Source organism: Thermobia domestica, chromosome 5 (assembly GCF_964235325.1).
Source record: "Thermobia domestica chromosome 5, izTheDome1.hap1.1, whole genome shotgun sequence".
In the NCBI taxonomy this organism is placed as follows: domain Eukaryota; kingdom Metazoa; phylum Arthropoda; class Insecta; order Zygentoma; family Lepismatidae; genus Thermobia; species Thermobia domestica.
In genome coordinates, this window is record NC_137458.1 from 249,308,857 (window position 1) to 249,380,945 (window position 72,089).

At 36.6% G+C, this 72,089-nt stretch overlaps 1 protein-coding gene and 1 pseudogene across 1 annotated transcript; both read left to right on the forward strand.

Moving 5' to 3' along the window:
- The first annotated feature begins 2,028 nt into the window (after positions 1 to 2,028).
- LOC145685460 (KRAB domain-containing protein 2 pseudogene) lies at positions 2,029 to 3,279 on the forward strand (annotated as a pseudogene).
- Positions 3,280 to 8,994: 5,715 nt separating this feature from the next.
- Positions 8,995 to 42,525, forward strand: LOC145684812 (hemolymph lipopolysaccharide-binding protein-like). Its single transcript, XM_081757180.1, has 4 exons — positions 8,995 to 9,134; positions 22,154 to 22,454; positions 25,165 to 25,416; positions 42,287 to 42,525. Exons 2-4 carry the CDS (start codon positions 22,181 to 22,183, stop codon positions 42,448 to 42,450), a joined length of 690 nt encoding a protein of 229 aa, XP_081613306.1. The 5' UTR covers positions 8,995 to 9,134; positions 22,154 to 22,180; the 3' UTR covers positions 42,451 to 42,525.
- Positions 42,526 to 72,089: the final 29,564 nt, after the last annotated feature.

Sequence of the window (72,089 nt, forward strand, 5' to 3'; positions counted from 1 at the left end):
GCTTCTTGGCAGTGTTTCAAAACACAGTAATTTCATCCTACTTTCTTCGTTTATTTATCTTAGAAACAGTACAGTTTTATTAGGGTTTAACGGAGAAAAGTTTGTTTGAAGAAGGTACATATACAGAGTGATTCAATAAAACTAAGTAACTTTATGGGTTAGGGAATACTGAGGTTCAATATCGCATTCACAAAAGCTCTCTATTGACATCTATCCTTAGCCAACTGGATCCAGTTTCTATTTTGTATTCCTATTTCTCCGAGATTCATCTTAATATTGTCTTCCCATCTGCGCCTCGGTCTTTCTAATGGTCGTTTTCCGATGGGTCTTCCAGTCAAGACTTTGAAAGCGTTTCTACTTTCTTCCATTCTAGCTACATGACCTGCCCACCGAAGCCTCCTAGACTTGACGACCCCAACAATGTTTGGTAAAAGCTTCACTTTAAAATAAGTATTAAATGTAAAGGCTATAATTATGAATAAGTATAAAAGCTAATAAGACAAAAAGTATTACAGATAAAAGCACAACAATGACACAAATCGAAGCTGTACAATATACACTGACCCCCATACTCCTGAGAGATTCAAGATAGTAATGCAAGTTGACGTATCAGTTCTTTCACAAGACATGACATGTCGGGTGATGATAGCATTCAGAAATCATCTTGAAGTGTATATTCGATAACAATGGACAATTAGCAGACGTAATTTTCTAAACAAATTAATTAGAAACTGTAGCCGTCAAAAAACGTCTTCAAATTGTAGTGTCAATTGTGCCATTTCAAATCAGACCAAAGTACTTGTAAACTGTTTTCAACACCGTTTATTTTTTTAAAGAACTTTCTATCTTAATAAAGAGCTTTCTATCAAAAACACTTTTTTATTATTTCATTACCTTTCAAAATTACTCACATTTTGTTGGGTCACCCTGTTTCAGTGTATAGAGCTCATTGATATGAACAAAATAAAATTGGTGGGTGTAAGTCCTAAAGCACAGGTTTAAGAGAAAATCTGCAGAATTAATTTATTTCCGTAATCCTTAAAAAAGTCATATTGTCCTATAACCATCACACCTATTAAGATGGAGCTTTTGTTTAAGTATATCCTCATCGTGCTTAGCATTACGACACTCTAAAGATGACATTATATACTCGTAATATGTTTAATGAGATGCCGCCAAAAGTTCTCATTAATTTTTATTTTTATAATATGAAACAAAGATTATACGTATACCACAGCTCTTTCTCTTACCTATGAGAATAGCGTACGTGAGGTATAATCTAGTGGCTGGTGCAAGTGCTTTTCTAGAGTACAAGGTTTCGGGTTCGATTCCAGGCAGGAAACCATGGAACGCATTTCAATGGCTCAGATACCCCTTTAAACACAATGTATCGTCTTATTTTGCGTCGCTAATAACAAAGAACGTAACTGTTAAGTCAATCAATCAAATCAAAATACGAGAATGAAAGCGTATCAGACCGTTCTAAATTCAGAAAAATTATATATATATATATATATATATATATATATATATATATATATATATATATATATATATATATGTTACCGTCAGAACCCGAAATTAGGTAAAACTAGAATTTCCTAGTTAAAACTAGTTTTCTCAAAGCCGTTTCGAAAGAACTAGTATTAACTAGTCAATACTAGAATTTACTATGTTAGTTAGGTAATTCTGGAATTAACGAAAAAGGCTATATAATGTGAATCATATACAGTTTTTACTAGTTAAAACTAGTTCTGACCAAAATGGATCAGTTAACAGTGTTTCTGCAAGTTCGGACTTGCTCCTACTGGGAAAGTATTGTTTTGTTTTCTCTAAGTCTGTTCGGAGCCTTTGTAAAGTGTGCAGGTGCGTCTCTCTTGTCGTGGCTACGCGTGTGTTAGTGTTTCGGGAAGTGTGAGGTGATTATTCATTGTAATGAGTCAGTCCGATAAAGAAACAATTTTGAAGGAAAGATTCTTCAAAGAAATTATTCGTTTGGAAAATGAAAAAGACAGTCACTATAATGCAATGACCAAGGACGTTTACAGTAAACTTTTAACTGAAGTTGAAGAGGCAAAATCTGCTGCAAAGAAAACACCTTTACAGTACAGACGTTTGAAACGGTTTAATGTTTTGGAAATTGGTGAAACAAAAAAACTGGTGTCGAATAGTGAGCCTGTGAAGTACTACTTACCTGCCGAGGAGATCTTTGATGTTATTGAATCATCACATGTTGCTGTGGGACACGGAGGTCGAGATAGAATGAAAGCTGAAACTTCTAGGAAATATGCCAACGTTACGACTCAAATGATAAATATTTTTCTGTCAATGTGTGAAACATGTCAACGGAAGAAAAGTATGAAAAAGAAGGGCTTTGTTTCTAAGCCAATACTTCACACAGAAATGAACAGCCGATGTCAAGTGGACCTGATAGACATGCAAGCACACCCTGATCGTAAGTTCAAGTTTATCATGATATACCAGGATCATCTGACGAAGTTTGTCTTACTGCGAGCGCTGCAAACCAAAAGAGCTGAAGAAGTAGCCTACCAACTGACAGACATATTTTTGACATTTGGTGCCCCCTGCATTTTACATTCTGATAATGGCAGAGAGTTTGTTAATTCTGTCATCAAGGAACTAACGACACTCTGGCCTGAGTTAAAGTTAGTCAACGGAAAGCCCAGGCACAGCCAAAGCCAAGGGTCAGTAGAACGGGCAAATCAAGATATAGAAAATATGCTTGCCTCGTGGATGCATGATAATAAAACAACAAACTGGTCAAATGGTCTCCGCTTTGTTCAGTTTATGAAAAATCGAGCTTATCATTCCGGAATAAAACAGTCTCCATACCGTGCGATGTTCGGCATTGAGCCAAGAGTAGGACTTACGACTTCAGCACTGTCATCAGATGTTCTCCAAAACATAAACGATGAGGACGACCTCGTGAGTATTATTGAGGACATGAATGAGCGCCTTAGTGAACATGAAACATTTGATGAAGGAGAAAATGAGGCTGGTCCTAGTGCGGTTGATATCACATCATCCAGGAAAGAAGCACGTGAAAATTTGTCAAAGCAGGCCAAGAAAATGAAACGTATCTCTGATGCCACCCATCCACCTGTTGAAGTGGGAGATAATGTCATAATACCAATCCCGGATGTGGACAGAGCAAAGGCGGATTTTCGGAATGTCATTGGAGTTGTTCTAGAAAAAAATGAAGATCTGCACAAGATTGGAACCAAGGATGGAAAGCTGGATAAATTATATTGCAAGTAAGTTTTCTGTCTTTTATGTGCTCCTTATTGATAGAATTTGTATTAACGTCCTAAACAAGCTAAGGAGCTTTTAACGACGGGACCTACAGGTTAAAGTATGATCCGAACCATTGCTCGGGTTTGTATCCGAGGCGGAGGGCTCCCAGCGGGATTTAGACCACGCCCGCAGAAGGCCTTAAGCATTTTCATTTAAGGCCTTTAAGCATCTCTGGTACGAGATAGCATATGGGAAGGAAGTTGGTTAAGGCCTAGTTTTATAGGCACTATCACATTCTTTGATTGGTATGAGAGGGATAAAAGCTGGAAATCCTCAGTCAGGATGGTGGGCCGCTGGACGCGAACTTGCGACCTTCCGAATGCGAAGCCAGCACTTTACCAACTGATCTATGGCCGCTCGGTAATTAAGAGCTATATTGTATATGTTAACGCTGTTGACTAAGCTCCCCACCACTTTCTTTTCTTTCTTTTTCTTAAAATTGTGGGAAGTTGTAGGTCACTATCACAATTTTGGATAGCAAGCAAGATAGAAATTAATAAGTCTGTGATCTGAAAGGATTATTCCTGTAAACAACTTATTTTTTTGTTTAGATTTTTGAGTAGTCAGCGTGTGACATCATTATTCACAGCTATTCAAATTTCTATACAGAAAGTAAATTGTTTACAGCGCTGATCCTTTTAGATCATAGAATTACTTAAATTCTGTCTTGCTTGCTTTCCAAAATGGTGATAGTGACCTACAACTTCTCACAATCTTCAAAAAACGGAAAAATTAATGGGGAGGAGTTTGGTCAAGTGTTTTATACGTATCTGTAATATTATTATTAACCGAAATAATGATGGATTCTTCACATCATTTTATGTCAAAATAATTTTCTGTTATAATGTCCATTATGTTTTTCCGGAACCGATTTAATAATGTGTAATCCATCTGTTGTTGTCTGCTGTGTACTCACCAGTAGATTGATAACATGTCACGAACTTGATCCCGGTAAAAGACTGTTGTTTAGCTTGTGAAACCGGTACTCGTGAAATGTGCTTTAGTGCATAGGCGTTTTTGTAGGAAATACGCAGATTAACTACCGGTGTTTCTCTGAAATACTAATTATGACGATGTGGAAATTGTGCGTTAAAATACATTATTATTTTGTTTTGAAAAGTCATTATTATTTTTTAATATAAGTGATTCAGGATTCCCACACCATGTGATTAAACAAAATGTGTCTGTTGTAGGTCTGAATTCGACATTTGCCACGAGCAGTTCCTGACACCAGTCGAAGTACCAGATACTGAAATTTCGTTGAGAACTGCAGCCAGGGAAGCAGCATTAACCCCACAAGGGTTCACACGTTGTGTGTGCAAGAAAGCATGTATTTCGAAAAGATGCTTGTGCAAGAAAAAAGGTTTTCTCTGCAACTCAAAATGCCATGATAGTTTACCTTGTGGTAACAAATAGAAACATTTCAGATGTTTTAGCAATAAAAACGTTTTTCTTTGTATTTCATAATAAATATACAATATTACGTCAGTAGATTTGCTTTGGCACCACCGAATTGAATAAGTAGTAGTGCAATAGTAGTGTGTATTTTACCTTGTGCTAACATACAAAAGCATTTCAGATATTTCTGCAAAACGGAAGTCTTTTCTGTGTATTTCTTAATAAATAAGTGTTTCTATAGAATTGTATTTGAACGACAAGGATTCACATGTTATGCATGCAAGAGGGCTTATATTTCGCAAGGTACTGCAAAAACAAAGGATTTCTATGATATTGTGAGTGCCATAATACTTTTTAGAAATATATAGAAACATTTATGATGTTTGTGCAAAAGAAAAGTTATTTCTAAGTGTCTTAAAATAAATGCATTTCTTCAGGTTTCACTAGTAATATTGTATTTTAATGAAAATAAATAGTAAACTACGCATTCTTAATAAGCGTTGTCAATTTTACAATTCACTAGTTAATACTGAGTTAATACGAAAGGCTGACGAAACTAGTTTTAACTAGGGTATTCTGGTTTCAACAGATTTCGGGTTTTGACGGTAACACCTTTCAGTTAATACTAGTTTTGACTAGTAATAACACGTTTTAACTAGAAGGAAAAATAGTAAAAACTAGAACTACCTAACTAACATCGTAAATTCTAGTATTGACTAGTTAATACTAGTTCTTTCGAAGCGGCTTTGAGAAAACTAGTTTTAACTAGGAAATTCTAGTTTTACCTAATTTCGGGTTCTGACGGTAACATATATATTAAAAAATCATGTTTTGTTTAAAAATATACATAATAAATTGTAGTAAAAATAAAAAAATGTTGAAAGAAAAGTTACGGGAGCGCTCTCAATATACTTATAAAATAATTTTATAGGAGAATTCTTCTTTTCTTTGTAATCACGAATAAAATGAATTTTTAAAAAGTAATTGTGTTAAAAACATAATAAGTTTTTATCTTTTAGTACGATTTGTTTTAGTTCTAGTTTTTACTTTACAGTACGATTATTTTAATTTTTAAAGACAGTATTTTTAGTAACTATTTATTTTATTTATTTATTTATTTTACTTTTCGTAATATTAAACAAAGATGATTAGTACGGTTTCTCTTATCCTGTAAAAGAAAATATGTATTTTAAAAATCATTTATTTTATTCTACTTTTTTTTTCTTTTTTACATTTTGCTATGTTTTCACATCAGTACGTTTTCACGTTATGCACAGCAGTATTCTCCATAACCCACATCATCAACTAAATCTCATCCATAGCGGACGTCAGTGACACTCGCAAGATCTGTGCTGTCGAAGATTTGGGATTATCCGCTTGTGAGAACCCATTACCACAAGCAAAGCCAAATGATTTCATGTGACGCAATGAACAGTGCATTGTGGAATCCAACATAAATTGAGGCTGCAAAACGTCCACATCAGCGTGTATGCAAATTACACCACGGAATATCGCGAAGTGGTTGTTGCCTGCTGGAAATTTGTTGTGACAATGTGGTAACAAGGCGTATCTCTACTTAAGTGACGATGGGGTACAGAGTATTCAAGAAATAGACCGAGGTAATTCTTTGCGCCAAGTAAAGATGGGTGTTCGATACTTGCGGTTGCTAATAGGTTTTGCAGCAGAGAAAAGCTGATGGATTCGGAAGTCGAAAAAAGAGGGAAAATTACTGCTGTTTCTTCAAGAACATGTCGTATCTCCAGTTTTTACAGACGAAGTAACAACATTGTACGGTGACTTTACCTAACATGTGTAAAGTGAACCAAGATAAAGATTCAAGTCACATGGTCAAAACATTGACGCTTCACAGCTGTAACTCATATCTATGCTATTCCGTTCGAGCATATTCCTGTTCAGAGCCCAGTTCCATGGATTACTGTCCTTTTGGCTTCTCGAACTCCATCTTTCATGCTCTCGGGCTCGCACGGAAAAATTGTCTCTCGGATGAATACAAGAAGGATAGGAACAATATATCGTTTGCACAGTAGGACGACGTCTGATTCGGTGGAAACTGTAATGTAATTCAATGGTTCATACTGGCGGCCATTACATAATCGATGCTTGTAGAATGAAAAATATTAGGTAAGCAAAAACTTGAATTTTTTGCGATGGAAATTGATGAGACTTTGTAATTAATGATGTACAATTAGATTCCCAATACAGAATGTAATGCAGGATTTATATGAAGGTAAGCAAGAACGTTCTTTCAATTTTTCACACACCAACTTCGAACATTGATATGTCACCTAAGACGTACCTGGAAGATCAAAAATAGTCCCTTCGGCATCGACGATCTTTTGTTAACGTTCTGGAAGGCCATGGATTACATCGCGGTAGAAGTTTGTGGACCGTGAAGCGAAGAAAGTATCAAGTGCATTTTACACCTCTACTAGGGATTTGAGCTGACGTCCTCTAAAATGATTGTCCAAGGAATGAAACAGGTGATAATATGACGGCGCAGTGTAAGGGGAGTATGGTGGATGCAATAGTGTTTCCCATCCAAGGCGTAAAATGGTGTCTCTGGTAATCCTAGCCACTTGGGGCTTAGCGTTGTCCTGTAACAGGAGGACCTCTTTGCGATTCAGAAGTACTTGGTCCAGAGTTTTGAGTGTTTCTTGAACACGGCTCAACTGCTGACAGTACACAGTTACATTGATACTCTGACCAACCGGTAGCAGTTCCCGATGCACAATACCTCGAGCAGTTCACCAAACACACAGGAGGACCTTTCGGATCCAGTGCTGGTTTCGATTGTTTTGGAACCGGTTTATGGGATGCTAACCAATGATGACGGCGCCTTGGAGTTTTGTACAGGATCCACCTCTCATCACATGTCAACACCCTGTCCAGAAATGGCTCCTTTCTCAGACGAGATAACAAAGAAACGCAGTTGTCGCTGTCTTTCTGGCCCGAAGTCAAATCATGTAGGACACATCGACCCAACTTGTAGTGCTTCCCAAGTTGATGGAGGTGCTGCCGAATGGTTTATTTACACTGAATTGTAGTCCCACACGTCCTCACATGTCTGGCTACTGTTGGCCTCAATTGTTGCCTAAAGAGCTTCATTTTGTACATTGTTCGTCTTCCCACACGTAGTGCGTCTTCGAGTGCTTAGGCACCGTCTTTAAACTCGTTAAACCACCGCTGCACTGTCCGCGTAGTCATGACACCCTCATATATTTTCCGCCCCGCTGCATCAGCGTTTGACCCCAGTTTGAACTCACTGTGTAATGGCCAATGGAACAAAGACCAAGAAAATGACAGAACTTTCTTCGTTACCTTTATAGAAGAGCTTATCTTTCAAAACAACAACTATATTTTCTTTATTTTATAGTCAGATGTTTGAAATTCAGAAGGTAATGTTTCTTTTTGATCAAGAGTACTAAGTAACTTAGTACTAGTTACAAGAGAAAGTAAAGCTCTCTTGTGGCTAAGCGGTTAATGTAAGCCCCTTTGGGTTCGATTCCCGGCAGGAGCGCACGTGGTTTGGATCCCACGTTAAGCTGTAGGACGACGTCTTTTATAGCCTCGCTGCTGAACTGGACGCTAAACTGAAAACCAAATAAATCAAAATCAACGGGAAAAAAGTAAATTTTGTAGGTGTACCGTAGGTTTTTGAATAACACATTTACTTGGTCAAAAACTGATAAACGCTATCCTAAACAGTGGTCTCCGAACGAGGCCCGAAAAATACTTCTCTTTCTTCATCACGTAATGAAACATTAGATTTATGTAGCACAATTCTATATTATGTATATTATGTGTTATATTTTCATACCACAAGAAACATATCTGGGTTCTCTTATCTAATGCTAAAAAAATAAACTTTGTCCCAATTTTCTTCCATTATCAACTAATGAAATCAAAGAAAGAAACGTAGCAATTCTATGAAATGAATCATAATAGTCAAATATTTTATATTCACTTTGCAAAGACAGATATACAGTGTATTTTGACAGATAAATATTTACCAACACTGCTTAGAAACCTGTAATGTCATTATAGCAGGAAATACTTTGTATTTTTTGCAAAGTCTAAACCTGTTAATGGAGTAACTACTAAAGTAAAAGAAATTAAACATATTATGAGGTGATAAAAAAATCAAGGTAAACATTTTCTTTCTTCTATATGTGAGGGGTTCAAAGAACGATCTTTTTGTTTCAACTTAAAAGCCCCGCACATTTTACGTTGAGAGTGTGAAACACGTGTAATCACCTTTTTCCTTCAAAGTTTGTGTACCTAACATAATTTTAATCTTTGTTTTATTTAAACAAGTATATAAGTAGCGTGAAGGTTACTTCCTTTTGAAGTAATTCAGAAGAGACTGTCTTGCAATACAACTTGAAAACTACATCCATTTTGTAAGTACATGATCTTTTCCATCTTGTTTTACATTGAGACTAAATACCATTTTGTTAAGCAGACCCAGTGGCGGATCTAGCCCAGGGCGGGGGACATAGCCCCCCATTTTTTTAGTGACAAAAATAGTTGAAACTATTGTCTAAATATTTTTGAAAGTTTATAGTAAACCCATGATATACCTATTATACCCTGAGTTCTGGCTGGCACCCCCAGTTTTTATCTTCTAGATCCGACACTAAACAGACTTTCTGTATTCACTGCCGTAACGATAACTATGCGGGCCTGTCTCAAAAAAATATTAAGGACAACTAAAACTATTATCAAAAAAACTTACAAGAACTGAATTATTTAATTACTTAACAATTAGTCACTGTATGGTATATTGTAGCAGACATGCAAATGAATTCACCTTTATCGCTACTAAATTATATATATATATATATATATATATATATATATATATATATATATATATATATATATATATATATATATATATATATATATATAAGTAAGTTGTTATTGAAATCCCAGTCTTATTCCTTTAATGTCACGAAGTATTTCCTATTTCTTAAATTACATTAAAATGTTAAGTCTATTATAGTTTTGTGCATCGTTAACTACATTTGCACTTCAATTTTAGTAAATGGAAACTCTTTCACATTGGAATCGTCTAAATGTCACCGTTGATGCGCATGGCAACGTCTTTCAGTTTAACATCCCATGATTATGCCCTTTAGGCTTGGAGAGACGGGTGATTAAGGAAGGTGAATAATGATGGAATAATCGTTAGAATGAAAATGTGAGAGGAACCGGGAGTGGCCCGAGAAAACCGACGCACACAATATTATCCAGCACTAACTTACTTGGCCGGGGATGGAACCAGGGATCCCACGCATAGAGAAGTAAGCGCTCAACCACTGAACAACTAAAAAATCAGGAAGGAATTTTTAATTTTAGAGAGAGAACTACTATATTCTGAAAAGGAATTTCAAACTATCTTTTTTCAGGACTCACTTCTCCTAACATTAAGTCTTAACCTGTAATGAAGATTTCTTAAGGGTAAGAGTACAATATTTCAATTCTATTGACCGATTTACGGTAAATCGTACGTAACGTGGAAGTCTGTCCTCTACAAAGGAAAACGATATGCATTAAGGAAAGTTTGCTATAATAGGTTTACTGTGCTTAATATTTTTTTAAATAATGCTGACCGGAGCTGCACCACATCCCTGCAAATAAACCGAACTTGTTTCTGCCGTATTCTTTATAATTACGTATACTGTTACATGTTTAAAAAAATCGATCACTGAATAATATTTTTTCTTTTTATATTTAACGTAAGTTGTAAAATCATTTTATAATATTTCAGTTTTCTCGACTATGGATAGCACCTCAGTGCTTCCACAATGAAGCATGGTCAATGCGAAGCTGAGATTCTGGTTAATTATTTTTTCTATAGCACGGGCTCTAAACCACACACACTTAAAATGCTTAAGAAAACTCATATTATTTTTTACTTTATTTCTACACTAAATAGAGATATGATTTTAATTAAGAAATAAAACATTGCATATTTGATTAACTGATATTTTAAACTCTTGTTGAGGTTTCTGTGTATCTTAGTAGTTGGTAAGTGTATGAGTGTAACAGTTAGTGTATGACTGTTTAATATGGGAAAAAATAACAGAGGTATGAGATAACTTCTTCTGTTCTAACATATCGTAACTTAGTCACTGCTAACTAGTACTCATTACAAATCTTAAAGATAGTATTCGATAGGCTAGATGGAATTTCCTTTGCTGTCTCACGTTCTGTTTAAAGTCCGCCCATTAATCCTCTTTTCCGGTTTCATTGATCTGCTTGTCTTTATTTAGTTCACATTTTGTTTCCCATTTTCAGTCTCACTGAAAGTCAGCCTTAGTTCTTCGACTTGGTAGTGTCTGCATATCCCGGCATGTTTACTGGTTACAGAAAGTCCTTAGTGTATGTTAGTGTTAGCGAGATCAAATGTGATTAACCTACAGTACCAGTGAAAGACAGCAATTTATTATTAAACTCAAACGATTTTACAATATATCTTAAATATGAAAACGAATAAATATTAACTTGGGGCTCTTTTTGTTTTAGCATTTTTAAAACAATCTGTCTTTCCATTATAACCATTCCTACAAATTTGGTTATTTTGCTGTACAGTTTTCGATTTAATTTTGTTCTATATGTATTCAATCTTCTGTTCTACAAGTTTTCGAAATATGCCAATTATACACTACAAAAAACAGATTATTTAATTAATAATTGCTTCGATATTCCATTCTGTGCTTACATTTAATGCCAATATTTTCCGAATGTTCCTCAAATTGCCTTAGATTATTGAAACTTCTTTGTTTATTCTGTCGTGGATATGCATTCTGAGTCAATTAATAGTCACAGAGTCTCTATGAGACGAATAGTATTTCATTTTCTTCAATCTCTTATACTTGCCGAATTGTCGATGATTGAGGACATGTGATCTGATACAATTAACAGCTGATATGACCATAGATGTTCATTTTACTTCGACCTCACTCACCCTCGCCCTCGCAGTAGCAGTTGGCCCTCGCCCTCGTTCAGCCTCGCCCTCGCGAATGGAATTGTCCATCGCCCTCGCGCGCCTTCACCCTCGCTGTCGAAACTTGTCCTCGCCCTCGCGCACCCTCGCCCTCACCGTCGAAGCTTGTCCTCGCCCTCGCAGCCAAAACTTGTCCTCGCCCTCGCGCACCCTCACCTTCGCCATCGAAGCTTGTCCTCACCCTCGCGCATCCTCATCCTCACTGACGAAGCTTCTCCTCGCCCTCGGACACCCTCGCCCTTTTCGTCGAAGCTTTTCCTCGCCCTCGCGCACCCTCACCCTCGCCATCGAAGCTTGTCCTCGCCCTCGCGATAGGAGTTGTCCATTATCCTCGCTCGCTCTCGCCTTCGTGCTCAAAACTTTTCCTCGCCCTCATATCATTGAGGGCGAGGGTAATTGAGGGTGAAGAGGCCTCGAGAGGGCCTCCTTCGTGAGGATCAGAGCATCAATTATTCAACCTATTTGTTGAATTATTTCCTTATCGTCAGTGGCGGATCCATGGGGGGCAATCGGGGCGATTGCTCCCCCCCAGAAGAGGAAACTTCTTTATTTTATATATACAAATAAAACGCATCCCAGAGTTTGGAGCTCTTAAAAGTAGCTCTAAGTAGCAGTATTACAACCCACCACCCCCACCAGAAGTCCGTCCTGGATCCGCCCTTGCTTAACATACGTTCTAAAGAAAGGAAACTAAACATATCATCGTATAACTTACTGTGGAACAACTAAAATGGAACAACTGTTACAATAGAGATCTCGGTCGATAGTGACGTTTACATCATTTATCAACAGTATCCGTGCCTTTACTTCAAAATGTTCCTTGAACTACGATGCAAGCATAAGTTTTCAGCCACACAAGGGTGGCTCTCATGAGGGTGAGGGTGAAATCAAGGTTTGATGAGTGGCGGTAGAGTGACTGCCGCGGACTATCTGTCAGAATTTGACAGTCAACACGTTGGCCATCCCTGATGTATGTAGCGTAACTGAGGAATTTGAACAAATTGAAAGGGAAAGATCTAAAGAGCTTAATTTTGAAACTCCGTCAGCAAACAAATAAAATACTTCAGAACACTATTGTTGAATTATCACTCGGAAATATATACCCACTCTAACCTATAACATGAATGACTTCATTGATTTGAATGTGAATCTAAGTTAATTGGTATTTTAAAATATAAACTGAAATGTGTCAATGTGCTTGTAAGGTTAATTTCGATGCTCAAATATTGTTAATATTCACCACTAATACAGATACATTTGTCCTACCTTAACAATGTTAATTTTTTTTTTCAATAATTGCCATAAATATGAAACTTTGTCTTAAGAAACTACCCTAGGGGCCATTTTGTGCACTTTATCACTTTGGTCTTGGTTCATTTTTGGCAGCTATCATTGTTGGGAAGTTTATTTTCAGTAATTCCCACAATTATGAAATGATATCTTTCAAACGTTGTCTCAAGGATTCCTTACACTACAAATACGTAAAGGCAAATGAAAAATGAAATCTTTAGTTTAAGATCCCACGATTATGCAAGCTAAATGCTAAAGGAGACAGAAGTGAATGATGAAAGAAATAGTTGAATGAGAATGTGGCAGGAAACTGGAGAATCCCCAGAAAACGCACGAACACGATGTCCTCCACCACAAACTTACTTGGACGGGGATCGAACATGCGACCCTTCGAACAAAGGTAATTTCTCTATCGCTGAGCACCGTTCCTCCCTAAATGGCACGCTCAGAGCTTAGCACCTCCAGGGGCCTTGGAAAGATTATCGAGCCTAAAACGATTTAGCACTGACTTTTATAAATCCACCAATTCAACAATTAATAATGTCGTGCAAACTTTAAGATTGTAGTAGTGAAAGAAAAGATGAAATCTTTAGTTTAGCGCCCCAGAGTTATGTAACTGCTAAAGGAGATGGATGAAATTGCAAGTGAATGATGATGAAAGAAATGGTGGAACGGGAAAGTAAGAGAACAAACCTTTATTTTCTTTAGCACAAATAATTAAATGTGTAGATTAATTGATTTCCAGAAATTTTATTATAATTAGCAATTAAAAACTGAAAGGGCGATCACAAACTTTTCTTGCCCAGGACCTCGCAACAACTTGTTACACGCTGCCATACATCATTAAAACAGGAGTAGAGTGACTGAATTATTTTGCTCTGTGGTTGAAAAGTAATAATGCAAAACAGACAATTATTGACTTGAAGAGATAGGATAGTTTAAAAATTCTGACTGGGGAAAGCTTTTCCTCGCCCTCGCGCACCCTCACCCCCGCCATCGAAGCTTGTCCTCGCCCTCGCGCATCCTCACCCTCGCTGCCGAAACTTGTCCTCGCCCTCGCGCACCCTCACCCTCTTCGTGCAAGCTTTTCCTCGCCCTCGCGCACCCTCACCCTCGCCATCGAAGCTTGTCCTCGCCCTCGCGCACCCTCACCCTCGCCATCGAAGCTTGTCCTCGCCCTCGCGCACCCTCGCCCTCGCAGCCAAAACTTGTCCTCGCCCTCGCGTCACTGTGGGCGAGGGAACTTGAGGGTGAGGATGCCCTCGAGAGGGCCACCCTCGCGAGGGTGAACATCTCTGGATATGACTGGCTTTAAAACTTCTGAGATAACTAAGCATTTTCCGCACGAAAACTATTGATAAAAACGCAATGTATAGTTAGTGGTTTTGAGCCACTCTCATTTTTTACGTCCCTACTGCCTTTGATACGAGAGCAACAAAACCTTTATTTTTCCAGATATGCTTTTGCCATTATCAGTAGAGAATAGAGATACTCTTTAATTTTTTCCATTGAAGACTGCTTTTTTGAACATTTTCAATCGTTTAAAAATATCTTCTCCGTGATCGTGCCGTAAATGTTACGAATGAGAAGTTATTCATAAACTTCATAATTTTCATCTATCCCGCGAATAGAAAGTAACACTTGAGCAGTATCTAAAACATCTTTTGACTCATTTAGGGCCAAAGAGAACCACTCAAAGTGTCGGTTTCTCAGACAATTAATTGAGCTCATCTTTTTTCGGCAACACCACAATAGAGACAATCCATTTTAAGTGATCAAGCATGTGCCGCTCGACCATCTTCAAAAACTCTAATTTCTTCCATCAATGTTTCACGATCATTGGATTTTTAAAACATCTCCTAGGTACGCAGCGGCTGCCGCCATTTTGTTTTTTCTCGATTTTAGACGTTTATGTTATTTTGAATATCTTAGCATGTATTTGTCCTAGCATATTGAAAATTGCTGGGCGGCTCCAACTTGTGCAGAACTAAAACTTTGATCTCTTAACATTTTTGCCTAAACCACTTGAAAGGGGTCACATCAGGGCCTACAGTAGTAACATTTTTGGACATTGAAGACATGATTTGGAAGAAGCAACACTGATGTTGAGGTCTGAATTTTTGTGTGATGTACTACGGAATGATAAGTTTATACACAAAAATTTACAGACCTGTAGCTGCTCTCAAAGAGTTTTTGCCAAGAGTGCATTTTGACTTTTCTCGCATTCTGCTGATACCGGCAATCTTCACTAGTGCTGTTGTGGGTGTAATAAGACAAGAGTCACAACTAGAGGAAAGAAAGGAGCTTGAGATCCTTGACTGAACTAACCATTCATCCTACTTTATTTTACTTCATAACAACGAGTTTCTAATTGAATTTGTGAACAAAACACCTCCTAGAGTATGACATCATTCCTTAATACTTTTACCCCCTTCTGCTCAAAAACACAAAACGCGCTGTTGTGTGTGTTATGGTATACTAAAGGAGCAACTATTCCCAAAGTTTCAGATTTTTAAATCCAGGCCCATTGGAGATATTGGACAGTGAAATACGTAGAATTGGCATAATTTTCCAACTTTACGATTTTTGTTCAGACTTTTGGGAGCAGCTACAGGTCTGTAAATTTTTGTGTATTAACTTATGATCCCGGACTACATGCACACAAATTAAGGCCTCTTCATCAGTTGTTTCTTCTTTCCAAACATGTCTTCAATGTCCAAAAATGTTGCTACTGTAGGCCCTGATTTGACCCTTTCAAGTGGTTTTAGGCAAAAATTTAAGAGATCAAAGTTTTAGCTCTGCATAAGTTGGAGCCGCCCAGCAATTTTCAATTTGCTAGGACAAATACATGCTAAGGAATTCAAAACAACGTAAACGCCAGAAATCGAGAAAACTCAAAATGGTGGCAGCCGGAGCATCGCCATTGGATGTAAAATATAATTAATTGTGGTTTTGAAGTATCGACTTCAACATTTCTGAACATTTTTTTTTAAACGTTGAGCGGCAATTTTTCTTTTTTCTCGATCTCCTAGTATGAATTGACCCAATATTCTTCGAACCAAAGTGTTTGCTGATAAACTGGTGTTTAAATAAATTAACTTTTTCTGGACACATTTCTTCTGCTGCTGCAATCACATAATCCTTGAATAATTGCATTTGCCCTTCGCTGTGTTATAAATTATCCACCACCCCTCTATACCAAACATCTTCCTGTGTCTTGTATAAACTCAATTTATATGAATACTTTCGACGTGTATTAGAAAATTCAATTCCCGGTGGGAGCTCATGTGGTTCGGATTCCACGTTAATCAGTAGGTCCACGTCTCATATAGCCTCGCTGCTGAACGGGACGTTAAACTCACAATCAACTCAACTCAATTGTATTAGAAATACAAAATAACGGCATCAAACTCCAATTTATTTGAAGTCTCACTTGCGAATATGGATTACTAGTATCAATTACCCACTTCGTTGTGTTAAACTTAAAAAAATAAAAATAATATATTTCGTTAGTCAGTCACTTTTTACTATTACTAAAGCGCTTTCTGATATCGATCATTTTCGATTATTTTTATATTTCTATCCCCTCAATCTCCCCAAGTTGCGGGGCTAAATTTTGATTTAAACGACAGTGTCACTGTTCGTCTCAGAGACCCCGAAAACTATGGATTCGGCACTTATATCGGTCATTTTCAATAAACTTATATATCTCCTCCTCCCCCATGTTGCAGGGCACGTCATCGGAAGTGTCATTGTTCATCCCAATGACCTCGAAAACCATGAGTTCGACATCGATAACAGTTATTTTCGATAATTTTCCTCCTTCCTCCCCCAAGTTGCGGTGCTGAATTTGCATTTAAACGGGATAGGAAGTATTACTGTTCACCTTAGCGACGCCGAAAACTATGGATTCGATGCTAATATTTGATCATTTTTGATCATTATTATGCATCTCCCTGTCCCACAAGCTACGAGGTGGAATTTGGTCGTAAATGGTATCGGAAGATCAGTATTCAACTCAGCGACCTCGAAAACTATGGATTCGGATTCGACACTAAGATTCGTAATTTTCAATCATTTTTATATATATCCTTTCCCCTCCGCCAAACTAAGGGGCTGAATTTGGATTTAAGCAGCATCGGAAGTGTCACTGCGTATCTCAGCGATCCCCAAAACTATAGATTCCACTCTAATACCGGTCATTTTCGATCATTTTTAAATATCCCTCTCCTCCCCCTCCCCTAGGCCACACCATCAAAGTGATATAACAGAAACGAATCTGAGGTCCGAACCTCATCTATGTTGAAAATGTGATCGACATCGGTTGGGTGGGTCGAGTTATTAAGTTTTATTTATTTTTGTTCACTTCCCCTCCCCTCCTGCTCATCTAAGTTCTACCGTCAAAGTAATATGACAAAAACACCCTAAGTCCGAACCTCACCTATTTGAAAATTTGATTGAGATCGATAGGCTTGTTCAAGAGTGGTGACGTCACAAAGACAGTCACATATTTATATATTTTTTTTACATATATCTCCCCCTCCCGCTCCCCTACGTTGCACCATCAATGTAAAATTATAAAAATCGCTCCAGGCCTGAACTTTATCTATGTTGAACATTTGATCAAGATCGGTCGGGTGTTTCAAAAGTTATTAAGTTTATTATATATATTATACCGACCCTCACACATGTTAAAAATTTTATTGAAATCGGTTCGTGAGTTATTAAGTCACAAACTTATCACTTTTATTTTTATTTATATTGATTTTTGTATATCTCCTCCTCCTCCTCCTTCTTCCCTACGTTGCTCCGTCAAAGTGAACTGACAGATAACATTCCAGGCTTGAACCTCATCTATGTTAAAAAAAATTGCTCGAGATTGGTCGTTTGGTTCAAGAGTTATTAAGTTTTATTTATTATTTTATAACTCCTCCTTCTCCCCTCCCCTAAGTTTTACCGTGAAAGTGAAATGATGAAAACACTCCCAGGTCCAAACTTCATCTATGTTGAAAATTTGATCGAGATCGGTCATGTGGTTCAAGAGATTAGTAGTCAGAAAAATAGTTACTTTTAATTTCATAATAAGATTTATTGTTCTAGTATAATGCTATATCGCTCAATCCTCGATGTGCCTTATATCTAAGGAGGCTAAAAGTTATATTAATAGACAATTATTCAACGTACAAGCATCCGTCCAAACTTGCCAACGTACAAGCATCCAATCAAACTTGTGGTCGCCTGCACCAAGTTTTTGTCAATGTCATGAAAATGTTATTTCGATATTAATTTTATGAGCACACATTAAAAGTTTTCAACCGATGCTTGAGTCTCGGAGCCAAGGCCATACCCATGTAGTCGAAACCTATGGTTTACGGTATTACTGATGTTTAATGCTACATTTCTCTTTAGTTTTGGAAGAAGAACACCAGTAATATGCTTTGAAATGAAATTAAGTATCTAGTTTAACGTCCCACAATTATGCGTCAAGGCTAAGAGAGACGGTAGTGATGAGAAATGACTGAATGGTGGAGTGAAGAAAGTTGGATAAAATAGACAAATACCGAGAAAATCCACGCACACAGTGTTTGTCAACTGAAAAAGCTCACATGGCAGAAGATAACACCTGTGTGGCTTGGAAACGAGCAAGATCTACAGAAAACGTGAACAACCAATTCAGAAAACGACATACTGTAGCTATATGCTACAGGGGCAGATCGACTCACACGGATTGCAAAAACTAGTGGGAACATGTTCACTCAAGCAGCATTTGTTTGAAGCCAAGAAATCCATCTCCTTCTTTTTAACATTCTATATAAAAAAAAATTCAAGTAGTGCCGAGACTTGTGCAAGACTCTTGCGCAAGAGTCTTAGTCTTGGTCTTGGTCTTGCAGGTATGGTCCTGGTCTTGGACTTGCTCTGGCACCCCTTGGTTTTGGTCTTGGTCTTGCATCGGGATTCCTGGACTTGGTCTTGGTCTTGCAGGTATGGTCCTGGTCTTGGACTTGCTCTGGCACCCCTTGGTCTTGGTCTTGGTCTTGCATCGGGATTCCTGGACTTGGTCTTGGTCTTGCATGCAAGACTCTTTCAAAAACTGCAAGACCAAAACTCTTGCGCTCATCACTATATGTGTCACTGTTAGAAGTATATGTGTCATAGTTAATAGTATATTTGTCACTGTTAGGAGTCTATGTGTCACAGTGAGGAGTATATATGTCACCGTTAGGAGAATATTGTAACAATTAGGAGTATATATGTCACTGTTAGGAGTATATATTTCACTGTTAGGAGTATATGTGTCAAAGTTAGGAGTATATCACCATTAGAAGAGAAACTATACCAGATACAATTTGCTACCTGTCGTTATATGTTTTTACATATACAGTACATAAATGATAAATAATTAAATAAACAGTAAGTTTGATCAGAATACAACTGTCTATTACTATTGACAGCAAATGGCATTCTTTTTAGCACCGCTAAAGGTAGGTTTTATTTAATTTTCTCAAAAACTATGGATGCGAATTGACCCTTAAGCATATTATTTTATATAACTCGATGTAGTTTCTCGATTGATACTGATATTGAACGAAATAATGGAAACATTTGTGAAAATCTGAACATCTTCTATTAATACAGTATTTGTCCATCTTCAGCACACAATATTGCTTTAAATCATGTTGGAATAGACCGAAACGGGACCAGAATAATGGTCAGTATAATTTGAATTCATTCTTCTTGTAACACACCCTACATTTCAGATACAGACGAATGAGATGCAAGTCGACGCTGAACCCTGTTCTCCAGAACAGTTCACACATGTTCGGTTATATTTAAGTCTGGGGATTGGACAGACCAGGGAAAATGTTGAACCTCATTTGCATGCTCTTGAGCAAGACCAGTGATGTGAATGAGGGCATCATCGTTCTCGAATATGGCATAACCGTCTGGAAATACATTTTGCACTATTGAGTGGATATGGCTACTCAAGAGTTCCTTATACTTAGCTCCAGGAATCCGATTGTATAATGTGACAAGCGAGCCTGCTGAATACCATGATATAGCGCCCCAGACCATGACAAAAGTACTACCATATTTGGTAGTCAGGCGAAGTCCACATTGTATTTCTCAGAGGATATTCGCCAGACAAACACGCGTTCAATGAGGGGGAAGAGGGTGAGAGTTGATTTGCCTCCCCCCCAAAAAAGACATGTTACCATCCTCCAAAATTCTGTTCTTGTAGGTTTCGTCTCATACATGTCGCATTGTCTTGACCGTCGTTTTCTTTTGCTTCGTTAATATACGCTTCAAACCAAGGTGACTCCTGTACTGTAGCATCGTCTTTCGACCGCTAGTTCAATCACATCGCCGATCTAGTTTTACTCTACACTGTGTATGCGGTCGTGATTTTCGAGACCACATCTTGTGTTAAACTGCATAGTGTCACTGTTTTGGTCACCAACGCTCCGGTTAGGCGAGCACCAACAACTAGAATTGTTCCAAACTCTGTGAGGTCGGATATACTGGTCACTGGGTCACTTAAAACATCTCCATAACGTTCACAGACACAGTGCGTTACTCTAGTAGTAGTGCACAGCCACACTAAATTCAAGACGGAAGAGACGATTTTCAATTTACGCAGTGCTCAGTGCTACCAGGCATAGTAAAAGTATGTTTCACTTATGATAGGTATTTTCAATATCTATATATGATAGATCTTAGGGCAATATTATGATTAAAGAAAATATAACATGTAATCCTAATTTTGATATATCTCATAAGCTATACTACGTACTATCGTCTCGTTAATGTGAAAATCAGTTTGGTGAGAGTATACCCCGGTCAGTTTAATCTTAATAAGTGGGTGATTATTTTAAAACATCATTTTTTAGATTTATCAACAAATTCGTTTCTCTCGTATTCCTTATAAACTATGCATGGAAATATACATTAATATATATCACTTTATTCAGTTCGATTACGTCTATCGATTGGTATATGTCTAATCTGATTTTTTTGTTAAACGATAACTATTGTAGAATTACAATTTTATGCACTAATAGACTCTATGTACTACACGTAGACTCTAGTTTCGGTTCGAAAACCAGGCTTATGAAAATTGTAGTTATATAAGCCAAGTATTTTCTAAGGCAGCTATATGCAAAAGCCGATTCCCGCGCAGTTCCGACCCATTGAACCCTTTCATCCGACCTGCCTGACCTGTTGTTAAAAGTGTATTTCTTACACAAGCTCAAACTGACGTTAATATTTTTCCTAGATAACTGATGCCCACCTTGAAAATATTCTCCTCATTGGAACATCCAGTTTACTATCGAATATTGAGAGCCTGGTGCAGAACATAAGGGGTAAATTGTCCCATTAAAGTGGTAAATAAATAGATGTTATGCTTTTCTTTCGTAAGAAAAAATGTTGGCTACCGTTATAATAGATTTTCTGTTCCTGTGATATTAGTGTACGATAAGCAAGTTTCACCAATGAGTACGTACGGTACTTGATGCCAGTCAAGTTCTCTGTGATTAGCCCTGTTCCAACTTGCACGTTGTAGAAGATCCTCATGTACTTCCAATATGTTATAAGATCAGCTCACTTGGTGTGAAAAACCCGGGTTTGATTCCTGGCGGGAGCTCATGTGGTTCGGATTCCACGTTAAAACAGTAGGTCCATGTTTCATATAGCCTCGCTGCTAAAAAGGGCGCTAAACTAAAATCTCAACTGAAGATAAGCTCACACCTGAATTTGTTGTAAGTCTTTTTTATGTAGACTTGCTTGTTTGTTTGAGTTTAGCGCTGTTTTCCAGCTACTATATGGAAAGTGGAACTTCAGTTTAAAGTGGAACCCAAGCCTCCAACTTACGACCAAATTGTAATGCTCTCCCACCGAGAATCGTACCGGTGAATATGTGCACAAAGGTGTACTCTCTAGCCACTAGCCCAGCAGGGAGGGTTGAATTTATTCCAGGTTATTTGGTAAAGTAAATGAACTAGAAAGATATTCTATTGAAGTTATTTACTAGGAATTAAACTTCTAATGCGATTTTTTAAATATATACAGTATATTGTAAACTGCACGATTAAAGTAATTTTCTTTTCCGATTTACAGGAATAAATTTAAATCAACAATAAAGTCATGAATGTATTACGGCGACATATAGTCAATACAACAATTTTCGTTGTATTATGCTATGAAATCGCATCTGTGATAGCCAATTCCTGTACAAGTACTTCTTTCAAGAAACTGGAGCTGAACATAGGGAGTCGGAAGAATGACACAGGACATTGGATCACTGATTTGCAGGCTGACTACGAAGGAGAATCACCAAATGTTTGGATTGTGAATGTGCAAAGGTTATCCACAGAATGTGATGGGAATAAAAACGTACGACTTTCAGCTTCAGTAGTCGGTAAGATAAAACATATGATAAAACATGTAAGTTAATATGGTTCAATTGACTAGGTGCGAAATGAGTGTGTGGTCCTTCACATCTAGTTTCTGTTTATAAACAAATGGCTTCAGTTGTTTAAAAACATATTTTAGAGAGTATTAAACTAGCTGAATTGACCGTTCTTCGCACGGGAAGGTTAGGTTTATGGTAACATATTCTTCTGGAATATACTTTAGATTTCTATTATTTTCTTTGAAAATCCTGATTCTGTTAAATTCTATTTTGCCTATTCGACCAACTAGGACTTACATGTGATCAGGACTATCAACAATTAGCCTAGCGATCCCGAAAACTATGAACTTGTTATTAATCGGTTATTTTGAACATTTTATATTTAACCCGTTCTCATCCTTATGCGGATGGGACTAAACTTGGAGGTGAACGTAGTTGGAAGTGTCATTATTTATCTCGGCAATCCCGAAAACTATGCATTCGCACACATACTGGTCGTTATTTTTATTCTTACTTTATGCGTCGTTCGTTTCCAACTTTACTCTTAGGCTGCTACGGTTGTTATACTAGCCCAAAAGTACATTTTTCATGATTGAAATAGCTTCTGGCGTCCTAGAGTTATGATGGGACGTCCATCAATTTACTGTACTATATAAATAAATGAGTTTTTTTTCACAATGTGAAATTACGATATGCTTTCAAACGTTAGGAACTTAATACTCAAACTTGAAGTAGTGCATCTATATCTACTAGTTGCAATAGATTGAAAGATCAAAGATAGAATATGTTCCTTGGACGTTGAGTCCATATCAAAAAAATATTATTCGCTATGTCTTACTGTTTTGTTGTGTAGTAATAGAGGTTGAAACCAGAAACCGTTAATTTGAACCAATTCCAAATTCAAGGGAAGATAGAACCCACTCTTGGAAAGTTGGAGCGATTGCAAGAAACTACATCTATATATCACTTACCTCTATTGCTCTACAGAAATTAGTATTGAAAACGGAAGTAATAGCAACAACTTCCGGTTTTGCTGTAGTTTTCTGGGTTGTGATAGTAGGTACTCTTGAGATCCTAAATCGATTACAAGAAACCGTTTGCCGCTGTCTATTGCCACTTTTTTCTGTGGTGATAACTGTTGAAACCAGAAATAGTTAATGTTAACCTCTCCCTGATTCAATGGAGAGACCTTCTTACCATACGGGGACGAGGAAACCCACTTCCCTGAAGTTTGCTCTGTTCTAAGTATTTGAAAACTAAACGCACTGCTGAACAAGACTGCACTTATTTAATAAAAAACAAATTTACACGTGACGTTTCGATCTTCTAGCCAAGATCCTCATCAGACGTACACTCAGAATGTACGTCTGATGAGGATCTTGGCTAGAAGATCTAAACGTAAAGTGTAAATGTGTTTGACTATGATTGTGTGTCAGTTCTATGTATTTGTATTAAAATTCTTATTAATACCCAATCTTGTACAGACAGTATCTGACAACAAAACACACGAACGTCTCCACTCCCCAATTTTATGTTAAAATCGACGCCGTTACGTCTTATCCTTGATCATTTGCTTCGCAATTGAGGAATTTGATGCAATAAGGTGCGTAAATCTGCAATATACATTTGGAGAAAAACGATGTTGAAAATTTAAATAGCGATTTTTTTCTTACAAAAAATAATGTAATATGCAGCATTTTATTCCGATATTGAGTTGAAATCTTGACAGTCCAGTCAATGAAGATGGTGTAGAGGACATGATCGGAAACAGAATTCTTAACTTTAGGGCTGTGTTTGGAGTAGTTAGGAGGTAAACATACTAAAAGTCCCCGGACCTACGAGGTAAACGGAGGGCAGGAGAGGCGGGGAAAAGTCACTTTTTTGGCTCTACGCTTATATCTGGAAAACTGCGTCGTAGCAAAAAAGTTTTTAGCAGCCACAACAACTCACCAATTTGTGACAATGACCTATATGGTGCAAAATTTCAAGTACGACTTTAAAAGTTTACAAGCTATTGGCGTGAAGTCACAATATTGTCTTGGTGATAACGACAATGTAAAATAAAAATGTTTTGTTGCTCTCATTAACGAAAGAGTAGTGTGTTTACTACAAATGGGCGCACAATGTACTTGACTCCCGTTACGATAGTATTAAACTTTGAACGCATTGCGGTGGTTCGGATTCCACCTCACAATGGAGGGCACGTCTCATATAGTCATGATACTGAAAAGGGACGATAAACTTTATCAAATATACAATAAGCAACTAAATTGCGACATACCAAGTTCAAAAGTTATTTTTTTTCTGCAATTAACATATTATTTTTCTAAAAATATGCGACGTCTTATGTCTATCAGGCGATTTGTAAATCAGATTATCAAAGCAACCTCAAATCTTTTGAAGAGATAATTTCAGCAATGGAATGTGAAACTTTTGCCATTTCAGCGAATGTTCTTCACACAATCGAATTAAATTTTGAGGTAATATTATATAAAAGTCTTGAATCTAGGGGAAAACATAATAATATAAATGCAAAATATGAAATTGTAACTAAAATTTAAATAAAAACTCCTCTTTTGAAGTTGTACTTATTTACAACTTATGTCGTGAGTTAGGCTTTGGCAAATGTAGTTTAGATATTTCTCTCTATTTCTTAAAGAATATTTATTTTTGTCATAAGTAGTACATACATGTAATTAATGTTATTTATTGTTAGTTCCGCCACCTCGTCCTAAGGACTACGAATATTATCCTGGCATTGGGTATTATAAGTTCCATACGGATATAACATCTTTCGACAACGCTAAGGCTAGTTGTGAAGAAGAAGGCGCCCATTTGGCTATTCTCAACTCAGAAGAAGAATCAAAAGTTTTGCAGCAAATGTTTGCGAGACAACCGAAAGCCCCTGACTATGCTTTTGTGGGCTTCCATGATAGATACAAGGAAGGAGAATACGTCACAATATTTGGTAAGGAACCATTATTTAAATAATACATAAAAATATATGTAGGTTTTAAAATGTTGATAACAGTTTTCAAATATTGGTAGTACGCACACACACGTATATATATTCAGGAAGGACGACTTATCTTGGAATGTCTTTGCAAAGGTAGTAAGGGCGGCAAGCTCGATATTGGGTCATTTTATAAAATTATTTACCAAAAGTAATATTTTCCATAAATAGAAGCTTTGCTTTGTATATAATTAAACACAACGGATCTATTTGCTGAACAACTACAACATTCGCATTAAACAACTACATACTACCAGAACCATAGCTAGAGATTTTGGTGCCCGGGGCGAAGTAGATTTCGGCGTCCCCCCTACATTCACCATACAAAATTTTTTTTCGTATATAAGAGAAACAGCTTTTGTTGTTATGCTTTGCTCAGTTTCTATCAAACTTCTTGGGCAGACCATTGCAACATCGAAAAACGATCATTATGTATTCTATTACAAATAAGAACTGTTTTCAAGAGGCTTTTTTGGACTAAAACTTCACAAAACTATCATTGGTTGTATACAAATCCACTCGGAGAACAGTTATGAAAATTTACAATGTTTCTTACTATCGATAAGAAATGGAATGTCAATACATTAGAAACTATGTGCTTTAAAATGGTCAAAATTGGTGACAGCATCAATTTCTACTAATAATTGTAACTTTTTGTAGTTTTATTCTGTATATGACCACACAAATAGCATTTTAATTTCGATTCGTTTAATACCAGCAATTAAACGGGTTGAATTTGTTATTAAACGGGTTGAATTTGTTATTGATAGATACTCTTAAGGGTTGGTGATGTGATATTATTGTTTTAAATGTGCATGTTACAATAGAAGATAAGGATAATGATATAAAAGAACAGTGTTTACGAAAAAGTAGTAGAACGGGTATTTGTCCAACTCCCGCGATACCATACCAAGAGGGAAATATCAGATTGAAGCGTCGAATAGATTTTCGGTTTTAGAAGGTTTTGAGAGCACTGATGTTGAGGATACTTGAGTTCAAATTTGGGATAGCAGTAAAATTCCAGCAAGAGAAAAAAAGGGGGCACGCGGAAATAAGCAGGAACAAAGCATAGTTCGACCAGAATTGCATTAAGCTAGCGGAGAAGGGAAAACAGGCGAAACTGCGTTGGGTACAAAATTCGAACGATATAACTACACAAAATTTCGTTGACGTCAGATGGGAAACTTCCAAAATTTATAGAACAAGGAAACGCGATCATTTGAAGGTTGAAATTAATGAACTTGAAGATAATAGTAAAAAAAATCGAGACATGTATAAGGGCAACATCGAATTTAAGAAAGGTTATCAATCTCGCGCGTATAATTTAAAGAGAGATGACGGAACAATTCTTACTGATACACATGGGCGGCGATTAGGGGGGGCAAAGGGGGGCAGTTGCCCCCCCACTTTTTTGAAACGATTCATTAATGTATATAGTTTCATTTGCAAATATAAAGCTTTTGTATTTATTAGTGGTTCATAGAAAAAATGTACCATATCATATTTGATTTTGCGTGAGTACGTATTGGTTGTCTTCCCGTGGAGTTAAGCGAGCTACAGGAATTGCATTTTAATTGCCACGAAAAATGACCCAAAAATTAACCTATTGGAGCGCAACTATTCCAGCGTACTTTCATTTCTTCATACAAGGGCTCGATATGTTAATTAGCCAATTTGAAACTTATTAATATAACATTTCGCAAAAAAAAAAAAAAAAAAATCTTTCACAAGTTTTTAATTGCCCAATAATTGAGTTCCTAAAATGTCTTTTCTTCTTTCTAATACTAAGGAATATTTTGATCTGATTTGATTTCTTTGAGTTTAACATCCCAGCGGCGAAGCTATATGAGACGTTAGTCTACTGATCAACGCAGAGTCCAAACCACATGAGCTCCCGCCGGAATAGAACCTGGGTCTACCACGCCAAAGGCGCGTACACTAACCGCTTAGCCACGAAAGATCTCAGTAAGGAATATTAATTAAAAGGACAGTAATAAGAACCTCTACCTTTTCCGTTGTTATGCTGTGTAATATGCGAGTGAAGTGGTGTGTTTAGGAGTGTGCCAATGTATATACAATTAAATCTAGTGACTTCAATATAATTTTAGGTTTTGGGATTACAGAGGTTGTTCAGTCTACATTTGGCCACTTTCGACTTACCTAAAAATTTAGAAGAATCCATGGCGCTAGGTCTGTAAGTGCTCTATGTATTTCCCTTGGTTCCTAACAATAGCCCGACAGCGTAATTTCCACTGTAATAGGCTTCTCTGAAGATGTGGGAGGGGAATCTTGTCCCATTCTCTTTGCACAGCTTTCCAAAGTCCTTCCACAGTTGTCACACACCGTTTTCCCAAAGCCCGCTTCAGCAATCCAAATCCACAATAGTCCATAGGACTTGCATCTGCAGATTTAACAGGTACCTCATTGAAAGGTATCACCTGTATACTACTTGCCTTTTCCATCTCCCTGTAGAATGCGAGGTACGATCGTGAGGTATATGATGAGGCCTTGTCCATGTGAATGCGCAGCAGATTTGCGTCATTTCCGTACGTTGGAATCTCATGCTCGTATATCGGTCGCGTGATCTGCTCCTGAAAATACTGCGAATTTATTTTGCAGTTCTTCGCCACCCTACGAATCTTCAGTTTACCTCGGTAACAATAGCCAGTACCAACCATGAACCTTTTTGGGAAGGATTCTTTACAGACACGGACCCACCTTCTGAAGTTCTTGGCGCCTTTCTCTCAGTACATGATGGCTCTCGGTTTGTCACAGTTGGAAAGGTAAATCCATGCTTCATCGAGCGTTACGACGTACATCCACAGTCTTCAAAGACACGTCAAGTAGATTAGCCATACACCTTTGTCTTGGCGGATTTTCTTGCATTGCTAGTTTGCGAAGTTTCCTCTGCATGGTGGAGGTGGCCTTGGTACATTTCCGCTTCCTAGGCAACTTCGTTCGTGATCCAAATGGTGGATCTTCGTTGCCCTTGTACTTTTTAATAACATTTTTTATTCCAGTTAAACTGATGTTGCAACTATTCTTCTTGCACTGTTTTCTAATGACAGAAACACTAAAGTGGGCGTCATAAAGAGCTGCAATACAGCCGTCCCAAAACCGGCTTAGTTTGGGCGGCATTTTGGTCACAGAGCGGAAACCCACACACTTGGAAACAAATTTAACACATCACTCACAACAATGGTTCTGTTTTGTGCGTTATTGTCGTCCGCGCGGAAAAATAGCTCCGTTCCCAGGAAGCCACTGCATAACACTGCAGGACGCTACGAACCAGGTCGGGTGAGTCCATTCTGCCCGGGAGGAGGAAAGAACGAAATCGGCCAAACGTAGGCTGAACAACCTCTGTATTTTGTATAGCAGAAGTGTGGAGTGATTCTAAGTATTGTTGTGTTTTGATGCGTTCCAAGAAAGTGAAAACTGTACCTAATGACTACGAGCACGTTTCGGGAAGTTGCAAAAGTAAATATTTCTTTAAGTGTCGTAGCATATGCTTGTAGTATTTGCTGTCTTTCATTTTCTAAGGGTAATAATACACATTTAATGGTATGTGTGGAATTACAAATATAAGTGTTCATTAATCCCCAGTTCCAATATAACTTCTACAAAACAGGCCTCATTATTCATTACTATGATTTAATATAATCCTTTCTATTTATTTGTTTTGCAAAATTTGTCATTAAATAATCTGATCACAAAATTTTCCAGACAGAATTTTAAGATGTTCATGAGTAAGAAATCAAATGAAGGGTAAGAGGAAAAAACAAGGAATGTCCATATATGTGCTTTATCGTGTGCTTTGTCCTATCTATTGGTGACTCTTGGTACTATTTGACTGTATATGCCATGCATGCGTAGATGTAGAAATGTCCATGTAAAAAGAGGCAAAAGATTTGAAAACCCTATTCTTTTTACGCGGTTTTCAATATTAAAAGGTCGTTTTCTTGAAAATGCAGTTTTGTGACATTCCTTGTTTTTTCCCCTTACCCTTCTTACAGTTTCGTTGTTTAAGATTATAAAGGACTAGTACCTACTTGCGTTGTTCTTGTCAATTTACTTAATAAAATATGAAATACGATATACGGTATTTTAACTGAAAAAGATAGTATCCTATTAGTTATACAACCTTTCGTTAAACAAAGTGTTAGAAGCAACCAGGGAAACTAACATTGATATACAAATATTCAAATCATGTCTTGCCCCCTCACTTTTAACGTCCAATCGCCGCCACTGCTGATACAGGTGGCATCTTGAATAGATGGAAAGATTTCTTTGACGATTTGCTTAACACGCAACCAAAAACTAATGTTCATGGGGAAAGGAAAATGCACACAGCAGAACCATCGCTAAGAAATTAAAGAAAAACAAATCTCCTGGTATAGGCAAAATTCCAGCTGAAGGGAGTTAAGATTAGCTGAAGGGAGAAAAGTTTGGAACAAGATAAACAAAACCTCATTCTCCTTATCTGGAATAAGGAGGAGTTACCATAAGAGTGGAAAGAATGAATCATTGTTCCAATTCACAGCAAAAGCAACAAAGCAGATTGTTATACTTATCGAGGAATTTCTCTTCTGTCAACATCATATAAAATCCTTTCAAACATTCTATTAGCAAGATTGACTTCATACGCACACGAAATTATTGGAGATTATCAGTGGGGATTTAGACGAAATCGACCAACTATCGAGCAGATATTTACCATTCGATAAATACTCGAAAAGAAGTGGGAATACAACACCTCGTGATTTCAGAAAGGCTTCAAATCTTTTAGGAAAGAAATATTGTATTTTTTTTTTTTTTTTTGCAAAATTTGGAATATCGAAAAAGCTAGTTAGAGTAATTAAGACACATTTAAATGAATCTCAAAGTAAAGTTCGAGTAGGAAAATCCTTGCCCATGAGCCTCCACGTCGAGTATGCCCTGAAACAAGGAGATGCGTTGTCGACATTATTATTCAACTTTATTCTGGAGTATGCTATAAAGAAAATCAAAGTTAGCAACCAGGGCCTCTAGCTAAATGGTATTCACCAGGTTATAATGTGTGCTGATGATGTAAATTTAATAGGGGACGATAGAAGAACAATAGAAAGAAATGCAGAGGTCTTATTAAACACTTGAAGGGACATGAGTTTAGAAGTAAATGAAGAGAAATTAAATACATGGAAGTTCGTCGAGATTTTAATACGACAAATTATGGATGCGTCAAAGTATCAAATAATACTTTCGATAAAGTGGATGCTTTTAAGTATCTAGGAAATCCACAAAGAAATAAATGTCGATCGAAAGCAGAGAATTCGTGTTATTATTCAGTACAAAATATCTTTTCGTCGCGAATTCTGTCGAAAATTTTGAAGCTTGAAATATATCAAACGATAATCATGCCTGTTATTCTGTATGGTTGCGAAACATGGTCGCTTACTGTAAGGAAACAATGCAGACTAAAAGTATTTGAGAATAAAATCCTGAGACGAACATTCGGACCCAAAACGAATGGGAATGTTGAATGGCGGAAACTTCATAACGAGGAACTACATACTTTATAAAGTTTACCAAACATTGTTAGGGTCATCAAGTCTAGGAGGCTTAGGTGGGTAGGACATGTAGCTAGGATGGAAGAAAGTAGGGATGTTTTCAATGTTTTGACTGGAAATTAAACAGGAAAATATCCATTAGGAAGGCCTAAGTCCAGATGGGAGGACAATATTAAGATAGATCTCGCGAAGATAGTAATAGAAAGTAGAAACTGAATCCAGTTTGGTATGAATAGAAGTCATTGTAGAGGCTTTATGAACGCGGCATTGAACTTCTGGGTTCCATAAGCCATAGAGTTAGTTAGCTAGTTCTATTACTGTAAAAATATATATTTTGTGAAGTATAACCTAAATTCAGGAGCTTTCTTTGTGGATTTCGATGGAGGTGAAGAATATGTTTATTGTCTGTATTTAAAATCCCAAATATAGTTTTGCTACTACATATGTTTGAAATTATAGTAATTACTTAGTTTTTTAATGAATGAAAGTTCTGAATTTAAGATTACTTATTATTAATTCACATATTAAAAGTAAACTTGAAAAAATATCTTGGCGATACAAGTAGTTGATGGAGGATACAATACATTCCAATTTGAAGGATACAATAAATTCCTTCAAATTGGAAGCATTTTACGTGTCAATGGAATAAAGAAAAATCACTCGTAGTTATCAGTCTTTGAAAAAGACGAAATTCGTTGGGTTAAGTTTTGACCCGTAAGCCCCTATACTACAAGTTCGAAAATGTTATTATTACCCTTGTTTACGTTTATTTTTAATATTATAACGCAAAAAAGCAGTTTGCATGTTTCTTCACTTCTTTCATTTCCATACCTTCATTCTCACCATCGTGATTAATCCGATTGAGTAGAAAAGCGTGATTCATCACCATCACAACGCCGAACACGTATTTCAGACTTTGATCTTTTCCAATTTTGAAACCGCTCCTCCGTACACAATAAGTTATTACTCGACACCTTGTATATCACATTGTTATTAACAAATCAAAGTAATAAGGAAAAATTTCTTGTGATTCTCATTGAAACGCGCGAATCGCGAGCGGAGCAAGCAAGAAATTTGTTAAGGAATTTCTTTCTTTCTTTGCAAACCAACAATAGTATTGATTTAATAGGGCGCCAATACTTATACGCGGCGCCGCGTCGTTTGCTTTTTTCCGAGACTTTATCTTTCTTCTTGCTCGTTCAGCGCCCCCTTGCTATCAGCGAATAAGTAAAAGTTTGTTGTGACTGTTATTGAAATATCTGAATTGCCAGCGGAGCCAGCAAGAAAATTTGTAACAGTGGATGAAGTGGATGATAGTAGTGGAGTGACGAAAGTCGAAGGGAGAGAACCTCAAGAAAGTTTACAGACACAGAGTTTGTCCCGTATAAATCCAACTTGGTGGGATTTGGAATCTAACCAGGGCCCCTACGCGTCAGAGGTGACTGCTCTGCCACCGAGCTACCGAGGCTTCTCTTTAAATATTTATTACAAAAAAAAATATCCATTTACATTATCCCATAATAGTAGTAGCTTTAGACTTTTCGATATAACAGCCATTATTTATTTATTGTGCAATTATATTTGCAGTTTAAAATCTTTTATCAATATTGAGATAGCTTGGCGTCTCTTATAACATGAAATCCGCATGTTTATACTTCACATATATCCAAATATACTAGACTCTCGTTAATCCGGCCTCTCAGTAATCCGGAGCACATTCAACCAAAAACACCTGCACAATGAATGAACAATGCTTAGTTAAACAATGCTTTATATGTTGTACGTATTCGAAATTATATCATTCTTTACAGCTCGGAATCATGTCTTCTAAAAGGAAACACGTTACGCTAAACGTCAGGCAGAAACTCGAAATTTTAGATAAGTTAAATCTATATATGGATTTAATAAAGTATACCCTATATGTTTTAAAATTATATCCTTCGATTTAATAAAGTCAGTACACTATATCCCCTATGTTTTCAAAATTAATAAAAGACAAGATACTGTAAATACATAAATCAAATAAATGTCAGACACTCAATAATCCGGCACTTCCGCTGATCCGGCACCCATATGTGCCAGGAATGGTCTGATTAGCGAGAGTCTAGTGTATATGAAAATCATCAATTATGAAATATATTATTCGGGGTCGCGGTGGTTCAGTGATACAGCGTTCACCTCTGGTACATTAGGTCACTGGTCCGTTCCCAGTTCACGGCAAGTGAACTTTGTGATGGACAAACACCGTGTGTACGGGTTTTCTTGGGGTTATGCCGTTTCTTCCCACTTTCTTCATTCCACCATTTCATTCATTTGTCACTATCTCCGTCCCCTTTTGCCTAGTCGACATAACCGTGGGACATAAAACTCAAAACTTTCATTTCATTTTTAATCTATTATTAGAAAGAGCTGATGCATGGTGCAAAATATGACATCGATATTCAGAACCTAATAAAATTCTGAGCTTGAGGTTTTTACTTCCTGACGAAAACCTCTGTGACCGTAAGTGAATAAAATTATAGGGGCTCTGTATTAATCATCATTCCCGAAAGGAACATTTTTAATGTAATAATTTGTATATTTTCATATATATATATGAAACTCCTGACTAACAAAGTTTGTTTAGAAACTTATTTTTGCGCGCTACTATATATAATATACGGAAAACTAATTTCGATAGACACATTCCTTAACGATTAAATTAAACCAGTATATCTATATAAATTTATTCTGACAAATCTCGGTGTATACACACTAAATACATTAAATTGAATTAATAATTTACTTTTATGTAAAATCTTCCTATTAGCTTCGCATGATTCCTAATTCAAAAAAGTAAACTCAAATTCGCTATTTTTAAAGTTAATACTAATTTTTATATGGGAGCTTAGACATGTCATTTGATTTGATTTGCACATAATAATAACAGAGACACACCCGAATACAAATTTAGCTAACGATTTTAAAAGCAACAACAGAATAGCAGACTACAAAATCTCCAGCCCTCGCTTTTGCCTTTTCCAATGTTGATACACTCTGGTATTGTGATTGAACAGAAGCTGAACCTAAATCCTGAAAGATTTTTATGAATTACTGTATTCATAAAACTTTCTTAAGGTAGTTACTAAGTTCGGTTTCTGTTTCCTTCTATTTCTTAATTATTTTCCTTGAAATATAATTGAATATCTAAAAGGGAGAATGAAAAGTATACTGGATTTAAAATGGTATCATTGCGCTCAGTATGGTATCACTGCTGCTGAGACGTTTTCTCCGATGTCTCTTACGAGGAAACGGTCTCAAGTGTAAACAACCGATTTGGCTGGGGTCCGGATATGTGTTACGGGAGACCAAATTAGGAGACACGTATTTTGGTGTTTGGGCCCATACGCAGAAATGTCCGAAATACGGGGCCCCAAATTGCCCCTACATGCTATAACTAGGAAGCGAATGACGTTACTTGTACACAACCGATTTGACTGAGGTCCGGATATGTGTTACGGGAGGCCAAAGTAGGAGACACGTATTTTGGCTTTTTTGTCCATACGCAGAAATTTCCGAAATACGGGACCCCAAAGTTGCCCTTCATGCTATAACTAAAAAGCGAATGACGTTACTGGTACGGAATGTTGGCTGGGCTTGGAATAAGATGTTAATATATATGCAAAAGTATGTGACTTGTGTTTGTTGTTAGGTCCCACAAAAAGGAATGTCAAATATACATGGTCCCATATTGCTAGATTTTCAATAAGGCCATGAAGTTGGAAGGCCAGCTTACCACATAGGAAGGCCAGCTTTCCTATGTGGTACCCATGCAATTCTGAACAAATGTTCAGCTGGCACGAGCCGTCAAGGGTGGATCTGCTGACCCCGAGGGTGTCAACGGAACAAAGAAATGTTTGCGATTTTCGCCTGTATTTCTATGCCTAGGATATGTGGAAACTGTGCGGAACACTTTTGTGCAAGAAAGTGAACATTAATATTTAATCGATACAGCGTGTGTTGTCAGGAAACCGAGCAGTATGGCGGAAGTAAAGTTTGCCGGCCTGTCAGGTTCGGTCGAAAAATAAAAACTACATCTCTACGACTTGGGCTTATAATAGCCATATTCGGACCCCAGCCAAATCAGTTGTGTACAAGTAACGTCATTCGCTTCCTAGTTATAGCATATAGGGGCACTTTGGGGCCCCGTATTTCGGAAATTTCTGCGTATGGGCGAAAACGTCAAAATACGTGTCTCCTACTTTGGTTTCCCGTAACACATATCCGAACCCCAGCCAAATTGGTTGTGTACAAGTAACGTCATTCGCTTCCTAGTTATAGAATATAGGGGCACTTTGGGGTCTCGTATTTCGGAAATTTCTGAGTATGGACCCAAACGCCAAAATACGTGTCTCCTAATTTGGTCTCCCGTAGCATATATCCGGACCCCAGCCAAATCGGTTGTGTACAAGTAACGTCATTCGCTTCCTAGTTATAGCATGTAGGGGCAATTTGGGGCCCCGTATTTCGGAAATTTCTGCGTATCGGCCCAAACGCCAAAATAAGTGTCTCTTACTTTGGTCTCCCGTAACACATATCCGGACCCCAGCCAAATCGGTTGTTTATACTCGAGACCGTTTCCTCGTTAGCCAGGTTGTTTCAGTAAGTGAGAAGCCCACAACCACATGCGCGTTTCGCTACGAGGGTCACTACGAAAGTTTTGAGATGTGAAATAACTTACATACTTAAAATCAATTTAACACTTACATTTACTCAAAGTATTCACCATTACACTGTACACACTTTTGCATCCTCGGAAACCACTTTTGGAAGCAGTGTTGCCAGTCTTTTCTTCAAGTGTTGAAAGTTCATTCTCGTGAGCCACTACAGCTTCTTCAGGGCTGCAAAATCTCTTCCCACGCATGCGATCTTTGATCCTGGGGAACAGAAAAAATCACACTGGGCCAGGTCAGGGCTATACGGCGGATGAGTCATAAGTTTGACCTCCGTAGATTCTAAAAACTGAATTGTGATGTTGGCCGTGTGTGCGGACGCATTGTCATGATGAAGCAGGAACCCCCGCAATCCAGTTCTTGGACGCCGTTCCCGAAGCTTCTGGAACACGTTTGTTAGGCAAACAGTGGTGTACCACTGAGTAGTAACATTCCCTTGTTTTTCAAGTGGAACAGTTGCAACATGGCCAGATTTGGAGAAGATAGTTGCGACCATCTTTGTCGCCACATTTCGCGGTCGCTTCACTTTCGTGGGTGGATTTTCGTTTGGAAAGATCCAAATTGTAGACTGGCGTTTATTTTCAGGGTCAAATTGATAGATCCAAGTCTCATCACTAGTAACAATGTCAGGGACGCGTCGAGAATTGTCTCCATCAAACCTTGCAAGCATTTCTTCACACCATTCCACAAGCATGCGCTTCTGCTGTTCTGTCAAAGTGTGAGGCACCTAACGAGATGAAACCTTCCTGAGACGAAGATGATCATGAGGAATTTTTGTTACTGCTGGCGATCTAATGTTCACTGTAGATTCAATATCCTTGAAAGTTATTCGAGGATTTTCTCGAATCATTTGTTCCACAGCGGCAATATTTTCATCTGGCACAGCTGTTGCCGGACGTCCAGCTCTCTCTTCATCTTTAAGCGATGTCCGGCCTCTTCTGAATTCACCAAACCACCGAAAAGTTGTAGCACTGGAAGAAGCAAGGTCCCCAAATGCCTCCTGCAAACGGTCAAGGCTTTGTGTCTCGTTCAAACCACTTTTGAAATCGTAAAGGAGCATTGCCCGAAAATGTTCCCTTTCGAGCTCCATTCTAGACAGCCGAATACTGCTCACATCAACAAACAAGTGAAGGCGATACGGCTACGCCGATAAGCGAGGCGAGTTGAAACTTGCTTTGGTTCTTCGCTCTCGGTACCACTACCGAACGCAATTGTTGGAATTCAAATACTGTGCCACAACAATGCGTATCTCAAAACCTTCGTAGTGACCCTGGTATCAAGTGGATTTGTTTCAGCCGCGTTGACACTCTTCTGTTGTCTCTGTGCAGCCTGTTTGATGGAGATTGAACTTTTCTTTCTCAGTTTGGAAAAATAAAGTTTTTTTTATAGAAATTTGACTCTACCACTATTGTTATTAACCAAGTTATCGCTGATACTATTATTTCTTTACTTTTCTTTAACTTGAAATTTAAATTAGTTCTTATTAATAAGAAAATTGTAAAGCTATGGTTTCTTTTAATTTAAAAGGGTAGACAGTGTCTCAATGTCTCATAGCCCTCTACGCTACTGGTGAATATATTGTTTTGCTATGAGGTCGCGGTGGCTCAGTGGTAGAGCGTTCACCTCTGGTGCTTGTGGTCCCGGGTTCGATCCCAACCCCCGCCAAGTGAACTTTGTGGTGGACAAACACCGTGTGCGTGGGTTTTCTCGGGGTTCTCCCGTTTCCTCCCACTTTCTTCGTTCCACCATTTCATTCATTACTCATCATCACCCTCTCCTTTAGCCTAACCGGCATAACCGTGGGACGTAAAACTCATAGATTTCATTTTTTTTCATTTCATTGTTTTGGTCAGCAACTAGTTTGTGTTTAATGAAAGTAATAATGATAACAAATGAGAAATTTTTTATTATTATTATTATTATTATTAATAATAATAATAATAATAATAATAATAATAATAATAATAATAATAATAACCAGGGTTACCGTAAGTCCCATTCTAATCATAGTACAGTCCCAGTTTGAGGGCTCTTGTTCTAGGGAGTTTAGATTTTGTTCCGGTTTTTAGCTGTAACATTTTTTTCACCCCTTCTGTGTTTTCTTCCCTTATTGCAGTATTCTAAACTGTTTTTTTATGTTACAAGAGCTCTAATGTAATCTTAATCTATAGTACACTTAAATATTGATAGAGTACCTCATGAGACGTCTTACACTCCGTATATAATCTCTAGATGCAACTTACTTGTTACTTCACAACAGGAATTAAAAGAAAACGGAATTAGCGCTAATGAGTTACTGTCTACCCATAAAAGTAAACATAAGCTTTAAATGAAATTGACTCAATTTGAAAGATGAAAATTTATAGCGGTTGAGGGCAACATGGAGAGTATGGAGGGTATGAGTGTCGAAAGAAATATAGCCGACCGTAAGGCTGAACAACGCTGAAAGCTAAGGAATCTTTTCTTTTGCGCGTGAATGGCTAAAGAAATGAACTGTTATATGTTAGAGAATATGAACATCATTGTCGCCATATTGAAAATGGCCATCTTGAATTTGGATTCACAATGTAAAAGAAAAAATGAGTCGTGTGGAATATCAAATAGCACCGAAATTCTTCCTGGAATGCATAGGTGTTAAAAGTCTGTAGTAACTCTATTGTGAGTTGAAAAGTAACATGCAAGAAAGTCGTGAGGGGGTATTTGAACAAACGTCGGAATAACCTGTTTGTCGTTGAGTGCATTGGCAAGATACCAGCAATAACTACGTGCAAAAAGCGACAAGTACCAGTATATTTTAATGAGCATGTGGAAAAGGGTATATGCTCTAAACCATCTGCAACCTGTTGACACAGGATATGTATCTAGAAAAAGAGTACAAAGAGTATTTGCACATGCGAAAAGCCCGTAATATTTCAGTGTTAAAGATGAATAGTTGTAGTCACATTAAAATACACGAAACAAAGAAGGGCTGGGGATACAGGTATAATTACGACGTGGTTTTTATTAAAGAAAATAACATATACGAGACCTCTATCATCGCATAAATAAGTATTCTGATAAAGTACATAGGAATCTATGAAGGACAGTTGATGCGAAGAGTATCTGTAAAAGTGTGATGAAAGCACAAGAGCTGTTCACAGAGTCCACATCTGACGATACACTGATGCTGCTGACAACCCGATGGTGTTCCATAATAAAAAAAAGCGGACATTGGAGTTCGGAATTTTATCTCAAATGCTCTTCAAGATATCCAGCCGTGTAGAGGGTATGTTTAATGAAATTGGTGAACCGGGGAGCACTAAACTGGAAGTACGTAAACGCTTGGAGACAGATGAGTTGTCGTTGTGCCATCCATGAAACACATCAATACATCCAATGCAGCATCCGTGATAAACCTCACGTACTGTTTGTACGTGATAAAGAAGAAATCAACGTCGAGAGGTTGAATACGTTCGGGAGTATCAGTTTCTTTTGAAACTCAATATTATCCTGAAAAGTGGAGTCTATCAGCTTATCATCTTTATTACAAGACCAGGAATCAACCAGCAACAAGATGCGATTCTCGTGCACATGTAGCCAAAATACTTCCTGAAGAAAAAAGTCTTCAAATTATTCTTGCACATATTTATTGATTGTCTAGTAAGTGCCTTGATATTCGAAAGGATGCCAGGTATCCTTGCAGGGAATTTACACGTAGGTTCACCGGGAATAAGAAATAATGGCGATAACAGTTTCTTACCCACTGATATAATGGGCATTATCATATACGAGTGTGTAACTGCTGTCGTTGATTCTATGCTACAATACACTCGTTTGACAACTTTAATTGCCAGTGTCCTGCCTGAATGCATTTCTTTGTCTAATCTACTTTGATCTGTGCTAAAAACTTGGCTTAAATTGAGATTTTTATTTACAATCATAGATTTTGTTTCAGCAACAAACTTTTCTGCAATTTGATGTAACTATTGCCCATCTTTGGTTATTTGAGACACATAATGAGTAATTTTATGTGATACAATATTGTTGCGCTTTTTAAATTCTTTGTCTACGATGAAGACGCTTTGAATTGCAGAGTGTCCGTTGCATTCATGTCGTTTTTTATATGCATCGCCCAAATTGTAATCTTCCGATCATGAACTTTCCATACATGATCCGTGTTCTTTTACAAGATTGCAATACCTCATCATTTATTTTTCTCACAGACAGTTTGTTTCGGTTTCGTTCAAAGTTACAAACGGACTTCAAACTCCCTTGCAGAAATTTGTAGCATGAAAATATTGACGACGCCTTTCTTATTTTTATCGGGCGTTTTTTTTATCTATCTCAGTCCACTAGTATAACGCATTTATTAGGTGTGGATGGAGTGTATGACACTACTACTCTTATCGGAATACTATCTCTTTGAGCATGCATTGAAGAGTCCGTTACATCAGATTGTTCCCGAAGGTCATTGTCACTACGCTCATCACGGTCACGGTCTCTTTGTCCTTATCTGACACTCTATCGTCTATCTCTAACGTTTGATACTATTCGACAACTGTATCGTTATTCACTGATAACTCCTGATGCATTCAAAACATTTTCAATCTTCTGCACAGGGGATTATTGTCGCACATGCACTAATAATGGCACAACTACATGGGGATTCAAACTCATGCCCACAAGAAGAAATAACATCTCCAAATGTTGAATTACAATATAACTTGGAACTTTCTAGCACTTTCTGAACAGTGGCTTACCGATCAAGGGCACATTAAACTTCCTATCAACCACTTTATGTAACTCAACTACTTCGCTGATTACGCATTAATAAGCTAATGAACTTCTGTCTGCAAACAACACACACAATAGGTGGCACGCATATGCCTTTGGTCTCTCCTTCTCTATTACCAATGACCATATTTATCTTACTCTCAACTATTCTGCATGTAAACACACGTTACCTTTGGTCTGTGTGTAACTCATAATTCTCTAAGCTCTAATTTTGAGTCATACTGGTGAAACTTTCACAAAGTTTTTATGCGTCCCTCTTGCATGTTATTTCTGAACTCCCAATAGAGTTACTACAGAATTGTTAACACCAATTAATTCCTGGTAAAATTTCGGTGCTATTTGACACGCCACATAACTCACTATCTCTTTTACATTGTGAATCCAAATTCAAAATGGCCATTTTCAATATGGCGACAATGATGTTCATGTTCTCCAACATATAGCAGATCTTATCATGTATCTATTACTAAACATTTGACCTTCATTTCTGTGGCCATTCACGCGCGGAACACGTGATTCCTTAGCTTTCAGTGTTGTAGCGCCCTACGGTCGCCTATAGTTCTTTGAGCTCTCCTGCTTGTCCATGTTGCCCTCAGCCGCTACAAATTTGCATATGTACACTCATGTCCAAAATGATGTTCACACATCTATAACTGTCATTTTGTAGGAATATAATATGCTAATGATTTTGCAGGGTACTTTTAATATTGATACTATGTGTATAATCGGGAAATGTATATTTGTGGTGAATTTCATAGGAAAAGAATTATAAATACGAAAATTAGAGTGGGTAAAACAAAATGTTGCTAAATCGACAAGAAAGTTTTGTTTTCGTTTCATTGTTCTAATTTGCTGCTCTTTTGACATGAAATTTGCCACAAACATGTCTTTGCCGATTATACACAGAGTAACATTATAAGAAATACCGGGCGAATTGGTTATCAAATTATATTCCTACAACAACATATTTATAGACATGCGACAATAATTTTGGAAATGAGTGTACATAGTTTCACACCCTCTTTCATATCTGATATAGGTCATTCGGCAACTCGTATACCCCATTCAGACTCTTCCTTGTTCAGAAGTCAAGCACGTGTTAACAATTTCTTTCATAGAGAGTGCCAGGAAAGTCTTTGAATGAAATCTAAATTCTTCATTCTAACTTTGAATTCTGAATAATCATAACTAGTTATATTTTCTTCTAAGTTACTCAAAATGCATAAATATTACACTGTTTTTCAATACGTTGTTCCCTTGATTTATCGGATTTCGGACATGATCTTCAGAAGCGGATTCAGACTAAAAGTCCTGATTTTAAACCAAAAAATATTGAATTTACTATATTAGTGTACCAAGATTTTACACTATCAGATTGAGTATCTGCTTCATTGGAAGAACAGTACTATATTTTCTTTTTCCCTCTGTAATGTAATTGTAGATATTAGAAACAGCAGACTCAGTGTCGAAAATAAGGGACAATCGGCAACATCAAACTCATATTGGCCCTTTTTTAGTTAGTTAATTGTTGAGTTCATTCTGAGTTTAGCGTTCCTTTCACCAGTGAGGCTATATAAGACGTAGACGTACTGTTTAACGTGGAATCCGGAGCTCCCGCTGGGAATCAAACCTGAATCTCCCACGCTTAAGGCGCGTACGCTAACTACTTAGTCACGCAAGAGCTTTTTTAGTTAGTTGAAAACAACTGATGAGTATACACGTTGTGCACGCTAGTAGAATGGACTGAATAATTTTTGTATCTATGCCCGTTTTCTCTATTTATTTTTCTTATAGGCCAACCTGTAAACTCAACTGGATTTACAAGATGGTCAAGCAGTGGACAACCTGATGATGCTGGTGGTAATGAAGATTGTGGATCTATTCACAGAAATGGAGGATTAAATGACATTAACTGTGCTAGCAAAATCTATTTTATTTGTGAATATGAACTATGGTGATATAACGCATGCAATATACAACATAATGGAGCTAGTATAATAAAATTAACAAAATAAAATTATAAAATAACCCTGTATATTATTATTGCTGGAAAACCTTACAATTCTATACCGTTTTATATATAGATTTTAATATTGGCATTGGTTATATATCCACGATTGGCTCTCATATTTTTATTTTATTGAGAAGAACTTCTTTTCTAAGAGGTTTTCTAAAACAATGGCCTCATATTATGATTTACGCAGTTGTGTAGAAAAGAATGGAATACGTATTTTTTGTTGTGCAACACCTTTTTTTCTTTCGAGTTCGAATTTTATCTACCAAGAGCATATGCTCATACGATAAATCAATTTATTCTAATTCAATTCTGCAATTATGATTCAAATTTTTTGAATTTTTAGATTTAAAATAATACAAATACTAGTAATGTATGTGAGTATATCCTTTTGAAAACACAGCCAAATCATTGTTTTGAAAATTTTGTCTCAGGGGCTCATTTACTGAAAATCGCCACTGGATTTTAGAAAATGTGACAATTCTTGAACTTTGAATTATAAATCAACAAACTAAATACATTTTTTGTGCGTATAGCTATCGTTTACCAAATGTCATAGTCATTATTGGTTGAATACATCCCATAAATAGTACGTTAAGTTAAGTCTGGGAAAATTATCGTATATGTTCTTAATATGCCCTTCACAGTAAATAGAATCTTATTTGGTACGGTTTATAATGAATATTTTTATAATGTTAGGTAATTAAGGCATTTACGAGTATTAAACCCTGATACAAAATTCGTCGTACATGAAGATTCAACATTCAATAAAGGATTATTGTGCAAATCTATACTTTGGCCATTTCATTCAATGAATCCTTCAATGAACGGATTCGTAACAAAGGCAGAAAATAACGTGCCTTGCGGGGCTCTAACCCGTCTCCACTCGCTAACGCTCGCTCGGCAATACTATATGAATTAAATATTAAACTTTGGTACAGGAAGGAATCAACGTAGCTACTGACCTATACATGGAGTGGCCCAAAAGTAGCTAAACAGTTCCATACTGATCGGCTAATGGCATTTTATATCATTTACTTATTGTTACTCATACAGGTATTGACTTTGAAAATAACACGGGAAATTTTGACTCTCCCTTGATAACAGATACAGTCTAGGATCATATCACAAACCAATACTTGTCTCGATATACATAAAATGGGTTAAGAGGTAAGTTCTCAAAACCGGAACCGAAAGATCAAATCACTGAACCGAAGGATCGAAAAGAAATGAATGAAGTGGCCAAAGTACAAACTTACCGATTGTTGAGAATGCAGTTACATAATACGTTAAATAAGCTATATTAACAGTCTTTGCAATGCGTTTGACTCACCCAGCTTGCACTATATGCAGCATAGTAGAAAATATGCGTTGAGTGTATGACATTGCAGCGTAGAGGGTCTGAGAACACTCAATTGGAATACGAAGACGTATGTAGCTAATCTTTCTTAATCTTATCTTCATAAATAATATTTGCGGTGATTCCAGAGATGAATTGATGTTAAGTCCGGATAACGTGGCGGCCATCCTATGGGACAATGGCGGTCAATCTAGTTTCGAGTTTTAGTGTTTTGCGTTCTTATATAACGCTAAAGTTACGAAGCGCAGAACCTACTATTAACTTGAGCTACGAACCATAATCGGAACTTTTGCGAGTGCACGTGCCATCATGCAATGTTAACCTTCATATATAGGTCAATGGTCGCCAAACTGATGAAGCTTCTGAGCTACCGTGCTGTTTTTAAATCCTACTGTGAGCTAGCACACAAAGGGAATTTTCGACTTTTCTTTTTTAAAATCTTACATTGTTTTTTGACTATAAACTTACTTTTCTACTAAAGACTAAATCAAACTATCCAAGTTAGCAAATGTCTAATATACACACGAAAAACAACGTGAACAACTCCACGCGTATACAATCAACTGTGAGATAAGGCTGACAACAGTAGTTGCGCGGAGAAGCAAGCAGTTGTTGTTGTCAGAGTCAGCTCAGTGGAGGAAAAGAGGTTAGCCAACTGGAGTGTTAACACGATCTACCGAAAATGTCCCCACGAACTACTAGTAACTCGCGATCGACGGTTTGGTAGTCAGTGGTATAGACGTTCTCTACCACAGTATATCTGCTCCAAGAGAGCTACATTAGAGGGTCAAGCCACTGACCCTTGCTAGCAGCCAATAAAGGAATTCACTGCATAGCTCACCTATTCGTTCATTTTTGCTTAGTCTTCTGATACCTTGATGATGAATTCACTGAAAATAGTATTCACTACAGATACTACTTTAAAGAAGACATTCCATCAAGAGTAGCTCTTTCGGAAGTCAGGACAATCAATGTAGTACATAAGGTGCCCATACTGCTGTAGGTTAATTATATAATGCTATGTGTACTGCAAATCTATAGTCAATAAGCACATGTATCACATAGAGGACGTACAGAGTGACCAAGAAAGATTTCATGAACAGATAAATAGGGGTTACGGGGACTCAGTAGTAGGAATCTCAGATCTTGTGTGTAGGTCCCTGGTTCGATTCCACCTTCCGGCAACTGGGCTTTACCTTAGACTAACATCGTGTGCGTGGATTTTCTCGAGTTTCTCCCCTTTTTTTCCACTTTCTTCACTGCTCAACTCGTTGTTCACTACTATCTTCAACGTCTCCCTTACCTGTAAAAGTTAGACTTTAAAAAAAATGAAAAAGAAATAAGAATAATAATATCTTAAAGAATCAACAATACAAAATATAATTATACATTATTTAAGAAGCAAGAGATGAAAATAATTTTAATTTGCAACAATTTGCGCGAAGTTTCGAGCCTAGGAAGACCGGACAATGCAAATACTATCACTGCATTTTAAACCAAATTTTTCTTTTTTTAAAAAAGTTATCAGTTTCTCGTACATATTATGTATGTTTACGATTGTACAGAGAACCGTTGGTCATATGTCGATGTGAGTTTCATTAATCAGACAGTAAGCATTTAGATGGCAATACGATTACAATTAATTTATACAGACTCCACACTCTTATACTATACGGCACTAAGGTGCTAGTCACAGCCAGAAAAGGCAATCAGAGGAAGGAATGCAGAATGTTGAGCAAGGACAATCTATTAAAAATGACATATCTAACATAGGAATAGTAGTTATCCATTATTGAAATCGGGATAGAACAAATGTAACTGTATCAGGAAGAGTCTACTAAAAAAGCTAGAAATTCCTAATCCCTTGAAGGCAGTACTGATTTATAGATACGATAATATAATATCTTATCCTAAATTCAACTTTGGGAACTTGATTAAAGTAAACTTAAACAAGTAACTGCGAGAGGTAATTAACTATTGGCGTAAGATATCAAAACTATCGCCATTCCTTATAAAATTCAATAAGTCACCAAATTAATGTCTTTGGCAACCAGATTGGTAAACATCAGTATGAAATAAGAAATGAACTTCTAATTAGAATTGAATGTATTAATGTGTAGTTGAGATCGAAAGTTTGTGTAGAGTAAAGTTTGTATGCCTAATGGCATAGTGAGTAGACAGATTCACTAACTTCTTAATGAATTCAAAGATTATGATATCTTCTTAAAGTATCAGTTTTCCACTAGTAATTGTCTCTTACAGTACTTTCATCTCCAACTCTACAACAATTATACTTCGTAACAAGTCTAATAACTATCAAAAATCGGAAGAGATTTCAACTTATATGTGTAAAATTCTAGTGAATAAAGATGACGTCGAAAAATCGAGACAATGAACTTCTCTAAAACCTCGGAAATTTAACAACTTGAAAACTTCTCTAAAATCCATAAAATTTATAAAATCTGTGAAAACTATGAACGTCACATCATAAGTAATAAATTACGCGGAGCCTCAGACAGTACACGTCACATCTACACAAACAGATAATTACTCTAACAATTGTTAAAATGCCATTTACATTGCATGAATTTTTAATATACATATTTTTCCGTGTTCCGTTTCTTTCTCAAATGAAAAAATCATGAAATATAAAATTACGTAGTACTAAACAAAACAAATCCAAAACTTTTAAGTATCACCACGTTATATGTCAAGAATAACAGTTATCGGCAACACACGTTTTCCTTTATTTATTCACAAAGTGTCGAATCTGACGATTCGCTTCAGTTAGAGATGTAAAATTCGGAAAGTAAACACCTAAATAAAAGTACTGAAGCACATGTTTCAGCGGTTTTTGAAAATTTTTCTCTTAAAGTGAAGAAGGGCGGATTTCTATAGTAGTTGGGTCGCGGTGGCTTAGTGGTTGAGCCTTCAGCTCTGGTGTGTGGTCTCTCTGGTTCATCCCAGCTCGCACCAAGTGAATTTTGTAGTGGACAAACACCTTGTGCGTGGGTTTTGTCGGGGTTCTTCCATTTCTTCCCACTTTATTCATTCCAACATTGCATTCACTACCGTCTCCTTTTGCCTAGCGGGACGTAAAACTGAAAGACTTTATTTCATTTTTCAAATGTGACCTTTTCCAATTGTGTGACTTTGCTCCCTCCTCCCGCTCCGCCACATATACTTGGAGCACTGTAAATATTAAAGCCACTGGTTAATGTATTGCTTTGTTTATGCACGAAACTCCATTAGAGAATTAGATACATTTTTTTTTTATTAGAATGACAAAATGAGTCTTATAAGATTGTGCGTTATTAGTACGTCTGTCCGTTCGTTACTATGCAGATAAACCTTGAACAGATGCAAATTCGTTAATTCTGTTTTGTTTTCAATAGGTATCCAGAACAATTATCTCGGTCAAATTCATTAATGGACTCAGTCCATTAATTATTTCCTTACGGTTACCGTGACTTTAAGAATATCTGTCCATAGCTCATGTCCTATTCAAATAAGTTATTTTTGTAAACTTTGTTTTTGCAATAGATAGCTTGCGCAATTGTCTCAGCCGAGTTCGTTACTGGATTCAACCAGTTAACGTCTTAACAGATAATTGTGACTTTAACGGTGGTAATCTAGATCCCATATTATAGCCTAAAGAAATGTTTGAATTCTATGTTTTGCAATAGATTGTCAGAACAATAATTTCGGCAGAGTTCTAGAACGGAGTCCATCTATTAGCATTTTAACTGATAACAGAGAATTTAACGGCACTCAACTATATCCCATATGGTAGACTAAAGAAATGTTTGAATTCTGTGTTTTGCAATAGATTCTTTTGAGAGAGTTCTTTAACTTAGTTCATCAAGTAACAGAGAATTTGGTGGTCATCTGTTAATGTATTGTATCCTAAAGACATATTTGAATTCTGTGTTATGGAATAGACTGTTAGAACAATAATTTCGGCAGAGATCTTTAACGGTGTTTATCCACTAATATCTTAACGTGTAACAGAAAATTTAACGGCAGTTATCCATATTCATATGTCATATTGTAGTCTAAAGACATGTTTGAAATATATGGTTCCCAATAGATTGTTAGAACTACAATTTCAGTAGAGTTCTTTAACGGAGCTCATCCATTAACATTTTAACGTGTAACAGAGATTCTGACGGTAGTCATTTGCATCCCATATTGTAGTATAAAGAAATGTTTGAATTATATGTTTTGCAATAGATTGTTAGATCAATAATTTCGGCAGAGATATTTAACGGAGTTCATCCATTAACATCTTAACGGATAACAGATAATTTAACGGTGGCTATCCATATCCATATTGTAGTCTAAAGGAATGTTTGAATTCTATTTTTCAGTATAAGTTTTTAGTTTTACGTCCCACAATTATGCCGGCTAGGCTAAAGAAGACGGCGATGATGAGAAAACAATGAAATAGTGGAATGACGAAAGTGGGAGGAAACGGGAGAACCTCGAGGGAACCCACGCACACGGTGTTTGTCCACCAGAAAATTCACTTAGCGGAAGAAGTTTATCCATTAACATCTTAAAGTGTAGCAGAGAATTTAACGGTAGTCGTCCATATTGTAGTCTAAAGAAATGTTTGAATTCTATGTTTTCAAATAGATTGTTAGAACAATAATTTCAGTAAAGTTGCTTAACAGAGCTCATCCTTTAACATCTTAACGGATAACAGAAAATTTAACGGTGGCTATCTACACTATGTGATCAAAAGTAGTCGTACACTACCAAAACATACGTTTTTCATATTAGGCGCATTTTGCTGCCACCTACTACCAGGTACTCATTATCAGCAACCTCAGTAGTCATTAGACATCGTGAGAAAGCAGAATGGGGCGCTCCGCGAAAAAATCAATGCAAATAAAAATAAATATGACTATGTTAATGAGTTAATAAGTCTTGAACTACCGTCCAGATCTGCATCAAATTTTCAACATGGATGAATTTCAAGCCTGGAGTAGTTTTGATTATATCACTTTGACGGTAAAGCTTAGGGGAGTGGAGGGGAGGAGAAAGATATATAAAAATAAATAAAACTCTTAATAAGTCTTGAACCACTATCAATCTCGATAAAATTTTCAACCTAGATGAAGTTCTAACCGGAGATGGTTTTCTTCATATCATTTAGATAGTGTAACTAAAAAAAGGGGGAAGGATAGCAATATTTAAAAGAGAACAAATAATGACCGATATTAGTATCGAATCTATAATTTTTGGAGTCACTGGGATGAACAGTGACACATCTGATGCCGTTTAAATCCAAATTCAGCCCGCAGCATAAAGGAGGGGCAGATTTATATAAAAATGATCAAAATAACCAATATCGTTGTCCAATCCATAGTTTTCCGGGTGGCTGTGATCAACAATGACACTGAAGATGCTGTGCTCCGCAACGTGCGAAATATAAAACTCATCGAAAATGACCGATATCAAAGAGCGCTTTAGTATAGAAAGAGTGACTGAATAACGGAGCATATTATTATTTTTTCTCAATTTAACCCAGCAAAGGGGCCAATTTTTGCTAATAATAATAATAATAATAATAATAATAATAATAATAATAATAATAATAATAATAATAATTATTATTATTATTATTATTATTATTATTATTATTATTATTATTATTATTCGTGTACTTTTGAACTTGGAGGGGAAAATTAATTCATAATATGTTTTTATTTCTGTAATTTTTAGTGGATTGTATGTTATTTCCTTTACTAGTAGGCACTAATTTCTCTCTAGGTCATCGAATAAACGAATTTCGTTCTGCACTTACGTGGAAATAACCTTACAAGAAGCTTAACAGTTCCAAACATCAAGGGTAAAGTAAGTAATATTTCGCTTCTAGTTTCAAGTGGCACAATAGTGTAGCGGTAAGGTAATGGAGTTACGATTAAGAAAGCTGTCAGGCAAAGATTCAAGTCCTGTTCATGCCAAACTGGTATTTTTTACAAAATGATAGTGAAGAATCGATTTCTCATATTAGACTTACAATGCTTAAGAATGTGGAAGCAAACACCTTTATCATGACAAAGACGATTTACGAATGTTGGTTGGGTTGCAAGGGATTTACCAGACATTCGAAACACTTCAGTGTACTGCAGTCAACACTTTTCGTGTTATCGTTTTCAGAAAGAAATATTACAGCATTTGTTGGACAAAGTTTGGGTAAAGCAATCGGTGGTGTAGTGGTAAAGTACCAGACTTCCAAGCAGAAAAACGGGGTTCGATTTCCCGTTAAGTAGTATAACTTTTTCGCATAAAATAATGGCTGCAAACAGAGATTTATCTTCTGTTGGAGAACTTACAAAGCATCACTGGCGAGAATTCGAATAAACAGTGTGTGCGTTCTTTATGATATACTGTAATGATAAGTATGTTTCATATTTATATTCGTCTCTCTCTCTCTCTCTTGACGTTTCCCTATCCTGCCTTTGCATCTTTCACTTCTCCCCCTCTCTCTCACACACACACGCACTTGATGTGCGTGTGCATCTTTCAAAGTTAAAACGAAGCAAGAGACCGATAGACCTGGTCTGGAAAATGTAATTAACTTGCAACTTCAGCGTCGAGTTTTTATGTTCTGGGGATAACATCTCCAGTCCTGGTCATCTCTGAAAGAAATACTGTTGAAACGCAAGGAAATAAGCAAAACATCTTTTTTATCATCTGGGTTACCGAGTCTCATATTCAGTCGAATTACCGGGTCACTACGGCTTTGAATCCTCGACCAAGTGGTGGTCCATAAGCTAACCAACATCATCCGACTAACACTATGATCCATCTGAGCTCTAGCATGTTCGTTCTGTGTGTGCAAATTATAACGTCATATCCGTAAGAGAAGAAAGTGATTCTGGATGTTCAGAACAGATAAATCTTCGGAAAACACTAAAAATTAGTAACCTCTTTAGTTATTTGAAAACAAAATTTTATTTATACTAGTTCGACACAAATTTGTTCCCATCCTATAATTTAATGTGATTTATTCATGTTGAAACTTGAAACATGCAAGTTCTGCTACACCTATAAGTAACATCCAATTTTCCATTTCAACATTTGTAACTTTTCATTATGTTACGGTTAGGACTTTTAATATAGGATATTTCTGATAAAAATATACCAGTAAAGTAGCACTCATTCAATTTTATCTTTCTTTCTTTCTTCTTTCCTTTTTCTTTTCGTTTTTTTTTCACTTTCCATTAGTAGTCTGGAATGGAAGATATGACCTACGCTACCTACTGGGTTTAGTAGAATGTGGTTTGCATCAGTACGTTTAATGAACACTACCGAATTTACAACCGAACTACGCGGAAACAAAGCATGTGTGTTAAACTTTTGACATTATCTTAGATGTGTCTGTGAGATCTACAGTTCTACTGGAAATTGAGTATGCTATTCTTTATGAAAAAGACAATGAATTCAAGCATCCTCTATATATTCGAATCGTCCTGAAAAAAATAAAAAACAAACTTTATTTCTATATTACTGTTGGATTTTTTGTAACGGAACTTTATAATGTTAGGTTGTTTTCTTACTAAGTTTAAAATTCCACATTTTTATCTGTTCTCCATTTTCTTTTTCTTTTTTTCTCGACTTCTCTCTCTCTCTCTCTCTCTCTGCCTCATTTCTGAACCTATGTGTAATATACATCCATTGGTTTCAATTTTTCATTGTGTGTGTTTCTGTTTCTCCCTAAATAAACTTATTTATCTTGTTTCGTCTCGGTCTTGTTATTTGATTTTATCGATACTTATACATGTGTAGTTTGAAATTAGAATTGCGTTCATGTTGTTAACTAATTTTAGTATGGGAGAGAAGAAAGGAAAAGAGAGAGTCTCTTTACCAGACACGATTGTGGGATAAGAAGGTGTATATTAGGTGACCTAGCTGCCCGGCGTTAGCTTTCGCAATTTTTTTGATGCGGAGTGTACCAAAAAGTTCACCATCTTCTTAGGTATTGATCAACATCAATATCATCTCTCTACAACTTATGGTTCCTGAGCTATGGCTCCTTAAATTGCTAGAAATTGGCCATTTTTGGCCGATATGACGGGAACGGTAAGCCATAGAGAGATGATATTGGTGTTAGTCAATACCTAAGAGGAAGGTAAACATTTTGGTACTGATATTAATTGGTGGCCACTGGGCAACTGGCTATTGGCCAAACCAGTGGCCAGTTGGATAGTGGCCATCGGTTACTATTTGGTACCAAAATGTTCACCATCTTTTTAGATATTGATTAACATCAATATCATCTCTCTACAACTTATGGTTCCCGAGATGGCTTTTTAAATATCTAGAAATTGGCCATTTTTGGCCAATATCACGGGAACGTTAAATCATAGAGAGATGATATTGGTGTTAGTCAATACCTAAGAGGATGGTACGCATTTTGGTATCGATATTAATTGGTGGCCACTATACAACTGGCCATTGGCTAAACCAGTGGCCAATTGGACAGTAGCCATCGGTTACTATTTGTACCAAATGCTCACCATTCTCTTAGCTAATGAACAACACCATTATGATCTCTCTATGACTTACGGTTCCCGAGATATGGCTCCTCAAATCTTTGGAAGTCGGCCATTTTTGGCCAATACCTCGGGAACGGTAAGAGTGACGCAAAAAATTTAATTACTTTCTCTGATATTTTTTAAAGCTCTATCAAATGCACGGTTCAAAATTGAAAAAATAGCAAATAACAGACAGACGGACAGACAGACAGACACACACACACATACATAGAAATTCAGTAACGAACTTTTTAAGTTCGTTGAACATGGGATAGTTCATAGACAAATTTATTTATTAAATTGTAAAAAGCTTTCTGTGTTTCATTTTTGTAGGCCTCTACAATAAGATGGATAGAAAAAAAACTATATCTTTTTCAAATCGAATTCCAATAGTGCGGAAACATTCTATAATCTATACATAGGTGTACGTGTATTTAAAAAAAGGTAATATGTTCAGTTAGCTCATTGAGACCAATTTCGTCAAATTGTCCAACATTGTACTCTTTTTGGAATACCCTGTATAAAATACAGTTTGTTCTTTTTTATGTAGTTTTAAAATTGCTATAATTTTCTCGTAGGTATCTAGCAATGCACAGAAGAAACAATAGAAATTGGAAAGCATCTTCAGTTCGCACATTTTAATTTAAAAATCGAAAACTTTACGAAAAGAATCATTTTATATGTTTCGATCTATGCGTGCAGATCTTCGCTCTTTTCTGAACCTATAAATGATTCAGAGCAGACCACATGGAAGTGACTGCACTTCGAGTGGTTGCACACCCTTCCCAACTATTCAAAGCGTTTCACATTTATTACTTTTCTACTTTTCGCACAACCTTGAAGTCAGATTTCTTACTGAAATCTTGGATTAGAGAGTGAGACAAGAGTCTAATAGTCTAATAAAACCATCTCTGATTAAGGAGCAACAGCCTTTGTTACAAATTTCGCGCATCTTTCTATGGACTACGTGTGACATGGAAATTTTACGTGTTCAACTCTGATAGTTCCTCCATCTTTAAAAATCACAAAATGCTATCTGTCATTACGTGGGCCATGATTGGTGGAGGACACATTTACAGGTTGACCAATCTATCAATTCTGTATAATCAGTGGCCTGGAAATTAAGATCAGATAGAAGAAAATTTCTCACTCTTTTACATAATTATGGCTGAATAATAGATTTTAACATTTTGAAAGTTAATTTTCTTATGTGTTTACGTTCAACTAATGCAAAGCCAAAAGATTTTCGGATTGCGGAAAGAAAGCGTCCCGCTTTATTACACAATCGATGCTTTCTAATAAGAGTTCTGCTAGATGTCTTGATGTCTGAATCAGTATAAACCCATGTTTTGTAACATTTTCTACAGAAGAATCCTTTTTTATAGCAAACCAAACAGGTGCGTACGTTTATATAATGTATGTTGCTAATGATTTTAGCTCAAATGAAGAATCTTTCGTGTATATATATATATATATAAGCTCAAAATGAGATTGACTATAGTTAGCCACCTTGAATAGGGCCTAGATCGTTTAATGCATGCTATCTTGGACAATAGTTGCTGTTTAAAGCTCTCACAATATCAATAAGATATATTTGGTCATTTTTTCTTTCGGAAATATTTTCGGGAAGAATTTTTTCATAACAAAGAACATTAGTTGCTCACACTGTTTCTACTGTTTACAGATACTTCTAGAAAATGATTTGTGGCCTGAAGTCTCATCATCTACGTATAGGCTCGTTAAATGTCTGAAAGGCAACTCATTAAAATGGAATAATCAAACCAACCACTGGAGTTGTCTTCCCAGTTTGATCTCAATATTATAAATAATGCCACATTCCCATTTCACAGCCGATTGCAACAATATCATTTAAGTCTAAGCCTTTACTACTTCAATAAGAAAGTATGCTCTCAGATACATTCTTTCCAGATTGTAGGCGTCACATGGCCAATAAACTGACTGCTATCAGGCTTTTGAAGTAACGATGTATATATATAATCTTTTCTTATTCAAGCTATTCATTTTATTGCCTACTTTTTCTTGTTCCAAAGTTTAATCTTTCCTACCATCAAAATAGATAGCTTTGGTAACATTTCAAATCTATTTTGTAATCTTCTTCTAATTTGCTACTTTTCTCTTCAAATTTTACTTTAATCAATTTTGCTTTTACAAGGATGTGTCCGATTCTGTAATTAAACCAGTCTTGTAAGGTACTGAAAGCAACTTCTGCGGTCGTTCTGTCCAATAAACCAAACCTATCACTTACTAAAGCTGTAGCAGTCAGTTTCAATCGCATTTACGGTTGTGCTAATGGACTTTCTTCTTGTATGTTTTCTTCCGCGCAGTGTTAAGAGCCTGCCTTGCTAAGAATAATACAAAATTTACCATTTTTCTTTTGCTTGTTTATTTTCATAATGGAAAGGAGATAATGAAATGCAACTTACCATAATCATAGACAATGATGTTCTACAACAGAAAATATGAATCTGAAGAATTTTCAGTGTTGCCACCCATAAAAATTACAGTGTTGCCAGAATACCAACGCCCCTAAAATCTAAGTTAAGGCAGCGTCTAGTTGAACGAACTTAACTGCATTTGGTTATGTATCACGTTGTTTTGGTTTCCTGTGAATTACTTTTTAAATAACATTATTATTTAGTTTTAATAACTAGGTGTTTAAATTATTTTGTTTATTACAAACTAAATACAACTATTATTTAAAAAAGTAGTTCACAGGAAACCAAAACAACATGATACGTTAAAAAATGCAGTTGAGTTCATTCCTCTAGTCGCTGGCTTAACGTAGATTTTAGGGGTGTTATTATTCTGGCAACACCGTAATTTCTGATTATTTCGATTTTCTTTTCTTCTGTATATTGTTACATATCTACGAGAAAACGTACTCATCTATTACAACTATAAGAAGTAAAATATTTTTTACAAGGTGTTCCAAAAAGAGACGATTTCTGACAATTTCATGAAATTTTGGTATCAATGCGCAAACTGAAAATATTACCTAATTTTTTTTTTTAAAAAAGAAGCACAGTTACACGTTTGGATAGGTGGTCCAACTTAATCGCGCTATTGGAATTCAATTAAAAAAAACTTTTTTTCGACGCACCCTACTCTACAAGTAGCAAGAAAATGAAGTAAGTCTACATGCATAAATGATTCAAATAAGCCTAAGTTTGAGGCTATCCAGTTAACAGAAGGATCCAATTAGAAAATAATTTTCGAATATGAAAGTAGATTTTATCGTATAAAAATGTTCAGAGGGGTACCATCGAGGTAGAACTCTAGGATCCAGTCCAACAGCTATTTGCCTATGATATATTGGCAGCTTGTAATCTAACCTTACTTTTGGAAATATGATTCACATTTTGTAGGATAATAAACGAAAAATTTTGGTCATTCCACTGGATAGAAACGCATCTCTTCTACAGACTGTACGTTGTAGACCTAATACTTCACTATATATAAATTTTAATATGCTTGGAGGTTATTGTTGGAGGAAAAACTAGTGTTTTCCCATATTCCTTTTCTTGCTGTTTCCCTATCATAATTAAAACATCCCATTTGAAAGAATGAGTGTAAAAAGAAACTCGACACTATTTTATTGTTGGATTAGGGTTAGCGTTCAGCTTAGTACTGGGAGCTATGTAAAAGTGTAAAGCTGAGTTGACTAATTCCAGTTTAACAGTTCTCTTCTTAATTCTGAAGTTATTTGAGACGTTCAGAACAGGAGGGAATAACATCCAGTCACCGAGTAGTGAGAGAGAGAGAGAAAGAGAGAAAAAAAAACTACATTTTATACATTACAGTTAAGTAATGGAAAAGTTACCAATATTTTTATATAGAATTATTTACAATATTTGGACATGAATCTTTTATTCTCTGAAAGGAATTTGGGATAAAGGTTTTAAAGATGAAATATGTTCAAAATGATAGAAAAGTGGACTTAATTCCATTGTGCACTGAACGTACCATATGCAAAGCGAAAACATAGCTTAACTAGGCTGCGAATTACATTTGACGATTTGGAATTGAGTGAAAGAGAACCACATTGAATGGAGTTGTCCGGAACATAAGAACTATGGTCTGATATTCTCATATATGAGCTCCCTCTTTGCTATATAGTTAGAGTCCTCAAATAAACCTTGGTTCGATTCCCAATGGGAGCTCATGTGGTTCGGGTCTCACGTTAAGCTGTAGATCTACACCTCATAACCTCGCTGCTGAACGACACGTTAAACCTCAGTTTAACTCAACTCAATATTGTAAGGTTCTACACGGGCTTTCAACACCACGTGCTGGCTGTAAATTAACTTAACACGACAACTACGAAGAAAATATCGTCAACAATCGCCAAATAACGAAGATCAACGAAGTCAGCGAACGCCTCAGGATAAAAGGAACCAACAATCCGCAGAATACACCAATCCGTTTGATCATCATCTCTACTCTCTAGGACACCTGGTCTCTGAGACCTCCTTTATCCTTGCCACTGTGTAGGACGCCTAATTTCTGAGTTTTATCTTACTCCCTAGGGCGCCTGGTCTCTAAGAGGCACCTATACATACACATTCCTTGGCCGCAAAAAACCTTGCAACCTGTTACCCTAGAACGCATGGTCTCTGGGTTCCTACAAACCTGTTACCCCAGAACGCATGGTCTCTGGGTTCCTACAAACTCACCAACAAATCATCAAATATCCAACAGCAACTTATATTTGAACTGTAATTATTATCACCAATGTATATAAGAAGAATTCTTATAACAAGAAATGATTGGAAAAGTCCAAAATTCTCGTGTACCGCGTTCTAGCTCCACCCTTTTACAATATTCTCATATAGGTATGTGATACTTGTTGCCATATTATAAAAGATTAATAACGTTCCTTAAGAGGAATGAACGGATAGAACGATAGTCATAAAATCTAATATTGAGTTGTATTATTCATGTATATAAGCAATTATCCGAAAGTGTTGCAAATGTGTATACTGTTTCCAAGTTTGGGGAGCGGATCCAGACGCACTGATCACTCCCTCCCACGTCAATTATGTTTTCCCCTCTTCTAAGGAAGCATAGAAGATAGTCATTTTTAACAATTCTAAAATATCATTAGCATTTAGTGATAAAAAAATGTTTCGAGATATATATATCAATCGACAGATTACTTGAGTTAGACAAAATAACATGAGTCAGCAGAAAAGCTTATGTGTAGATCTCGAGCAAATGGAGATGATTTCTTTGTAATCATTAAAATTGATGTCGTATCAGAACCCTGCAAATTAATGATGCTGAAATATACCCTCACTAAAATCTTTATTAAGATACTAGGAAGATGAAAGTATGATTCATTCAATTGAGAAATTTATTTTGTGAAATCAAAAACTTCTGCTACATGCTCTTCGGAAGGTTTACTTTCAGAGTTTAAGTCTCTACATAGCGTTTCCACTTTCTACTACTAACGAGGAAAGCTAACCAACTTCTCGACGAGTATCGCATTGGAACTTGCACAAGTGGAAGGACATATTGAAAGATGGAAATATGCTTACTCTTACGATTCGCAACGTCGTCGAACCGGAAGTAGAATGATCGTTCTCCCATAGCCCCTGAAAGTTATATATTCTGGTCATCCCCGCCAGAATGTGATACACTGGAACCTGTTTTCTCACGAAGACAAATATTGCAAATTCAAGTTGATAACAGTGAGTTGTGATTGGGACCTCTTAGTACGTCATTGATGTCAAATGGAACACGATACATGATCGTTAGTTCCAAACGAACACTTTTAGTTTACCCGATGGAGAAAAGGAACACGCTGAAACCACAACGCAAAAATGGCTTTTTACGATGATTATTATTATTGTTATTAGTATGGCTATTATTATTATTAGTAGTAGTAGTAGTATGATCAGTATTTTTAATATGAGCAGTATGATGAGTGATAATAATAATAATAATAATAATAATAATGAGAAGAAGAAGACAACAAATGTATTGTTGGCCCCGTTAAGTAACGAAGGACTTCTGCCCGTCTTGAGTGTCCTCTAGCACTGCTATAAAGGGTTTAGAATGCACAAACAACCACATCCCAACCGGGATTCGAATTGGGAGCCCTTTAGAAGCTGGCTTGACAACTGAACCACGAGGTATGCAAGAAGAAAAAAAAGAATAGGACATGGTTTCTCAACCTGGAGGTCGAGAAGATAAGCGAAAGAGAGAAATATAATTAGAATCTAATTCCGGAAAATATTTTTAAATAATTATTATTTTGAATTTTGTTCTGATAGAAAATTTTTACATATTTGTAGGCATACTGTCAAGAGAAAAAAAGGTCTACTATGTGTTTTCAACAGGTGCAGAGTTGGTTAAAAATCAATTTAAATGAAAGAGGCACGATATGAAACTAATGAGAACTGCATATTGAAATACCAGAAGAATGCAAATGCACTTTATTATCTTATTTTTATCATATGACACAAATTAAGGGAGTTATAAAGTTTTAAAATTTTCAAACGGCCTCCATTTTGAAACAGTATGACGGATCGGATTCGATATTTAGTGTATAATATGAATGAACGGACCAAATTTGGTTTTAATCCATCCGGAAGTTACTGCATCCACTATATACAAGAAATGGATTCTAGTATTATAGAAATAAATGTATACAGTGAGATCTCCGCAATAAGTATATTATAAATCCGACACAACCTTATTACAAGCCATAAATTATAAGGGGGGCGCTGGCAAGATAATGGGATAATATGGGGGTCGTGATCGGAATTAGATTGAAAACCACTGGTATAGGATTATTATTATTATTATTATTATTATTATTATTATTATTATTATTATTATTATTATTATTTCTTTGTCGTCTTCGTCTTATTGCAGACCTCGTGTTCGTGTTGGTTGACGCGTCAAGCCAGTGACTCAAGGATCAGCCGACTTCGAATCCCGGTTGGGGATTAGAGCAGTGCTAGAAGACACTCAAGACTGGCCGAAGTCCTTCGTTACTTAACAGACCCAACAATATAGATAGGCTCTTGTCTACTTCTCATTATTATTATTATTTTTACTCATCATGCTGCTCATACAGGTATTAATAATGCTAAACATACTACTACTACTACTACTACTACTACTACTACTACTACTACTACTACTACTACTAATAATAATAATAATAATAATAATAATAATAATAGTAATAATAGAAAGCCATTTTTGCGTTGTGGTTTCAGCGTGTCCCTTTTCTCCACCGGGTAAACGTGTTTGTTTTAAACTTAAGAGCGTGCATCGTATTCCATTTGACATCGATTCGCATTAATGACGTACTGGAGATCCCAATTACAAACGACTGTTATCGTCTTGAGTGTGTAATAGTTGTCCTCGTGAGAAAACTGGTTCCAGAGTATTACATTCTAGCATGTATGACCAGAGTATATAACTTTCAGGGCCTATGGGTGAACGATCATTCTACTTCCGGTTTGACGACGTTGTGAATCGTAAGAGTAAGCATACCTGTATTTCCATCTTTCAATATGTCCTTCCACTTGTGCAAGTTTCAATGCGATACTCGTCGAGGAGTTGGATAGCTTACCTTGTAAGAGTCAGCAGCGTGCAGTTAAGAAAAATGCCGTTCACTGGCGAACAGAGATCTTTCTTTGTGGTTGATTATAATGTAAACAAGTCTGTGATAGTGTACAACGGTGTTTCCGTATCAATTATCGGAGAGATCAACCTACTGGGAAGGCCATTCGTAAGTGGTACAAACTTTTCAGAGATTCGGGCCGTTCATCTCAGCAGCCATTGCTGGTATTCACCACATATTACAGAAGGTTTTGGAGGAGATAGAATATCGAATTGATATATGCCGTGCTACGCAAGGTGCTCGTATAGAATATTTGTGACACTTTGAAGAAAACTTTGACACTTTGTCTTTCTTACCTCATGTCTCACAATATCATTTTTTTTAAGGTATTTGATAGAATAAATTTCTGAAATCGTGTCTATTATTTTGACTAGCTCGTATAGTATAGTTAAGTTATGTATATCTAAAAATAATTATTAACACTTAAAATTTTTAACATTTCTTTTGTTATAATATTTTATCAAGATTGAACATAGACTATAGATGAGCCAGTAGACTACAAGGAGCTGAACAAATTTACAGCTTAAGGACAAATTGTCAATCATAATTTTAAAGGAAATCGAAAAACCGAACTTTTGTAGTGCTAGAAAGTTGTGTCGTTCCTTACTGAAAACCCGTGGGGAAAATCCCATTTTATGGGATTTTTAATATTCACTTCTCGGAAAAGGAATGAAAGGAGCAACATATAAGGGATTTCTCATATATGCACATATAAAATACACATCAACAAAATTCTCTATTGGTGGAAAGTAAACGTACTGAGTCATCAAAAAGCGAGAAAAAGCGCGTAGTCATCAAATACTAAGTTTTTCGTTTGCTCCGCCAAAGTACACTCATGTCCAAAATGATTATCGCATATCTATAACTGTCTTCTTGTAAGAATATAATTTGATAATGTTTTGCAGGGTACTTTTAATACTGATACTATGTGTATAATCGGGAAATGTATATTTGTGGTAAATTTCATAAGAAAAGAATTATAAATACGAAAATTAGAATAAGTAAAACTAAAGGTTCCTAATGGACAGGAAAGTTTTATTCTTCTTGTTTACTGCTCTTTTAACATGAAATTTGCCACACACATGTCTTTGCCGATTATACACATACTATTATAAAAAATACCGGGCGAAATCATTATCAAATTATATTTCTACACCAGCATATTTACAGACATGCGACAATAATTTTGGACATGAGTGTATATGCCAGTGTGGAAGTGGCTTGTGAAGTTAATTATAGGCTATGCTCAAAAGTCAAGCAATATAAATAGTGATCGGATATTTAAGATGTGATATATATATATATATATATATATATATATATATATATAACTTCTTAAATATCCGATCATATATATATAACTCTATGGCCTATGGAACCCGAAGGTTCAATGCAGCATTCAAAAAAGCTCTTAACTGACTTCTATCCTTAGCTAATTGGATCCAGTTTCTACTTTGTATTCCTATCTCTGCGTGATCCATCTTAATATTGTCCTCCCATCTGCGCCTAGGTCTTGCTAATGACCGTTTTCCGATGGGTCTTCCAGTCAAGACTTTAAAAGCGTTTCTAGTTTCTTACATTCTAGCTACATGACCTGCCCATCTAAGCCCCCTAGACTTGACGACCCTAACAATGTTGGGTAAACCGTATAAATTATGTAGTTCCTCGTTATGAGGTTTCCGCCATTCCCCATTCCCGTTCCTCTTAGTTCCGAATATTCTTCTCGGGATCTTGTTCTCAAATACTTTCAGTCTATGTTCTTCCCTCAGAGTAAGCGACCATCTTTTCGCAACCATACAGAACAACAGGCATGATTATCGTTTTATATGTTTTAAGCTTCAAATTCTCCGACAGAATTCGCGACGACAAGAGTTTTTGAACTGAATAGTAACACGAATTCCCTGCTTTTAGTCGACATTTAATTTCTTCGTGAATATGATTTTCCTCTGTTAATATTGATCCTAAATATTTGAAAGTATCCACTTTATCAAAAGTATTATTTAATATTTTAACGCATCCACAATTTGCCGTATTACGGTCCCGACGCACTTCCATGTATTTAATTTGCTCTCCATTTACTTCCAAACCCATGTCCCTGCAAGCGTTTAATAAGATCTCTGCATTTCTTTCTATTGTTCTCCTATCATCCCCTATTAAATTTACATCTTCAGCATATGCCATAACGTAGTGAATACCGTTCAACTCTAGGCCCTGTTTGCTATCTTCGATTTTCCTTATGGCAAATTCCAGCACAAAGTTAAATAGCAATGGCGACAATGCATATCCTTGTTTCAGGCCATTTTCGACGTGAAAGCTCGTGGACAAAAATTTTCCTACCCGGACTTTACTTTGCGGTTCATTTAAACATATCTTAATTAATCTAATTAGCTTTCTCGGTATTCCAAGTTTTGTAAGAACGTTGTAAAATGTTTCCCTCCTAACCGAGTCGTACGCCTTTGTAAAATCAATAAATAATTGATGTACCGAGGTATTGTATTCCCACTTTTTTCGAGTATTTGGCGAATGGTAAATATTTGGTTGATAGTTGATCGATTATATATATATATACACTACCCCCGAAAAGTTTCCGTACAAAGTAGGTTTATGTATACTTTATGTGTATTCGAGAAAAAGTAAAGACATATCAATGGAATTTATTTTTATCTGGAACCTACAATATGTATTTGAGAGGAAAATACAGAAATTTAACAGAAATGGACCATTGTTTTGTCAAAAATTTAAATCTTTGATTCGTCAAAGTAGCCTCCACGTGCTATGATAACAGCTTTAGAGACTTTGGGCATTCGTCGTATTAGTTTCTGTAGAGTTTCGGGCTTGATTGCTATCCAGGCTTTGCGAAGACACTTAAATAAGTGTTTCTCGCTAGAGGGACGTATCTTTTGAACTGCCCTATCAAGTTCATCCCATAATAACTCAATTGGATTACAATCCAGTGATTGTGGGGGCCACACCATATTCTTGAGATATCCCTGTTGCTCTTTTGCTGACAAATACCCTCTACAAAGTCGGGATGTGTGTTTTGGGTCACTGTCTTGCTGCATGATGAACCCACGACCAATGAGCCTCTTCGCAGATGGCACTGCGCGTCTTATCAATGTCTAATGGTACTGTTCTTTCTGCATTGCACCCTATATTTGCACTAAATCCCCCACTTGATTGTTACCAAAGCAACCCCACACCATCACAGAACCACCCCCGTGCTTTACCGTTGGCAAAATACACGACGGAAGCAGTCTTTCGCCCTTGGAGCGACGCACGAAAACCCTGCGTCTATGACTGAAAAGCTCGAACTTTGATTCGTCAGTAAATAAGCACTTGTTCCACTACTATGGCTCCCAGCTTGCAAATTTTCTTGCCCACAGCAATCTCTTCTTTTTGTTTTGAGGGCGCAAGAGCGGTTTCCTAGTTACCACACGACCGTTTAGTCCCGCATTAACTAACCGCGTCCGGACAGTTGCATAGCTGATCGGCTTTTCGCGAGTTTCGTTCACTTCAGCTTGTATTTGGGGCACTGTTTCCAACCTGTTGCGTTTGCTTGTCACTATAATGTACTTCTCCTCCCTGCAGTAGTAGCTCTAGGCCTTCCAGATCTTGCTCGAGAGCGATTTTCCCCTGTTTCAGCAAATCGTTTTAAGGTATCATGCAATGTAGTATGGGGTATTTTCACTTTTGTGGCTATTTCCCGTATTGTATAGCCTTCTTCTCGTAAAGTATCTACTTTTGCTCTCGTTTCAATGCGCAATTCCCTTTTCGTACGGGGCATTATGCTGACTAATAGGGAACACTTTACACCTCACTCAATACACACACACACTCAAGAACTAGTGTGAAATAGGCAACTCCCAACTGTGAGATCTGAGAGAAAAGTAGACAGAGCAGCTTGAGAGACACCTATGAGGCATTTATTGTGTGTTCGACCTTCAACTTGCAGTGTAATGGTCGTTTTGTATCGCACGCGTACGTAATGCACCATCACAATGGCGCGATGGTTAAGTTTATTTTCCTTAATTCATTCAGAACAGGCCAAGACCTTTTCTCCTGTCGGATTCTAAAATGTTTCACCTTTCATTTGTGAGCAAATTGTAATGCATACGTATGATACATTTTGAGAATTTCTTTATTTCGTGTTTGTCCGGAAACTTTTCGGGGGTAGTGTATATATATATATATATATATATATATATATATATATATATATATATATATATATATATATATATATATATATATATATATTGTAATAGAAATGGGCCGCACTGGCTGGAAGCGTACTGTGCAACGAAAGTGGAAATATTTATGAAACTTTAAACTTAAAATATTACTTACTCTTATCTCAGGGTTTCGTGGCCTCGGGCTTCTGTCGAGCCTCCGTTTGCTGCTAGCTTTCCATCTAAAGTTACCTGTACCATAACTCTTTAAACTCTTTATTTGCTCAACAATAGATTTTGGTTAATGAAAACTTCATTGTTCTTTTAGTTACTTTAATAATTGAAATGCAAGATAAAATGAAAGTTACAAATATAAATACAGTTATCACGTCGTTGAATGATAAATGTTGCTTGTAGAATCAACTTTATATTAATTGTAGAATTGTGTCTAAGTCTTATTATCTTTACAGGTTGGTTGGAATTATTCTATACTTCACCTAACACAAAATATAAGTTGGCCTTTTCTTTAACACCAATAGTTACATCTATTTTGTAAAACAAGAGGGAGGAAATTTAATTCTACACAAGTTATACATGACCTTAATTCGAGGGTGTGTCATTTGGAATTTAAACTTTATCGCGCACTGCACTTAAAATTCAGTTAATGAAATGTTTGCCATTTTACCTCCTTTTTGATGACTGTCCGTTGAACATTTTCCTTTTCTTCTAGTAAGGTAGCTCCGCTGTCTCTCCGTGGAAGATTTCCGTGTTGCTTGATTGTTTCGCTCCCCAGAAAGTTTTAGATGGTTCACACTCTTGAAAAGTTCGCAAAGTTCCAAACGCTTACTCCATTTACTGCGTTTTATCACTACAGGCGACGCTACACTTTTATAAAACGTTGATTAAATTATTATACTTATTATACGGTCTTCTGGTACAAGAAAGAATTGCAATACTGTTCTTTTGTCACAGCCGAAAATAGCGTACTCTTGCGGCCTCTCGCATTTTTACCACTACTTGCCCCACTGAAACTGTCTTTCACCGCTCAGAGCGCGGAGATGTATTATTATACGGGTTGTTACCTCTGAATTCAGTCTGGACTTCGCGATTCGATGATCTCGACAACTTGATTCTCTCAACCTAACTGAAACTTTTTTGTCCTCTTTCTGTCCTCTTCCTTTATCATTTCACACTAATTACTTATTCATTTTTTTCTCCTTTCCTATTTGTCCTTTACAAACTCTGACCATTTTGACACAACCCTTGTCTAATCTAACCAATAATTGTTCTTTTCATTTTGCTTCATTAAGTTTCATTTTCTGTCTTATTGGTTTCTCTCCTTTTTTTGACCACCCTCTCTTTTCATTGGTTTTTCTCCTGTTTCGTAAGAAAGACCTCCCCCTTTTTTTTTCAAAGTCACCCTCTTTAGCCAGGGACACCCTGCTGAGGTTGCCGCGCGACCAATTTTGAATGATCCTCCAGTGCCAAATGTGAATGCCTTACGAAATTATCTTATTTTCAAATATAGATTTTACTATTTATTAAACCCGATTTATTAAATATTATATTCCTTTGTGACAATTTAATTTGATTTTCTCAGATGTTTCTTACTGGAATATGCATATTTATATTTCTATGACAATCTTGTCTTGCTATAATAGTGGTAGTATTAATAATGTTGAATAAAACAATATTTCTATCACTGATAGTGTTAATAATTATAATATTTGTTGGTTAAATAAGACTAATGATAATTAAGGTATCCCTATAAAATGTCTATACCTACTTGAATATATTATACACAACTAAAATGATCCTCCTTTTTAACAATTCTTTATGCAAAATACTAGTCACCAGTAATAATAATAATAATAATAATAATAATAATAATAATAATAATAGTATTTTATTCTAAATATTTTCACAGATTATGTACAGCTTTTAACTAGTTTAGGAATGATCTTTTGCCTAGCACTTAATTGATGCTGTTAATACTTATAAATATATGATTATACGTAATATATAGATCTCATATACATAGAGATAGAGAGAGAGACAGCCAGACAGACAGACAGACATAGAGAAATCCTTTCAAAGAAATAGTGCTCCATTTATTTGTTTAGATCTATATATATAAAAGAGAACGTACAAAATTTTGTCCGCTCATCACGCTAATACGGCTGAACCAATTTCTTTCATTTTTGGGGGGTTATTAGGATTTGGACCCTAGATGGTTTTTATCATATCACTTTAATTTTTAATTACCAGTGTCTTGAGATAATTGACCATTCAAGTGTCCATAACGTACAAATCCTTTGTTATTAGTTCATCATAGGTAAAAATAAACGTATTTATATGCAACCCGCATGACCGTGTCACTCGGCGGGTTAACATAAATGACAGGCGATATACAGCGGAAAATAGCTTGAATCTTCTATTTAAAATTTTTTAATTGATTTGCTTATTTTTACAGACACTTTTACAATATCCCAGCACCGGGATGACCGCAGCGAAGCGGGGCGGGTTAACATAAATGACAGGCGATATAATGTTAAGATTTACTGCAATCTTCTATGGTTTTTATCATATCACTTGAAAGCGAAAAAGTAAAAATTATCTAAGTAACAAAGTTTATTGCGTTCCGGGGTGACCGCAGCGAAGCGGGGTGAACGCTGCTAGTTAGCGTATAAAATATACTCAATTTTGATCATTCTTACGTGTTATAGTAATTTTAGTTAATAAAATTCCCTCACTCTCTCTTTCTTCCTGTGTATTTTTACCCCCTATTCTTTCTACGTTCCTTGTTCTGTGATGTTTTTTTTCTTAGGGTTGCTTTTCAAAGACCTTTTCTTTTCTTTCTCTCTCTCTTGCGGCCGCAGACTGACCGCTGTTGGAAACTAGGTCTCCTCGTAGTACTTGTTACTTGTCTTAATAAATATCGCAAGACGCCGGAGAGTCTTGAGAAAATTTCTTAAAATGACCACAAAACTTAGCCGTGTTACTTTTCTGTCACCATGCGTTTCGTGTTTTCGCTTATGTGTAGAATAATTAAAATATTTTTCTAGCATCATGGCCAGCCATTCTGGACCCCTTACGTAGCCTATTTTGGGTGGTTTTCTCTTCTTTCCCGAAGCGAAGTATCAGATTCACAGCGTTGGGGTAATTTCTTTCAAACATGTGTTTAACTGTTGCCACATCTCTACGCGTCTAATTCTAATAATCCATTATATAGCTCATTATTCTCGCTCGTCGCATTACTAAATAGTACTATCCCTCTCGCGGCAATGTTACCTATTTATTATACTCTCTTAGTAGCGAAGCTTTATTTATACATTAAAATTTTGCGTGCTTATTGATCTTATAAATGTGACAACATATTGGACATTCTGTTTCTGTTAGTACGTCTCCAGATAGTCTGGACTGTGTGTATGTTAGTTAGTTTTGGGAAATGGTTCACCCACGGTTTAAAACCGCAGTTCGTCTGTTATATCTATGGTCATTTTCTTGAAATTGCCTTGGTGACAAGCTACAAGTAACAATCTTAAAATAAATAAATGGTCTGTATCGTATCAGTCATTGAATTGTCTATGTTAAAATTCCTCTCCAGGGTGGTAAAGACGCTACAGTCTAAAATTTCATGAGAGAAACCACGAACTTACAAGCTTGTTGCCTTTTTTTCTCGTGTGTGGCCGTAAAATAATGAGGACTACCTTCTGTCTTGTTTCTTTTTTTTTAAAAGAGAAAAGAATTGGATGTCTGCAGCCGTCTTGTTTCTTTATACTTTGTTAACCTTAATGAATATAGTTAAATAATATATATAAAATTGAGCAATTAATGTAGTTAATTATATATATATATATATATATATATATATATATATATATGCGTATAATTAAACAAAGAATGTAGTTAATTAATATATGTAATATAATTATGCGTATTACATATTTCCCCCCTCACGTTTTCAGTTTTTCATCATTTAGAAAATGCGTGAAAATGTGAAAACGTGATTTTGCAACACTGCTCCTACTTCTAAACATCTACATCCCTTCTCTATGTACACTAAAGAAATGATACAAAATCGTATCTAACTTGGGTACTCTATTTGTTTTTCTCTCTACATATATGTATGTTTTCCTCGTCTGTTCTCTCTCTCATTTTTTTTTATGTTTCTTGCCTCTCGATATATTCTTTCAAGTGAATGGCATTGTATACGCCTACTACTTTTCCAGAATTGACCTCTGTTAGTTCGTACGCGTTGGGATTTACGACTCTGGAAATCCGGTACGGTCCGAGGAAAACTAATAAGAGTTTCTTTGTCACGCCTTTTAAGACATCTGAATGGTGAAAGTTTCGCAAAACAACCTTCTGTCCCAACTTATAAGTCACAAGAGCGTATGATTGGTCAAACGCACGCTTACGTTGCTCTGCCTTCTTCCTTAGTTTGGCACGAGCTAGTTCTATTCTCATTTGTGTGTCCTGAGGGGGCGGCTCCAACCCTAGAATTTTGTAAAGCTCGTTTGTTGGTTTTCTGTTAAAATGCAACTCAAAGGGCGTGCACCCCGTGGAACTATGAACAGATAAATTTATGCAATTGGCTGCAAAGTTAACACACAATGGCCATTTGCTATGTTTCTCGTGACACAGAATTCTCAAAATTCGTCCTACAGTTTTGTTGCAAATTTCTACTGGGTTTCCAGCAGGATGATAAGGTGTAGTAGTTCTGTGTTCGATTCCTAGTTCCGCTAATCCATTTTTCCATTTCCTACTTAAGAACTGTGTCCCCCGATCCGTGAGAATGATTTGCACCCTGGGTTGACGAGCAAATATTCATTTTTCAGTCTGTTTAATACAGCTTCTGTAGTTGCCCTTTTTAAAGGGTATATTACTACATATTTGCTAAAGAGATCGCGAAACACTGCACAATACTGAACACCTCCTCTTCCACGCGGCAATGGTCCTATGAAATCTAAACTTGCACATTGGGCCACGCCTGTTGTGATGATGGGCTTTAATGGACCCGCTTTGTATTTCTGAGGGTACCTTGATTTCTGACATATGTCACACGAAGCGGCAAACTGTTTGACTTCTCTCCTCATCCCCGGCCATACAAAATACTCACTAATTGAAGCCAACGTTTTCTCGTATGCAAAATGTCCTAAATTGTGAAAATATTCCATCACAGGAAGTCTAATTTCTTTGGGCAAACAAACTCGCGTCCCCCTATTATCTTGTTTACATAACAACCCATTTTGTACAAAATAACTATAGTACTTGCTCTGTTGTTTCTCACCGTCTTTTACCTCCTTTAATATTTCACTTAGGACCTCGTCATTCTGTTGCAGTGTCGACAAATTAGCTAACTGCCTGCGTAACTCGACTGGTATCCGACATGTTAACTCAGCCACCACCTCAGGCGAAATTGGATTCTGATTTATTTTATAACTTTCAGAATCAGAATTGATTGGGTATCTCGAAAGATAATCTGACATATTTTGGTTTGAAGGTACAAACCGGAATTCAAAATTCAGGTCTTGGATGGCTAATATCCACCTAGAGAGCCTAGCATTTCCTAACTTACACTTTAAAATGAATTTAAGCGCAGCGTGGTCAGACAACACAATAAATTTTGATGAAACTAGGTACACTCTGAATTTTGATATGCCATATATCAGTGATAGAAATTCGAGCTCTGTAATTGTATAGTGGATCTCATGCTTATTCAGCGTTCGACTAGCGAATCCTATTATTCTAATGTCCCCATTATCATCATACTGAAAACATTGCGCTCCGATGGCAACACTGCTTGCATCAACTGCTAAATAAAACAATCTATCCATCATAGGACGATGTAGTGTGACCTCCTCTGAAAATGCTCTTTTAATGTTTTCAAATGCCGTTTGACATTCAGGAGTCCAGCGGAACGGCGTTCCTTTGCGCAAAAGTGGCAAAAGTGGCGAGACTAAATCTGCATATTTATTTTGGAACGCCCTGTAGAAATTTAGGAATCCCAGATAAGACCTCAGCTGTTTTACATTTCTGGGAGGAGTGAACTCGTTTATTGTCTGTATTTCCTGAGGATCCTTTTCGATTCCAGAAGGAGTCAAAACATAGCCTAATATAGGCACTGTATGCCTGGCAAATTTGCATTTTGATAGCTTTATTGTTAGGCCTGCCTTTTCTAATTTTCCCAGCACAATGTCTAAGTGGCTTAAATGGTTTTCAAACGAATCCGAGCCACATATGACATCATCTATGTACGCCTCGCAAAACTCATCAATTTCATTTGTTAATACTGTCTTTAGTGCGCTAATACTCGAGGATACTGCTGTCTTTAATCCGAAACACAATCTTTTATATACATACGATTGACCACCATGCACAAAACCTAAGAATTTTCTATCTTCTTTTCGCACTGAAATTTGATTGAAAAAACACGAAAGATCAAATGTACTAATAATTTTCTTTCCTTCAAACTTTTGTAGTACTTCAAAAGGCTGAGGAGGAATATCGCTCATACCGCGTATTCGCCCATTTACATTTCGCATATCCAAACAAATTCTTATATCTTCAGAGTTTTTCTTTGGGACAATCACAAGGGGTGACGTATATTCAGTACTTTGTTTTTCTATTATATCCCAAGCTAATAATTTTTCCACTTCCCCATTCACTTGCTTCCTATATTTAAAAGGGTATGGGTAGAATTTTGCTTGAAATGGCTTGTGGTCTGTGAGCTCTATCTGGTGTTCATAGCCTTTTAATAATCCCGGTTTATTGTCGAAAACTTTCCGGTGTGACATTAGCAGTGTTTCCAACTGCTGTCTTTGTTCGGCAGTTAAATTTTCTGCCTGCATAACGTTTTCGCGAATTTGTTCAGGGGTAGCCCTTGTGGGAACTTTGGACCAATTGATATTACTAGTAACAGAAGTCGCCAATACAGGAATACACGATCCGGTGGGACAAACATCATTTTCTAACTCGCTGAAACGTAACGTTCTACCACTAACTGCTCCCGCCCCTGGGCTGGGTAAAGACATGTTATGTAAACACAACTTATTATGCTCTCTATACTCATGTGGAGAGACGGAGTCCATTACTACATTAATTTCCCTTTCTTTTCCCATATTTTGCGCGCATTCCAATGGTAAATAGGGGTTGGCAACACTGTTCTTTCCGCCCCCTTTACATTTTCACTCATACTACATTTAATTTCTCTACCGTTATTTTGGTCCATGTTAGTATAATTACTTCCCATTTCGCTTATGTTTGTCATTAATGTTATGGGTTCCATTCCCTTTGAGGTCCAGGGATCGAGTCCCTCTATATTTCTAAGGGGCAATAATCTCGCTTCTTCTTGTATTTCTTCGAACACAAGGGTAAGTTCATTTAAAATATTTACCACTTCAGACGTATCCTCCTGAACGAAAGGGACACTAACTACCTTTTTCCCATTCTCTAATTTTAACAGACCATGCTGTTAATCCATTACAGCCTTATATTCTTCAAAGAAAGTCCCCCCTAGAATAAATGGTCTAACCAAAGAACGCACTACTAGCGCTACAACATCAAAATGTTCTCCTCCTATATTAACTAACAAAAACGTCTGTGCTATAACTTTCGCAGCTCTCGTACCAAAAGCAGAAAGAATCTTTAAGGCACCGGGTTTTAAATGTGGTACATTAGGATCCTTCTCTAATATTTGTAACCATAGGGTCTCACTCAAACAAGAAATGCTGGCGCCCGAGTCACAGAGAATTTTTACAGCTATTTCTCCAATTTCCCCTTTTATTTCTGGCAACACTGAAACATTTTGTTGTCTGGGAATTTCCGCATTCTCGGTAATGA

Bases quoted from the DNA above. Each gene is read 5' to 3' on its own strand.
- LOC145684812 (XM_081757180.1), top strand. From the start codon at position 22,181: ATGAATGTATTACGGCGACATATAGTCAATACAACAATTTTCGTTGTA. The intron at 22,455-25,164 runs GTAAGATAAAAC...ATTTATTGTTAG, and splicing joins ACTTTCAGCTTCAGTAGTCG to TTCCGCCACCTCGTCCTAAG. The intron at 25,417-42,286 runs GTAAGGAACCAT...TTTTTCTTATAG, and splicing joins AGAATACGTCACAATATTTG to GCCAACCTGTAAACTCAACT.